This window comes from Dermacentor variabilis, chromosome 5, assembly GCF_050947875.1.
Source record: "Dermacentor variabilis isolate Ectoservices chromosome 5, ASM5094787v1, whole genome shotgun sequence".
NCBI lineage: Eukaryota > Metazoa > Arthropoda > Arachnida > Ixodida > Ixodidae > Dermacentor > Dermacentor variabilis.
The window spans coordinates 112,358,821-112,430,909 of NC_134572.1; the positions used below are offsets into that span (position 1 = coordinate 112,358,821).

Below are 72,089 nucleotides of genomic sequence, written 5' to 3' on the forward strand. Positions count from 1 at the left end.
CAGTGCACGCAAGCACCAGCTCAGCAGGAACGCATCATGCCAGCAGAGGAAGGCACGGCGTCCCCTGGCTCCGCCACCGTGGCGATGTGAGCGTAGCGTTAACGGTATACGACGAAATCGCTATGGGGCTGTTGCTGCAGCAAAACACACTCTGTGCCTCCAGACATCTTCTAGATCTCCGCGCGCGTGCCGCGCATGCGTCGTCAGTAGACAACGCACGACAACGCCGACGCCAACGGCGACGGCGAAAACGCGCCTCGATTTTCCATGTAATTGCTATCCAAACAAAAGCAACTGCCACGCTCGGAGTTCATCAACAACGGGCGCTTTGATGAAGGCAAGACTACAGGCACTCTAAGGTGTGTTCAGATAAGGACGAACTTAAAGGCGTCGCGACTATTTCTTGTTTTCAGCGAAAATTTTACACGAGGTGCGAAAATGTCTCTGCAGAAAGGAATAAACCTTTTTCTCGCGAGACGCAGCGCGCATTTTCTGAAAAGAATATTGTAATTCACTAAACGTGGAGGGGCGCATTCTTGCGACTTACAATTTTGAGCACCTATTACACTAAAAAAATAAAACATTATACACCACCAAACTTATTTCAGTAGTTCTGCACCATTACAGCTATTGGCTCAAGAAAAATAAGACTTCCGTCGCCCACAGCAATCTTTTATTCTAATTGCCAAACTTTGATTTCTTGCCAAGCACCTCTCTCTGACTCGGAAATCAGTGACCTTGTGGAGCCATTTTAGCCATGGCGACGAAGCTAAAATTTTTTCTGACAAGTGTTCAAGGGGTTTCTAGCAAATTAAAAACAAATAATATGCAGCTAGACTGCCGTATTAGATTTGCAATAAAATCCCTGAAACGCCAAAAACAGTAGCGAAAAGTCCAATTTAAGAGCGTTAAAAAATATGGCTGATTTCGTAATACGTTTACAGAATGCCTACTCAGAAATTATGAATCTACTACAGCAAAAACATGTTAGATTATTTTACTTTAAGCGGAAAACTTTACCTACTTTAAGGCTACTATATAGTCATCCCTATATCTGTGTGGTTCTAATAAGAAAATCAAAATTGAACTCATAATTTATTCGTAGCTTGTTGTTCTTACGGTAGCAAAAGAAAAAGAAAAGCGACTCAGATCGAGCTTTTTTTTTTTTTTGCCTCTGCTGACCCACTAAATTAGTTGAGCTTGGGTTTTCGAGGCTCTTGTGTCCTAATTTTTCCTACGGTGCGTTGAGGTAGCAAGCAGGCGAGAGCATGCGCAGCGAGCTGTTCAAGGCTTCTGCGGGGAAACTACTTCTGAACTACTCTCTAATTACACTTGTTACCTGAAATGCTCCACGCGCATACTGTAGGACATTTTTTCCCGATTTTTATATTTTTATTCATTTATTTTTACTTATTTTTTATATTTCTTTTGCCACAGTTTGACGCATGTATGACCAAAGCATCACACTGAAGGGAATGCGCGATGACGTCATTGCAGTGGAGGAGCCAGCTGGTCGGCTGTGTTCAGATAAGAACAGTCGCAAAGGGTGTCCCGAATATTACGCTCGATAATTTTCAGTAATTTCTTTATGTTAAACAGAAAAACCCTTCCACCCAACAGAAACGAGAATAATTTTCGAACACATATGTGCATGTTTCACACTGTAAAACTCTTAACTAAGGCAAGGTGCACCAGTCCTGTTATCGAGTCGCAAAATGTTGCAACCTAAAAAGCGTGTGGTAAACAGAATATTTTTTTTTTACTTTGAACCGTTTACTCTACATCTATACAACCTCTCTCGCGGAATTACAATAAATTGAGTTTAATTAGTCGTCACACACGCACGCACACTTATGCACACACGTACGCAAAGAGAAAGAAACAAGTAGGCGGGACAAGCGCTGGGCAACCAACTGAGTTTATCAACTGAGTTACACCAGTGCTCGCATAGCTTGTTTGTTTCTCCGTATGTGCGTATTAAGTTCGCGTTGCAAACGTGAACGCAATGTCCAGCTCCCACGAGGTGTCAGTTTTTCAATTGCATCGGTTGTTTCCAGTCAACCAACAACCCACCGGATGTCTGTCGTGGTGTTTCAACGTAATGAATTTAGTCATCAAAGAAAAACACGGACAAAACATAAATTTTATTTCAACTTTCCCTTTCCTTCTCCTTTGTCTTCATTTCGCGCTCATAAATGCGTTCCCTCCTGTACAGACCTCGTCAAGACATTGTTCACGAACTTCTCTTTCTGACTTTACCTTAACTGCTGTGACACGTAGAATGTTTTCGACAATAAAGATGAGCCAGCAAGGAGACCTAGAGATTTCGTTTCTGATTGAACGCCATGTATAGAAAGTGGTTTCGTATTAGCGCGCATTATAAATTAAAATGATGGAACACGAACAGAATGAAATGTGTGATGAAAGGTGAAAACACACGCAGCTAAACAAAGGCAGGGAACAAAATAACGTCACTCAATCGGCTATGTGCTAGGAGTATTCATGTTTCATCGATGTCTCCTTTTAATTCAACGCCTTTCTCTCGCATATTATGATTTCTTATTAATTAATATCTGCTGACTCTTCTTTGAAATGTTTTCTGACGATGAAATTGATGCATGAATATATGGTAAGAATTCGACTGAGCACATTGTAGAAAAGTTAACAAGCTTAGGTGGCACTTGTTCCGGCGCATGTCCAACGCCTAGCAAATCTTGGCGAATAGGCTTTGATGCATGCGCTAAGTGACAATACTGTTATACTGCCAGCCAAGATGACGCACTACATGATATTACGCAGATAAAAGAAAATATAGAACGTTAACGACACGAACGGGTGTAACGTGGCGACTAAGTAATATCGTGCAAAGACAACTCATCCTTCCGTGAATCCGGGGACATGACATTTGCACTCTTGCAGTGTTCCGCAGAACCAGATGTTCGATTGGCACGGGACTAGGATGAATACGTAAGGTCGCTACTTTCGATGACAACAAAACAATAATAATAAAAAAAGATTTGCTTCTCAATGTGTGCTAAGGCCTCAAATGTTTTCGCACTTTAACTCTCAAAGAAAGACGAGGAGGGACTGAAGACATGCAAAGAAATTTCGCGCTTTACACTCAGCCGAGCCTATCAGCAGGGACAACCACAAGTCCTACGAAGGAATTATACGAGTGTTGTTTCTAGGAGTACAAGTTATTTAGACCATGTGTGCCTGCCTTAAGTGTAGTGAGCGTTGCGTGAATAAAGTTGTAAAGTTTGTACCTTCCAGTTTGTATACCTCTAAAGCACGTGACCCCAGCGCACTTAAGAGGAAGCGCGACGCGTACTTTAGAGGAACCTCGCGGGCACCAGCGTTTCTGGCTTTGCACACAATGCAGTTGTGTTAAGGACGGTGAAGCCTCGTCCCAGCCCTGTGGCCTGATTGCTGCCTGCCGGAAACGCAGGTGCGCCAAGATCGCGTCGCGTTCTGCTGAGGAACTCGCGTACCGGAGATTTGTGACGAGTGTCTGAGCTAGCGCACACGTTGAGGCGCCCAGAGGGGGGATGCCACTGAGTCGGTCCCAGGAGCGACGAGGCTCTAAAGATTGTTAACGCTGATGATCTGGTTGACCCAGCCGATGAAGGATGACACCTTGACATAGACACCCGGCACGTCGGGCCGGCCACAGCCGAATCCCCAGGACACCAGGCCGGCCAGCTCGTAGAAGCCGTCTACCAGGCACACCATGGGCCCGCCACCGTCGCCCTGCAGCGCATAGGAAACGAGGTTGCTGTGAGCCATTAAGAGGGTAAAATTTTCCACCAACATATTGATTGATTACGAAACTGCGCGTCAGTTTATTGCTCGCTTGATTGGAGTGGACTGTGTGTCCACGGCCTTCAGTTTGAAATCGTAAATTCCAGGAATAGAGGGACGAAGTGGCTTGGCGTAACCAAAAGGCAGAGCCAGCGACAAAACACTGCTTGGGTTCTTTTGTACGCAAAGTCGACAGCGTGCGCGAACGCCGTTCATTTTTCTTTATAAAGCTCCCTCATGATTGACTGATTGATTTATTTGTAATTAATGTGTTGCGTGAGGCCTATGCGACTGCGACCGGAAAGATTTAACATGCACACAGTCTAGCAGCAGTGAAGGCTGTCTGCCCAAGCTGTCAAACGGGCTTCTCGCTTTACATATCTGCACCCTTCAGAGCGAAACTTCTTACGGGTGCGACAGTGCGTAAAACAACCGACTTCCTGCCTCATAAAGCCAGCCTGCATTGAAGGTTATCAAAACAGGCTTAAAGGAGTACTGACGAAAAATTTTGAAGTGGAAATAACGCGTCAGATAGATTTATGTGGGTACACACACATCGTCTGCAAAACAGCGATTGATATAGCTTAGAACGTATAGGGGTTATATAGGAACGTATAGAACGTATGGCTTATAAAATACTCAAAATCAATTTTAAAGTATGTGCACGCAGCCAACCGCAAAACGCAGCACCTTGCGACATCGACATCAAGGAAGGATCGCAAACAACCAAGAAAACGCTACGTCACGAATTTTCGTTGACTGCCATGCTGCGCGCTCTTGTCAGTTGTTGCTCGTAGTGGGACGCTCTCCGTGTCGCTGCAACTCCAGAATTAAGCGGCAGTTTTTGTCGTGCCCGCAAATTTCCCGCACCATCAGCTTGACTGCCATTGAACGTGGCCAGTGCGAGGGTCTTGAGGTTCGTCCTCGCCGTCGCCGGCCGCAATATCCGAGTGGCTGTTTTCTTTAAAACTTCTTTCTGGGCCAGTTGGTGCATACTTGACATAAAAATTGTTACAGCGCGAACACATGCAACCACAAAGTACGAAGGACGGGACACAAGCGCTTGTGTCCCGTCCTTTGTACTTTGTGGTTGGATGTGTTCGCGCTGTAATAATTTTTATGTCAAGGCTCTTTTCTAGTGGGTCGAATCGAAAGTGATTGGTCACGTCTATACGACTGTGACTTCCGCCTGCTGGAAATCGTCGCCGCTGGACGACGAAAACGAGGACGAAGATGGTGGCGAGGACATCGCAAAGCACGTGCAGACGAACTAGCAACATGAAGCTCGCTTGCCAGCATGCGCGTTGGCGTGCGTGTCAGAGCATACGCCAGATGTTTTTGCGATCACGTGCCCAGCTGTGTTTACATTCCTTCTCTGGCCCGTCTCGTTGCTCTCTGAAACCAAAACTTGGGCTGGTCGCTACAAACAAGACTCTAAATAATTGCCTGTCGCGCTCTGAAGTAAACGACGTTTCGTGCCGTGATTACTGAGTAATTAGCTAGTTATTAAAGCAGAAAAAAAACAGATCGAATTTTTTGTGTCAGTAGTTGCCCGTGAATAGAATCTCGAATACTCTTGGATAGCAAAAACTTGGAGCCCCCCGCACCCCCGCACACACCTATGAGTATTTTTAATGCGATTAGCATTCTTTGCCTACTTCAGCTGTTTTGAGCCCGTCCATGCACCCAACCATCGACTTTGTGGCCCAAGTTGCCCGCCAATTTGAAAGTTGAAACACTTAGTATGTACCTGTGGTCACGATGCCGTCGTGATCATTCCATCGTCGTTATTCCAGCTTCTTAATCAGACTCTCGTCATGCCGTCACCGACGCAGTGGCCCAGTGGCCCAAGTTGTCTAATTGCTTGAGCCACTAGGTTTGTTCTCGTGGTCGGGATGCCGTCATGGTCGTTGCCTTGCGTTCATTCCAGCTTTGTCATCCGACTCTCGTCAAACCGTCATCGTGAAGGCATTGCCACACAGTAGTCAGGCATTCGTTGTTATACTTTCGTCGTGGTCGTTTTATTGCTGTTATTACAGCTTCGTCATCCGACTCTCTTGATGTCATCTTCGTCACGCAGTTGTCGTAATATACTCATCACTATGCCGTCGTCGCGGTGCCATCGTGGTCGCTCCATCGTCGTCATTTTGACTTCGTCTTCTCACTTCCGTCATGCCGTCGTCTTCATGTCATCGTCTTCATACAGTCGTCATGCATACGCTTTCCGTCGTCGTCACTTCACATTCGTCATCCGACACTCGTCATAGAGGCTTTGATACAGCTGTCGTCACATAATTATTATCACACACTCGCCGTCACCCCGTTGTCCTCATTATGTTGTGATGCCATTGTCGTTATACCATCGTCGCCATGCATTCTTTGTCACACCGTCATAGCGAGGCCGTCGCGGTCGTTCCATCGTCGTCGTTCTAACTTCTTCGTCAGACTCTCGTCATGCCATCGGAGTCACACAGACGTCGTCACACAGTCGTCGTCATCCCTTTGTCCTCGTGTAGTCGTCGTCGCGCTTTCATCGTTATACCATCATCATCATTTAAGAATCGTCATCTCATTATCGCCATGCTGTCGTCGTCACACCGCCTTTGTCGTTCTGTCGACGTCATTCCTTCTTCATTCTATCGTCGTCACTCCGTCGGCGTCATACGGTCGCTATCACGCCGCCATGCTCATGAGCGACCTTAGCAAACTAACTCCATGGCAAAATGGGAGGATACCGGAGTATGTCGCATATAGCCGAAGCAACGGAAGTCTCAGACTGGCCCCTAAAGATGTCGAATAAATGTGACTTTCGAAGTACGGTGTACTTCGAAAGTACAATGCTAATTTCATTACCATCGACAATCATCGTGATATGACTTCTACCGTACCTTTTTTTTTTGCCGGGACTGTAATTAAGCAGTCGCTCCTGCAATCACAATTCCCATACTGCACGCAATTAGTTTGCAATTAACGGGTTAATTAGCCCATCAGTATCGTATACAACAGCTACACACCATGTGCGCAATGTTCATACTCAGCACGCTCGTGCGTTTCTGTACTATTTATTATTATCGCAGGGGGGATGCAGTAAATGATGACTGTCTGCGCGTTGATAACTTGGTGCTTGGTTTATTGGTGGCGATTTATTTATTATGATTGGTTTGCTGTGTATGAAGTGACTGCTCTAGTTAACTTGATTGTCCACCATCTCAAATTATTAACATACAGAAGGTTCTTGACAGCACAATTCTTGAGGCGACATATTATCTGTGGACCAGACTGATCTTCAGGGACCAAAACTCTTTCTACACAATTTACTCTGTAGTAATTCAAGTGCTTGAAATGTCGCCGCCGACGCTATGCAGTGACATGGTGAGCCCTTCTCGAGCGAACGTCTAAGGGCTTTTCACGCAGTCCTTGTCTCTGATAAGCGGACAAAAGGGCACGCAGATATCGTGAAGCACTAAAGGCAAGCGACACGCGGAAGTGCTCGTATGACCTGTGCAGCTCCTCGTACGAGCGAACCCGCTCATCTGTCAATAAATCTACGAAGTTAACAAGTACAAAAACATCTTCAAATAAACCACCATGGTCAGTCTTTTTCTTTTTTTTTTCACTGAGAAGGTTACCACGGAGCAAGAGCATCGGTGCCTAAGGTTGCTATATTAGCTGATTCCATGATGCGCATTTATTATTGCGCTAGGCTTAACAGGGAACATTTGTAGGCGCGGTTGTAAAAAGTGCGCACTCTCAGCAGAGGTCACAGGATGAACAGATGATTGCTTTATCTTTTCCTCTTTATCTTTTAGAACTAGAGGAAAGTGAAAGTGTCACTTCACATATTTTGCAGTCTTCAAACTTGAATTAAACACGTCGAATACCTTAATATGGATTCCGTGATTTTTGCTTTTGTTTTTATGGCGATTATGCTTTTTTTTTAATTTGCTGACTGGGTCGCAGTCGCTCACTGACAACGATTAGTTCGAATAGCTGAAAGCAGGATAAACGTATTATACTGGCTGGTTCAGGGCTCTTTATATTGTACCAAGCGAGTAAAAACCACGAAATTTTAGATAAGAAAAAAAATTAGGTTTCGTGTAAGAAGAGGTTATTTTAATAGACAATAGCTGAAAATGATCCTCTGACGCCGATAGGCGCCATCGAAAAAAAAAATCGCTTGTTTAATATAAGACAAGGCTGGAAACAGATTCGAGAGGGTCATTTCGGCTAGGTTGTCCAAACGGCGCTCAAAGTGTGAAGAAAACGATAACAAGCGTCTTACTTATTTTCATGCCTTTGCCGGGTTCAATGCGTTTTTCTTCGGTATCTTTGTTTTCTCTCTCTATTTCCCTGTTGCTCTCCACAGCGTGGGGTAGCCAACCGGGTGATACGGGTTTCTGATAAACATTCCCGCTACTCCTTTCTTCTCCTTCCACTCTCTTTCTTTCTTTGATATTAGGCTACTGCACACCGCCAGATATAATTTTAGAGCTGATCCTGCAGATACAGCGCATCAATACATCTGAAAAGAGTTTTTTGAAGGGATTTACAAACCTCAGTCCATTAAAAGAAATAAAAGTGGGCATTGGACGGCGGAGGCACGGTCACGCTTTAATGCTCATCGGGACCGTCTCCCCCTGCCCTCGCTGTGAGGTTGGTTCAGGCGTACCATGACTGGAGGGGGCACGAACTCGTAGCTCTTGACAAGGAAGACGTTAAGCTGTCGCCACACCGCCTGGTTCCCAACGAGACGGATCGGTACCTCGTTGGGGACGTTAAGAGATAACACGGCGGAAACGTTGCGCGGCGACAGCTCGGCACGCACACAAGATACTAAGTGGCCACTGCTCCAAAGGCAGAGGTACCAATCACTTGACTGGAGATGTGCTCATCTCGAACATGCGCACATCGCTCGACTTACGGTGTAAGACATGCATGTCTTACGCCGTAAGACAAGCAATTTTTTTTTTCTGTGGCCATGGCCCCGGAAAAGATTTGGCGGCCGTGTCTACGTGCGGCTTAATCGTCCCCTCGCTGAGGTTTTGGTCATTGTCGGCATGCCCGAAGCAGCTGTTGTTACCGTGGTTCGAGTTAAGAGCTAATATTAGGAGTTAAGCTAAGAGTTAATGTTAACAGTTAATGGTTGGTTTATGTGGTTTAACGTCCGAAACTAACACTGGGGCGATGAGGGGACGCAATAATGGAGGGCACCGGGCTAACTTTTGCCACCTAGGGTTCTTCAACGTGAACTGAGCACAGAAGCGCTTTTTTGTTTGACATCATCTAAATGCGACTTCTGCGGCCAGGTGTCAAACCCGAAACCCCGTGCACAGTAAATGCCATAGCCACGAATCCACCCGGCGGATGAGCCATAAAAGAAGCTTTGAAGTCTACAGAACTTGGGTGTCTTTGTGTACACAAGTGGCAAAATAAAGCTAGAGTTATTGAAAGATAGGAGGAACAACTTCATCGAGAAAGTAGCGCATTTATTCCGTATATTAGCAGGTTAGGATTGAGACAAAGTTATGCGCGCATTAAAGCGCCGTTGCTGAAAATTTTCGTTTGTTCGCCCCGCGACACATCTCAGTGGCTCAAGCTCGACACTGCAAGGCAACTACTTTGCCTTAGCCTTCTCATTTCCGCTAGTGCGGACATGAATTATATATAGACCAATAGATAAGACACTGCACTAAACGATTATTACCAGTGGGCTGGATATACGAATAGGTTTCGGGGCGGAGTCACGTACAAAGTCCCACCTATAAATCGAGCGGTTCTGTGAAAAGGTCCAGTTTGTACGATTCCTCTTTTGTACCCGAAAGACAAAAAAAAGAGAGAAGAGGAGAATGGAAACAAGTCTATTTGCTGTGCTAGTGTCCGAAACCCAAATGCGAATTCACTGTGAGCGTTGATGTGTACGTACTTTGGTATGTGCCTCAGGGGCCACAGCGTTTATGTGTATACACATTGCACTGGGCATGTATGAGCCCATACATGTATACACACGTACATACACACATATATATATATATATATATATATATATATATATACACGGGCAGACAGAGCCATAGGACACATACGTAGCAAAAGGATTAATCGTTCGCTGCTGAACACTTAAATGATTCACAACAGCCCTTCTCTACCAAACCTAGCATGCTTCGCCTTACGTAGATGTCAACTGGAGCTGAATCAGCCTAAATTTTCTCCTCGGAGACTCGAATGAGGGCTGTTATTCCTTTCATTGGAACAATAACAAATATTCGTCAATTACGAATAGTAAATTCTCGAATCAAATACGAATCAAATAGCAAATAATGTTCGATTCGTATAACAAAAAATATATCTAATATTCGCACACCGTTACTGAAAGGTTACCGTCACAGTTGAGTGACGCCGCTTGTACAGTAGATACAGTACAGCAGTCATGCGCATATTTCGGCATCGCAATGCGCTCAGCAAGTTCCGGGAGTGCGGCGTCACGCGTTTTTACGACGGCGAGACTGCGAGGGCGTAGCGCCAAACAAAGCTTTAAACTTCTTATCGCCCCGTTCTATCTGGTCTATCAGTGGACCTTGAGCGGGGGAGGGGGGGGGGGGTGTCTATTCCGCCACCGGAGATAGGCTGGTGCCTTACCCAGGCGTCCAGTGGCAATATATGCCACGCGAGCGCCATCACGGAGCGAGGCACTTTATATTGTGTACAACTCGTTCTGTAGATTGCATCCATGCATGCACGTCCCTTAAGCAGCCTGAATGCTAAAGGAATTTCAACGTAAGCCGTGTATGGACCATTATAGGGACCAGTCAGGCCACGGTGATTCAGGCCCAAATTTACTCGCAAACGCACCCTTGATTTGTTGCATCGCTGGATGCCGCAGTACACGGGTACGTGTGCAGCTCACAAGTCAACCTTCTACGTCATTACAGCCTTCTGGAATGCTCGTTTATGACTGCGCCTACACGTTAGGAGGCAGGAAGACAGTGGTACGGGCTATAGAGCAAGCGGGGGTAGCCTATATTCTAGTTAAGATTTGGAGGAAGAAATGGAATTGCGCAGGTCATGTAACGCGAGAGACCGATAACCGCTGATATATTAGCTACACAGTAAATGACCCCTCCAACACCCTCCCTCCCACCGCCCCCCCCCCCCACACACACACAGACACGACAGAGGTAGCGCACGTACGCGTGTTTTACATGTTTGATTTTTTTTAAAGTAGCAGGTGCCGCAGTTCGACTGCCGACTCTACATAGCCTGCTGCTTCGCTGCTTTCAGTGCATTCGTCAAATGGTTCAGTGTCTGAAGCGCAGTGACCACTGCCCAGTCACCAATTAACTCTTCTCCTTCCTCCCATTTCCTTCTCAAAACCGCTTTCGACGTCCTGTATTTTTGTTGCGAAAAGCAGGCGTCAGGCTCTTATCGCTGGAAGTTATATCCCAGCCTGTTCGTACGCGTTTTTCGATGCTTGCTTTTTTGCATTTCGAGCTGGCATCGTCGTACAAGCGATAAATGCAAAACATTTATCGCTTGTCCGTAGCTCGACCAAGCTGTTTTGTTCACTAATCTTGAAAAACTATGCGCACTTGTCAGCAAAAATTTGTTGCTGCAGTGATCTGAGGCTGCGCACTCTTCATTTTTTTTTTTCTACGACGAAGGACATTTGACTTTCGTCGATAAGCCCATCCCTGACAGTTAGTGTCCGAAGCGTCTGATTGATGGTCTTGCCTCTTACAGAAGACGTACGATAGATCGCGGCAATATTCCTCATATCATGCTGATGGCCGTATAAGCCCTGTGAGACTACACAGCGTCTCATGTTTCAGTGCGTTACCGTACAAAGACCGGATACTCTGTAATCACTGCTCAAGCTTTCTTTTTGCCGAACTTCGTGGGCGTAACTGATCTGATAAGTTCGAGAAAAGAAATAGTTTCTAACTCACTCACCACGCATTTCCGACACTCGTCCGCGAGATATTCAGTTTACCACAAAAGAAGTCACTTCACTCAGTTTAAGCACCTAACATGCTTGCAGTGGACGCCACGGCTCGAGCGTCGCCGGATGGTTTCCATGGTAACGTGGAAGTTCCACATTGGGACAAACATTGCTTTCCCAGCTTTGCACTCTACGCAGTATGCATACGACATCGAATGTCAGACGGCCACTCTTTCAAGGGCGAGAAAAACAACAACAAGAACAAAACAAGGCTCGCAAGCGCTCATTCTCGGCGCATCGCTTGCTTGCATGCATCATGCTCATTCGTTCGTGCTGTTAGTAAGAGCTAGCTTTCTCATATTTTTATTACACCACTGCTCGCAATCAGCAACTCAATTCTGTGGAAATCCGAAAGGTGGAACTCAGTACGTTGTAATGGGATGCGAAGGTGCTTAACCAGCAAGAAACCAGCAGCAAGTCCACCATTTACAATCACGGGGATTCAAAGCTGAAGCGAGCGTTAATTGGCCAAAAGTGGAGATTAGCAAGGGACCATCGGAATAGTGGTGAGAAAGCAAAACCGGGGAAGAAATGGGAGAAGGGTACACACAGCATAAGTAATGGTACAAAGCAGGTAGGTAGAATGCTACGTTACAATAAATACACTAACATATTAGCTCACACAGGCTAGGTGACTACTTGTCGCTAACCCAATTCAAAGGAGATGCCATTATCGACCATAATCATCCGAAAAAAAGTATGTCGTCAACCCCAGAGTATCCATGAAGCTACGAAATAAAACAAACATACTTATCAAGAAAGAAAGCTTTGCAATTGAAGAAAAAATTCATCCACGCCGCTACCGTCTGGCTTGTCTTTTTGGTTAGCTCAGGATGTCGAGTAAGCACTCCTGAAAGGTGCTGGTACCACGTGCAATCTCCGGACCAAGGTAAATTTTTCTTTTTCACACTGCGAAGCTTTCGTTACGAGAATCCCGTACGAGCTTCCTTTGACGCCTCGTGGCTACTTTCGGGTGAATTAAAAATTTACTTTCTCTTTACTACGCCGCTACTCGCAGTCGATCCGCGCTCGAGCCCGTAACCGTAGCTTTCGGGCCCAGTTCTCACACGAGCGCGGATACACGAACCCGGTGCGCGGACACTGCTCACGGCGGTTCACCAGCGCCGTCGCCGCGGCAGTCGAGAGTCAGAGCAGGCCGGCGTGTCAAGATAAGATCGGGGTCGCTCCTCGCCAGATACGGGGGCTCCCCTGCGGCCCTCCGAGGCGTCGACCTCGGACCGGGGGGGGGGGGGGAGGGAGCGCCGCGAGCGACGGGCGCGCGATCGGCCCTGCAGCCATGCCGCCACGACGTCGCCGCGCCTGTCTGCCAGACTTCGCCGGGACGCTTCGCTTGGCGTTACCGCCGAGGGCACAACCCTCGTTCCCGCTAAATACGCGTCGTCTTCTTTCCTCTCGTCATTGCCAGTTGATAAAAGAGACGCAAAAGTTCTTCTGTCGCCCCCGAAACTTTCAAGACAGCGGCGTCTCGTGCCCTCCCAGATCGCGACGAAGAGCCACGCGCCGAGACATCGTGGCGCACAGTTTAGCTCACGGCCTCCCAAAATCACGCGCACGTGGTTAGTTATACACAGGAGTTGACGCGCGAGCCAACAAACCGAACTGCGCAGCGTACTAATCCGTGTTTTCTGCGACGTGTGACAAGGGTATACAGCAGGCGAGCTGGAGTGAGAGACGAAGCACAGGCGCATTCTGAGAACCGTGTTGTGTCTCTAGTGGTTCTCGCGCTCAAGCAACGCGTATATATACATATAGAAAAACGCAGATTAGGTTTGTGCGTAACTATCGTAGCTTTCTTTTTTATGTGCGGGAGTTCGCGATTAGAAAGGCGTTTCACGTACCGCCCCTACGTAAATACGGCTTCTGGGCCGACGTAGAAATGCAAGGTGTCGTGCTTTGCACCAAAGCACTTAGGCTGCTGACTACACAACTCATCACTGAAGTTTCGCTTCACGTGGATTCCAATACGAGCGTTGGATCCGATTATTTTTTCCACATTTGTTTAACCAAGCCTGCTTTCATATGGACACTGTTTCTCTTCAAGTAACGAGAACACATCCAGTTGGAATACGTTAATGATCCGTAAGCGCAGCAACAGACAAAAACGAAGAAGAGGAGACGATCAGAGGCGCTGTGCACTGAAGCTTTAATGCAAACACGTCGTCAATATATATCACGTAGGTTGCAGTAAAGCGGGTAAACTAAAACCTACACCTTGTACAACAGTACTGCGCACATGACGTATGATTAAACCTGATTTTAAAAAGTTAAATTCATCCTGTATTACAGTGATGGAATGCTGACTTATGCAAATGTGCGTACACTTAGGGATGTGAAAAGCCTCAACAGTATCGCACGTTCGCTGCTCTCTGTGCCTCATAACGATAGCGTGCCATCGCAAAGCGGTACGCAATCGCAAAGCCACGTATTTCCATTGAAGCTTCATGATAATGAACTGTGCCTGTGGACACACACAGTGAGTGCAACCCTCAGGTAACATGAAACAACGTACAAGGTGTCCCAACTATAACGCACCAAGATTTTAAAACAAGCAAATGGCACATAGCCAGACAGAACATAAGTAATGTTTGCCGTCGCTTGTAGGTACTCATATTTTTTCATTCTGTCTACTTACGTAATTAGTATTCATTAGTTAATCAACTTCTCAAATATTATAATTAGATTGAAAGTGTCAATGAAAAAATTGTAGAGCAACGTGAAAAACTCCTACTACAGCTTTCTGTTACTCAATACGTGCTACATAAGTGTTTTCCGAGCATGAAAGAAGCCCGCGAAGACACGCAAAGTGCCTCGAGCGGCCAGTCGCGCGGCATTATTGCGCGTTTTCGTGGGCTCCTTTCACGCTCGGAAAACACTTATGTAGCACGTATTGAGCAACAGAAAGCTGTATTAGGAGTTTTTCACGTTGCTCTACAATTTTCTCATTGACACTTTCAATCTAATTATAATATTTGAGAAGTTGATTACCTAATGAATACTAATTACGCAAGCAGACTGAATGAAAAAAATAATCTGAGTATCTCTTAGCGACGGCAAACGACATTACCTTGGTCCTATCCAACTACGTGGGATTTGCATATCGTGGGATTTACATATATATCACGTGTGCATGATAATAGGGATACCCTGCATACACAGCTGTACATCACACATATGATCACATGCTATAACTGGGTATGACGTTTAGGGGACTACGAATTTATATTACCGAGACATTCCATCCCGCTTCAGGTTACACATGAGCGCGACATGTCCATTTAAACTTCTTCAATTACCCATATTTCACTGTCTTCCATTTCCTACAGCCACCCTAACACCGACCGTGTTCGCAAGTTTTAGTGAAGGCGGATAAACTTAGGTAAGCTGAGCCATCTACATGTTTATAACTACACATGTTTTGTGAACTATTTCTTTAGTAAAGTGAAATAGAGGAAAGGAAACAGAGGGACCCAATTTTTATTAGTCACAATTATAAGAAGCCAACAGACAATGACACCAAGGAATGCGCGAGGTAAATTATTTGTAGTATTTTGTTTTTAAATTGAGGCGAAGAAATGTTAACTAAATGGCAATAAAAGTACATATGAAAAAACAGCTGGGGGAGTATTCTGCAAGAGTCCACCTAGTGGACTGTCCATTTCGGCCGCTGCTGATTGGATGCAGCTGTACGAGAGAGGAGGAGACGAGCGGCCCTAGCCAATCAGCAGTGGTCGAAATGGACAGTCCACTAGGTGGACTCTTACAGAATACTCCCCCTGGTCGCAGGTGGCATACGAACCCACGCCTTCGCATTACGCGTGCGATTCTCTTACCACTTGAGCTACCGCGGCGCCATTTTCATGTCCCCTTTCTGGAGGTATTTATGTACATATACCAGAATTAACAATGGGAGTGTTAGCCAGCGCTGCCACTCACAGCCATGGCAGAGCATGTAGAACGTCCTATCTAGCGCAAGCGTCATGCAGCTCACATCTACTGTCCATGTTTTCAAATTCACCGCCGGCAAAACAAGGGAGTCATCAGTGGGCTCCATGATACAGTTGAATCGAGCACATTTGATCGGATTCCTGCGGTATAGCTCTCCCGTGCTTTCTAAAACTCGCAAGTCAGATCTTCGAGCCCTTAAGAGCATGCAAGCACAGGCACTATGCGTTTGCCTCGGTCTACCGCTGAGCGCCTCAACAGTGGGAGCAGTTACAATGGCTCGAGACCATGCGGTCACGAGTTACATTAATACCGACATGCTTAGAGCGCATATTCACCCCATTTCGCGGGTGCAGTCAAGCTGTCTTGCTTGTTCGCCAGAACGACGCCCACGGGAGTCATTCTTCAACGCAGTCAGCACTCATCGTGCCTCTCTACCGTCGGGCTTCGCACCCTGGGCACGTTCACCGTCAGCTTTGTGGCGTTTAGAACAACCTCAAGTGCGCAGTCACTCGCGGATGCGCCGGCGTGTCTTGAAGACCGACCACTCTCGGAGCAGATAGTCCTTGAACACCGACCTACACAGTCGCCACACCACAAGATACTCAAGGCACTCTTGAAATTTTTACGTTCGAGTGGCCTATTGGAGTGACTGTAATTGTCACGGATGTTCACGACCTTCCCTATATATTTTTTTAGTTTATTTGCTTTTTGTCTCCACTATTCTTTCCATATTTCATGTCCCCTTCCCCTTGCCCCAGTGCAGTGTAGCAAACCATAATCTTATCCGGTTAACCTGCCTGCCCTTCCCATCCCATTTATCGCTCTCGTTCTCTCTCTCTCTGTCTCTCAAGTGCGCCTTTCCGTTTCATGAATAAGAAAGAAGACTGACCTGTCTGCCTTGGACTTGAAGCGAGCAAATCTGGATTGCTTGCAAACTTTCTACTTTGACTGTGTCCACACGGATGGCTCTTCCACTTAGACCTGCTCCACTGGCGCTCTGGTTATACCATCATGATCAATAAGCGTCAGATGCAAGATTTCTCACATTACAACATCGACCGGTTCGGAGGTTGTTGCCCTTCGAGGGGCCGTTGATTACATTAACAACCAAGCGACTAATTGGTGGGTAGTAATCTGCAATTCGAAGGCGGCCCTACAAGGTCTTTTGTCCACCCTTCGTCGCGAGTCCTCTGAACAATTCGTGTCGGATGTCAACTGGCAAGTGAGCGATAACATCTTTTTATGGTTGATTGAAAGCGATTGAAACTGGCACTGCGAGCCCCTCTATTCGTGCCATAGAGTCAGGTGACACCTATTTATTTATCTGCAAAATCTTGTTTTCTGTTCAGTTCGATGCCTGTTATTGTTGTGAAAAATACTGGGCGAGATCGCAAATGACGAAGAGCTGTTAAAAAAAAAGTTTGGAAATATTAATTTAATCCCTACTTTGGTTCCCTATTACGCGAAGCCTTCAAATGAAGGAGGTAAATTGGTTAAGATGAGAAGAGTTGCGTTTGTAGAGAATTACAAGCCTAAACTTCCAAACGTGTGCGTGCGTACGCACGCCCGTGCGTCTGCGTGTGTTATCACAACTCATTACGTAGCTTTTACTGCAGTTTATTACACTGGAAAGTTCACACTATGCACATGTTATCACTACAGGATCTACAATATGTAGTTTTAACATTGTAAACATTCTTTTTATACTGCGTAGTTGACAGTGTGCGGGGGTGCGCGCGGGTATGTATTATCGAGCCATCGCAGTTTCAGGGCTGCGAGCCGCGCCTCCTCCTTTCTCGTGTTGTCGTTTCTCGCCATGTGTTTCGTCAGGTCTGGAGTTTGCCTTTGAAGAGGTTAAGATGAGCGGAGATATTTGGCGTCGCGTATCGTCGGTAACTAGAGAGGTCAAAGTTATCTCTTTCACGCTGCTGTCAATCTCAGTCGCGCATTATACTCACACGTGGATACGGCTACGCCAGTGCCAACTCAAGGTTACAGGGCTTCCTTGCCACATCGCACGCCTCGGCTGGCTATCGGCAACCAACAACTGTGGCCATAGCAGTTGGGGCAGAAAAGCTCCGACCACAGGGCTCTCGTTCTCAGTTCGATAAGATAAGAGGGTTGATAATAAATGCAGACGACAACGTGGCAATGTCGAACGCTCTGACGGCTTTCCTTCTTCAAAGTTGTGTACTGAAGAAAACCCGCCCGTAGCTACGACCCCCACCATAGCGACAGCAAATAAATGTTTATAGAGAGAGAGAGAGAGCAAGGAGAGGAAAGGCAGGAGGTCAATCATACGAGCGTTAGGTTTGCTACACTACACTGGTGGTAAGGCAAAGGGGGCAAAAGAAAAAGCAACAGAGGAAGGGTTGAGCCCCGAACAAACGTGGGAGGATGCACATGAACACCATAAGCGGTGTCTCAGGCCGGTGCACCGCAAGTACTACACTAGTGCACGAATCTCTTTGTGTAGGTGACGGATGTGGCCACGGTGCGAGTATCTTTGACTCAGTGACTCAGACACTGGTATCGAGTCCAGTCGGTTTAAGACTGTCCGGAGAGGGAGGTGTTGAATGTGGTAGTGAGGACAGTTACGCAATAAGAGCTCGATGGCTTCCTCGCACCTATGCCGCTTGTCGGGTTATAGGCCATTCCCATATGACAGGATAGAGCTTGTAAATGCCACTCCCATCCACAATTAAGCGGCACGACAATGTTGAATCGCCGCGGACTATTGGCGGCGAGGAGTTACGGAGTGACCATCTGTCGGAAGCACCTCCCTTGCGTACACTGTAAAAACAGTTGCACCCTTTGGGGTGTATATTTGCCATACAACGATAATCATATCTGTCATTTCCACATTTCCTTTCCTTAGTGCGACGAGCCCGGTACTTCCCAGTGACGAACGGCATGCGCGTTATCAGCATGACGTAGCATTCCCGACAGGAAAGTAACGAGCGCAGCGTTTTCAAGAAAGGAAATGCGGCCAAGACAGATGACGATTATCGTTGTGTGGCAAATATACACTCCAAAGGGTGTAAGCTTTTCTTAGAGTGTAGTATGAGGGATCACGCGGCGCGCTCCCCGTAGGTTTCGCTTACGGCGCTCACACAAAACACCACGCGGCAACCCTCCTGGACATTAATGTAGGTACTGTCAAAACGAGGGAAGTTTTTGACTGTCGATATAATACTCTTGGGCAAACTGAAAGCACAGAATCGTTTACAGACGCTGTCTCTTTACCGAATACGAACAGTGAACGCCACTACGCGCGGTCGCCGCGATGGAGTCTCCCAAACCGGCTTCTTGCGTGAAAGGTCGGCAATCGCTGAGCGCAAACTATGTGAAATATGTTCTTATAGTGGGTGGTCTGTATAACCAAATGGCGCATAATAGAACGAAGCCTCAATGCGTGCAGCCATCGCATGGGTTCACGGCGACCGACTGCGCATCGGCATGCATGTCCACGCATTTTCGCACCGTGCCGTGAGCTTTAGGCCGCAGCATATGAGCATTTCCCAGTACACTAGCAATCATTGTTGCGTGGACGCTATCAGAACTGCTGAAAAATAATTTCGTTATAGAGATACGACGCCTACGGCGACTGTGATGTGCCGTCGCGACGATTCAATCTTTTTTTTTTTTTGTCTTCTAAATTCTTGGACATTTCAATATTATTTCTCAAGTTGGGTCGCACCGTATGTTTAGCGGTCTTCTCAGCGTACGATTTTCCTCTGCTTCTTTTTTGTAATCCAGTGCATTAATTCATAACACAAACATGACCATATACCATGCCTTTCTTTAATATGCGTCTTACCACTCCCTTTCCGTTCCAGTGAAATTGTCAGTATCTAGCATCAACAAGTTCATAGACCAAACCGTCCTGACATTATCCGGGCAGTGGGCTCGGGCGAGCGTCTCAGTGCGCGTTTTCTGCTACTCACCGAACATCGTGCAGTCCCGGCGCCGTAGCAGAAATCTTCCTCGCGTGTGTGCTTGCTGCATGCGCGAGCTGTAGCCGATGGCTATCTGCCGGTTCTAAATTTCGCCAGCCAAGCTTCACGCAGCTCCTTGCCCTGCGGCTACGTGTGAATACGGCTGACACCGGGCTCTGTTGCGCACGTCCGACACTGCGGCACCAAGAGTAGCCTACCGTGCTGCACGCCTCCAAATAATAATAATATTTGGGGTTTTACGTGCCAAAACCACTTTCTGATTATGAGGCACGCCGTAGTGGAGGACTCAGGAAATTTTGACCACCTGGGGTTCTTTAACGTGCACCTAAATCTAAGCACACGGGTGTTTTCGCATTTCGCCCCCATCGAAATGCGGCCGCCGTGGCCGGGATTCGATCCCGCGACCTCGTGCTCAGCAGCCCAACACCATAGCCACTGAGCAACCACGGCGGGTACGCCTCCAAAGGCAGCCACTACCTATTATAGTAGTTTCAGATGTTGTCAAGCAGACACCCAAGGCCGCACCACTTAATCAGAACCGCGGCGCAGGTGCGACTTTAAACTTACGTTTTCAGCTTCCGAAGCAGCCGACGCGGCCGCTGTGTCCACGTGATCCCTCATGCCACGTCACGCCGACGGTGGCGCCAGCTTTTCCAGTGGTGGAGCTCGAGGCCAATAGCAGATACCCTGATTTCATCCGGTCTTAAGATTAAGTTTCAGAATTGCAACTAGTAAATATCGTGGTTTCAGCCGGTCTCGTGATTACTTGCGTTATTTAAGTTCTTACGTATATCCTAAATGTTTGCTAGTAGATTATAGCAGTAAAACACATGAATAAATGAATTATGGTGTTGGCCTGGGAATCTTCACCATGTGTTGTATGTCGCGATAGGCCCTTTCGGCCTAGAAGAAAAAAACATGCCTTTAAGCTTTTAAACCGCCAGTCGAAGTCACTCGATTAATGGAAAACAATATTACTGCTGCAATTTTTCTCCCTTTATGTGGTGTAACACACAGGAGCGCAACGACAACATTAATATTTTCATAACGTAGACATAAGCACCCCCAGGTACAAAGATTTCCATAATGTTTCGCTTCAAAGATCGCAGACGACGTTGGTGTTGCTTTAATTAAAGGTGTTACACAAGGTGAGGTTCTCTCTGATTGTGTCATTTTTACACACTTGCCCAATAACGCGACCCATGCTTTCACCGGGAAGTTCTAAGCAATATTATCATTTTCAAAATATTTTAAGTTATATTACTCTATTTTTTCTTTGTAGGAAAGAGAAAGTTTGGAACCTATCAGTCCCTCGAACATAATCTTCTTTCTTTTCCCAGATGTGCCTTATTTCATCAAAACAGGTTTAGCAGTTGTCTCAGACGACAGCGCTCATACGTCGACCCGAACAAGAACGTTCTCATAAGCTTCTAATGCGAAGCATTCTTTGCCTACTTAAGGTGCTTTGGGTATCTGTGGCTTCTCATCTCTAGCCTCTTTGAGCCTCCAGCCTCTTACGCCGATCTAGTGACCAGAGTAGTTTACTAGCTTGGGCCACTAGGTTTGTGCTCGCGCTCGTGATGCCGTCGCTGTGGTTCCTTTATCTGGATATACGGGCTGCCCCACGTAACTTGCGCAAACATTAAAAATGTGCAATCGCCACGTGGTTGGACAGAACCAAGGTAATGTTGTTTGCCATTACTTGGAAATAATCAAGTTAAGTACTTGGAAATACTCAATTAATCAGCTTCTCAGATATTATAATTATATTAAATGTGTCAGTGAGAAAATTGTAGAGCAACATGAAAAACTCCCCATGCAGCTTTCTGTTGCTCGATAGGTGCGACATAAAAGTGTTTTTCCGAGCGTGAAAGAAGGCCGCGAAAAAAAAAATAATTATGGGGTTTTACGTGCCAAAACCACTTTCTGATTATGAGGCACGCCGTAGTGGAGGACTCAGGAAATCTTGACCACCTGGGGTTCTTTAACGTGCACTTAAATCTAAGTACACGGGTGTTTTCGCATTTCGCCCCCACCGAAATGCGGCCGCCGTGGCCGGGATTCGATCCCGCGACCTCGCGCTCAGCAACCCAACACCATAGCCGCGCGCGCGCGCGCGCGCGCACACACACACACACACACACACACACACACACACACACACACACACACACACACACGCATATATATATATATATATATATATATATATATATATATATATATATATATAAATGAGCCAATAAAGGAGGACTGAAATGCATAATACGGTCAAAAATGAAATCAATTTGATTCAATAATGAATTTTTCCAATGCGATGCATACATTCCTGTGTGAGTAACCAAGCACAGACGCTCCGAAAGACAGCGGCAACAGAGTGTTCAATGGCAAGCCGAGCTGTCGCACTGTAATTTCCAGTCTCATTTTTCTCAAGGAGGAGAAACGCTGGCACTCCAGTAATTAGTGTTCAATCGTTTCTAATGAGTTGCAAAAATGGCACAAAGGGGAAATTGCGAGACCAAATGGGTGCATGTATAAATTTAGGTGTGGGGCTCGACAACGCAGCCTCGTTAATGTCACTTCCGTCTGTCTGGTTTTGCAAAATTTCCTCTCCAAGGGTATTGTAAGTGGTGTAGTTCCGAGAATGATGTTAGATTTGATTTTTATTTCAAAGGGATGTATCTTCTAAACCTGACAGATGTGATAAAAGCCGTCGTTGGAAGAAAGGTGAGGACAGGGCCACTGATAGAAGCCTTGGCCAAGCCGTCTGCCGCTTCATTTATAAGTATGCCTTTGTGCCCAGGTACCCATATTAATCGTAAACTCCGGAAATGACTTTGAGCCAGTGAGTACAAAGTTATTAATATATGCGACTCGCCGGAAGCAGTAAGTAACGTGACAGCGATAGAGAGTCTGTGATTATTACCGAGGTTGTCCACGAAGCTTGTAGTTTACGCAAAGCTGGGACAACAGACAATAACACGCTGCCTTCCTTATCTCGGCGCCGAATTTATTCTCAAATAGCACCGGGTCAATGCTTATATGATCAAACTCGTTTTCTTTCGGCACCAGGATCGGCAAACACATTAACTTGCCGTCAATTTAGTTCAGTTAAAGCTTGATGTAATGCAACGATATTTATTTCTATGCCAGCTTTTCCTTCTTTCGTGTTCTCTCTCTCTCTTTTTTCTTTCTTTTTATTCTGTGCTGTGTTGTATATACCGCACAGGTGCCCTTTCAGCGACCGAGTTCGTGGCTCTCAGGCAGCACGTCGCTATAGGGAATCCAAGTACTGGCGACGCTGCTTCTCGCCAGTGTGATTAGTTTTGCACAGTTTGCGAACAGACGAGCTCAAACCTTCAAATTAACCAGCCAGGTACCCTCTAACTGTAGCGATCCTCACGCGTCTTTTCGCATATGTGGCGGTTGCTTCGCTAAACCACATGCGTCGTATTTCTGGCTTGCATTCGACACGGCGTTGTGACGTCCACTCCAAGCAGCACGACAACTACGCTGGTCTTCGGGTTATTGATTTTACCTAGCAAAATAACGGTGGGTCACGTTTTCGCCTGCATTACAGTGCGGCCATGCACAGCGCAGTATTGAACGCGTCACCGCCATGCCAAATATAGGTAAAAAGATACGTTTCTTGTGGCTGCCTTCCTCGACCAGCCGTAAACCTCAGCAGTATTTCTTTTTCTGCACGTGCCAGAACCTCCGCAATTCCTTACGGGGAAGCACAGATTCATCAAGCGATCTCCCTCGCTGCGCAAAACAAGTGAAAGGACGTCACGCGCCAGCGGCATGACAGTCAAGGGTCGAGCCTCCAGGTGAGATCACGCGTCGCGTAATACAGGTCAGCTTTAGCGGAGGGGCCTGGCGAAATGCGCCGCCGGCGTCTCCTTTTCCCCATTATTTCGCAAAACAAACGTCGACAACGACCACAACCACACCACTTCAGATGCAGTTAAGGATGGCGCGCGCTATAATTGTGCCAGCAAACGGAGATAGCTGTTGGGAGCCGTGTATATAATAAGTCATGTGCAAGGGCGAAGAAAAGGCGTCCTCCCGGCACTCCTGTAAGCAAACATACGCGAGCAGCAGGATCAGACGCAAGCAGATTACGCGTCATTAACGGGTGTCCCTCAAAAAAGAAAGCACTTGCCAGGAGGGTACGGGACGTTAGAGCTGAAGCGGGGCGTTGCGGGGAGAGAGAGGAAGAGGGTGTTCGGGGGAGAGGGTGAAATGTTCTTGTCGCCACGTGCGTCGGGACGATGCAACAAAGCAAAGCGTCGTCGTTTCCGATCGGCCGGCGCGGCGTTGCCACGGCAACGGTTGTGACGCGCAAGCTCCGTCGCAGCGTGTCCCGGAGAGAGAAACAGGACAGCCGAACCAGCCGAACTGCGCCCGTCGGTGGCCTTGGAACCCACGCGCGACACGTGCAGTTTACAAGGCCGCCTTCGACGCCACGCGGTATGGATGCGGCGGCAGCGCATGCAGAGATGCTCCGCATCTCCTTCGCCGCTTCGTGTCCTCGCCGACGTCGTTCTCGCCTCGGCTATCTCGGGAACGCGCGCTTCGCGCCGAGGCACCCCAAGGGAGAGCGCGCGTGGCTTCCATAAAGGTGTATTGTCTGTGTGCGCACTGAAAGCGATGACGACTGCAGTGGCGAGAAAGAAGAGGAGCGTAGGCTGGCGGGGCGAGAGTGTTCCCGTCTGCGAGGGTGCAGGGTTGCCCTACGACGCTCTGCGAGTCGGCAGTCGGCTTTGAAGCGGGTCAACACCGGGTTCAATAGTCGCAAATCGAGCTTCGGCAAAGAAAGCAATGAACTTTCCCAACCTGTCATGAAATGATGATGTCTGTCCTGGCATATAGCCAACCAAAAAGAACAAAGTTTGAGTGTGTGTGTGTCTTGGGGGTGGGCGGGGGAAGGAACATTATTTGTTGGCGTGTTTCATTTCTCCCTGCTTTAACACCTGCCGACGTAGGTTCATACACGTGTCCATGAATGCATGCCTGAAATAGTAATAGATAAAGAAAAGGAAAAAAAGGAAATGAGAGGAAGCCAGCCTTAACCGGGAAATAAACAACTATTCCAGAGGAAATTAAAGAAGAAATAAAGTTGGGTCGTACAGGAAGTGTAAGGCTTAAGAAAACGATAACAGGCGTCCGATTAAAGTTTCAGTAAATGACGAATTGCTATCGAGGGACGACAGGCCCATCGGCGGAATCAGATAATTATTTCTTCTGCGAATATAAGGCTATTCGTGGGTGAAGAGCGCACTTGATTGGCTGGTTCGGTTGGTTTGGAGATTATTACAATCTTAGCCCTGCCATATCATCCGTGCTGATAACATGCTAGCCTTTGTCAAAGTACTGACATCAGACAAGAATAGCATTTGTTCTACGGGAAGGAAGGCATTACTTTAGAAGAGTTAACTGCTGGGCTAGCTGGTGATCTTGCATACTAAAAGATTTTGCGCCAAAAACAACACACATAAGAAAGATGACACCACGGGCGCTTACTGTATACATTAAGCATTAAGCATTACTGTATACGGCGGCAAAGTCAATTGGACACTAAAGAACAAGGGTGAGTCAGTTTAGACCGATAAAGTACTCTTTCAAAACCCTATCTTCCTCCATCTGTCGGAGAAATGCTGACCATATTTACTTCTGCAAACGAAGGCGGTACTTCCTCTTTAGTTTACCACCGAAACCTCAATGCCGGTATGCCAGCGTGACGTCACGGATTTCGGAGTATGTTCCTGCGTTTGTGCCGTTTCGGCGCAGGAATGGTTTTCGAAACATTAAACTTCGATTCCTTCACAATGCAATACGTAGCTCTTTATTGATAAACACTACATAAAAAAAAAAACCTTAAACAGCTTCAACGCCGACTGCAATGTAAATTTCGCTTTTGCTAAATTTGTTATATATAAGTAGTATATACCACTGAACAAATCTCGGCAACGCTTCAGGGCTGGAAAATGCATAGTTTTCTTGTTAGCAGCCTTTAAACAGCACCGAAGCAGCCTATCCGTGCATGTATTTGGTGGTGCCGGTTTGACTTACGTCCCAGCACGCCCTGTTCGAGATTTTTCAGCGCGCCGCTAGTGCCTGCAGCGTCCGGGCTGGCTATGCGCGGTCAGCTATAACGTCACCCCCTCAGAGACCAATCGGAACAAGCGGTAATCGGAGCTAACGCCCCATCCACACGCGTGGATGGAGGGGCTTTAGTCCGAGCGTCTTGACGGCTAGCGGGCTAGCTCGTCGCGACACCTAGCGGCGCCTGCGGTATCTACGCTACGCAGAAGACGCAGCTACGCGCAACTGCTGGAGTACGCGCTCGTGCGCTTCAGACAGGCCGTGCTACTTGGTACGTTGTCCTGCACCAGCTTCACCGACGGATAGTAGCCAAAACCAGATGGCGCATTTAGAAGCGCTATCAAACGCAAGCGTATACGTGTGTTCTGGGCTTATCTGGGAGGTCATATCTAGGAGCCGCGCGTTCCAGGTCATGCGCCACTTTGGGCAGACCGTTTTGGCGGCGTTTTTCTTTTTTCAGTTTTAGTATTAGAACGGCAATGTTTTCGAGCTTTTCGTGACGCTACCGCTGGTATTTAAAACGTCACATTTTGCACGGAGGCTCCTCTGCGTGTGCACTATATTAAACTACACTTATTTACGCAGTAAAACAAAATTCGTTGCAGTTGGCCTTTACACACATTGACTCTAAACAGATTAACTTTTACCGCTTGACATGTTACACGCTTGTAGGCGCTAGACTGCATACCGGTAGAAGATCTCAAAATTCCTGACGTCACATGCAGCTGGTGCTGGAACATTTAGGTGGCGTCAAAATCCGTGTTTCATTTTTGCGTCTGTTCTGACTCACCAAGTCTCTTCTCAGAACAAGAGTGCTTGGTTTGCGTTCGAATAAACCTGACTTAGGAAGAGATTTACACACATCCCTCCCTCCCCCACACGTATACGATGACGTCTCTCTAAAATAAAAATAAAATAGAACAATGCCTCCGCCCAATGATTTACGGTGACGCCAGATATTTTGCTTACGACTGGTAGGCACTTTTACGTAATTCATTATGTATAGCAAACTATTACGCTATATTCAAACACAAGCAACGACAATTGACCTAACAATTCCATTGAGAACCTTCCCCCAAAAGCACGAAAAGGCAAGCAGAGTGAAGTGTACGTGCCCTCACATTAACAGTGACACATTTTTGGTCTTACGAAGTTCGGCCTTAATTTTCCGCTCCAATAATTCTGTTTCTCAGAATCAAATAGTCGGAAATAATCCGCTCGGAAGTATTCTCCGCCCGTCCAAACCGATGTAAGTTTGCACTCCGTGTTTGCCATTAGAAGAGCTCTACAAAACCCCCGTACGACGCGGACGCCTCTTTGAATGCGGCTTCGCGCGCCTTTTCGTCCTCGCAAATGGCCTCGCTCAGATCTGCTGCAGCCTGTGTAACGCCCACGACGCTCGGTCAGCCATGCGCAACCCCGCTGGGCGTCTTTTACTGCAGCGATAACCGCTGCAGACAGCTCCCAGTCGCGTTCTCGGTGTCATCGTCAGTCGCAGTATAGCCATAGTGTTTGCTACAAAAAACCTATAGGGATAACTGACGCTGCGATCGTTCGGCTACCGTGGGAATGATGGTTAAGTTAGTTAAGTACATGGATGTGTCTAATCTTAATGTGACGTCAATTATTACGCTTCAACTTGCCGAATTTCCAAGAACTGATAGTTTTCGAAACATCACAAGGCAACTATAGTCTGTGCGCATATGCGTGATAATTGGTCATTGTTGCACTGATAACGCAATAGTGTGATGAAATTTTTTTTGCAAACTCACAAAGCCGCTTGATTCCAGAAAGATGAAGTTCAGGCAAATTCATGTACTGCCCTTAGACCTCACGTGCAATTTTTTTTATTTCTTCTTTATGTACTTTTAGTTTTATTATTTTCGCTGCTACGTTACTGCTTTGTACACCCCCTCTCGTACCAACGCCCGCTTTCTGACCGATTACCCATTGTGGGTGCGTGTCAAAGTCTCGAGGCCAAACAATCCGTCACTTTGCCTATATGTGTCAATTTCTGAGGTCGTCGTCATTAAAGCGTCCGCGCACTTCCGCGGGACGGTTTCCGAGACTGATTTCCTGTCAGCGCAGAGTGCATTAGCACGCAAAGAAACTTGCCAATTGTGTGAAAGATTATGAAAGAATACAAAGGATGGAAACACCGAGGTATGCCGAAACTGGCAGTTGCAGGCAAAGCTTAACGATTTCGAGACGGTTTCGCAACAAAGCCGCGGCTTTTACACACTTCTATGCGGCAGTTCGCAGCGCGTGTTTTCCTCTGGTTAGCGCCCTCGGGCTATCCGTGATGCCATCTCGCCGAGAGATTCTTTTCAAAGCACGACAAGGAATATAGCCGTATCAGTACTACGCATCTACCTTTATGCTAAAACACGCAAATCCCCCAACCCCACACGCCCACTAACTTCACTATCGCGCACGTGCAGAGTGCGCAGTTCAACACCGATAAGAAACTATGCTGTTTTCCTTTTTAGCTGTTGACGCCTTTCTCAATGTTCATGGAGGCTCATGTAAAGGTATTTGCTGCTTCTGTTCCTTTATACATTTTCCTCTCTTTAGAAACACATGCGCACGGTAGATTTGATCAGGGCATTATAGTCATCCTTACACGACGTTCAGATCATGCATAACAGCACGAGGAACCCACCATTAACGTTTTTATCTACGTGATCTGTGTGAAATATTTCCATAAAAATTAAATTCTCGGGTTTTACACGCCGGAACCACGATCTGATTATGAGGCACGCCGTAGTGCGTGACTCCAAAATAATTTTGATCAGCTGCGGTTCTTCAACGTGCCCAGCACACGGACGTGATTTTGTATTTCGCCTCCATCGATAGGCGGCCGCCGCGGCCGTGACACGATCCCGCGACCTTGTGCTTAGCGGCGCAGTGCCATAGCCACTAAGACACCACGGCGGGTCTACCCCTTTAATCGTTGATAGTTTTTACGTGTCGTCGCAGACACAGCTTTCCATCGTGCTAGTACACAAACATGACGGCCACGATGTAGTCAGTTTTCTTTTTAAATTTCTGATGATGCCCGCTCTCGCCCTGATTATCACTGCTATCGAGTTGTCACTCAGCCGAAAACGCACCTTTCGAGCTGTCGCTCTGTTATGTTTCTTCTTTACGCAGCTTCTCGACGTGCTAGAAGCCCAAGATGGATGCGACGATGTTGTCAATGTCAACCATCTTTAATCTGTACATATTACCACACAATTGGCAGTGTGGTCTAGTGTGGTGAAACTGTAGCAGCATCAACAAGGCAACGCACCGAAGGACAGAGCTACCCCCGACGCCGTCTCCGTTTCCCTGCGATTACGCCGAACGCGCGTAGTGTCCGTGACTACAGCCAGCGTCTCTGACGGCAGCGGCTCGGCAAGTTTCGACCTTGAAAGAAGCGCTGCACTCACTCGTCGGGTAGTGTCGGAAGTCGCCGCCTCTTCTCGCCGCGCAACGTTTCTGATACAAGTTCCTGCTGTATATCTGCGTTTATTTGTGTTTCCTTGTGTTTACGCAATTGCATCACGTAAACGCATGCATGTGACATCTACAATGGCATAGCCTCCGAGAAAGGCAGCGCAGAATTACTAGCGTAGTCTACATTATCACTTGGTCAGAGCATATGTCCTGGGAGACTTTGGTTTCCGAGGCTCGGTTCCACGCTTGCTAGGGCGCTCGCACTTTAAGCATCAGTTTTGCAGCTGTAGTTATATAAGCGTATAAAAATGGCAGAAGACACGGCCTCGCGGTGCCTACGTGCAAGTGAGGTGGGAGGCCTTTCCCCGCAACGCTTGCTCAACACTGCATGCCAGCTCTCCCGCCGTTCGAGCATACAGCCACGCTAGTTCCACGGCCAACCACTTGGTGCGCAGTGCACCGAGATGCCCATTTGGAATGTGAAGGCATCTGTCCAGTGGTCGATTTAGGCACCACTGGCCTCCTTGGATCCCTTGGGTTCAGCGCAAGGAGGTTAAAGGAAAACCTTTTTCTTTAACGTCCTTGGTTCAGCGAGAGCAGGGGAAAAGTAAACATGTCCGCAATTGAAATTAGTAAGAGGCGATTGGAATATTGCTGGAACAAAAGTAGGGAAACGACAATAAACGGAGACGTAAAAAAGCAAAGTTCGCAATAGGAAATCAGAAAATTTGGTTGTGGGAGTTCATAGTGCTTTTTTTTTTCTTGCTTAACCTAGTTAAGACTTTAGGCAGTATAATAGAAAGAGCTTGGTGGCGCCACCCACCGCCCCATTCCAAAGGGGACGCTCATAACATCCATCCATCCCGGATCTGCTACAGGCGTAGACAGCGGTACAAGGTAGATAGAGAAGCTTTGAAGAAGATAAAAAGAGATTAAAGAGATGTATACAAAAATGCTAGAATGACTATCACGTATAGCATACCTGAGTAACTCAAGGAGCATAGGTGACTATTTGACAACACCCCGTTTCAAAGGAGAATATATTAATTTATGATGATCATGCCACTCGCAATAATGATTATTATTATCATCGTCATCATCATCTCAGATCTCCACCTATACTAGAAGGAGATGCCATTACCTGCAGCCATCATCATCACATTCATCATGACCTTAGAAATGCTGCCAACCCAACGCGAGGCTTTGGGACTGCGCATCCACGTCAGCGTCGGAACTGATCACGTTCGAGTGGCTGGAGGTGAGACGGCCTAAAGAACTCTGCACCACAACTCGGCGAGGCATGTTCCCAAAGCCGCATGCCATGCTGACAGTCCGTTTTAACGAACCGAAACAGCCGTACACAGATGTTTAGCGTTCCATCGTTGCGCTAGCTCGGTGCAACCGTGCGCAAGAAAAAAAAAATGTTAACGCAACCCCTTTAGCGCTTTCAAAATAACAAATTCAGTCCCTACGCACCACTATGGGCGGCAAAGAGTGGCGCCTTATACACACGCGCCCTCACCTGGCAGGCGTCGTCGCCCTTCTCTCCTCCGGCGCAGTACGAGCTGGCCGGCATCAGGAACTGCTTCTCGGTCACCGCATTGATCTTGGCCGTGCAGTCGCGGTCCTCGACGATGGGCAGCACCGCTTCACGAACCCGCAGCGCGATGGGACCGCCTGCGGCGAGAAGCGGCTAGCATGTGAAAGTGGCCGGCGTCACCTATCGGCGCAATCATGCTCGTCTCAATGCGTGAGAAGTTGTAATTCGCAGAAAAGAAAAGATGCCCCTTCCCCCTCTGCAGAGTAGCCAACCGGACACTTAATCTGGCTAACCTCTCTGGCCTTCACCTTTTGCTTTCCCTCTTCCTCGTCCTTCTCTCATCCGTCGCCTCATCGTGGGTACTTGGGAGCGAGAACGAGTATTTGACGCGTGTCCAGTTCTGCTGCGCAGGTGCGCCAAACCTTCTTACCTTCAATGGCCATCAAAGAATTTGCTAAACGCGCTCACTGCAAGCGCTTGTGTACAGAAATGGAATGTTCAGGCGCGGCCGATTTGGCCTGGAAACTCTTGCGCCGGTTAGTGCATTATCTTCATTTTCTTCGCACTTTCCCTGCCTCCAATACACTCCCGAAAATTCGCGCTCCGTTACGTGGAAAACGCGCGAGTTCACGGACAAGAATAACGTGCAGGCCGGCGCGTGTATACCTTCTCCCAGGTACCCGTATCCGGTGACGGTGCACCGGTCCCCAGCCGTGGGCGCCGCTCCGCGAGCGGGCAGGCAGACGAGGCAGACGCGCGGGTTGAGCTCGACGCCGCCCTGGAGCTTCAGCAGCGCAATGTCGTTGTCCAGCGTCTGGCCGTTGTGGTTGTGGTGGATGTAGGTGGTGGCCACGCGGCGCGTCTGCGCGCCCGGGTGCGCCCGCTCGCTGCCCAGGTCGTGGTCGCCGACGCGCACGAACACCGGTTCGCCGTTGCGCACCAGGCTGCGAGAGCGCGGGGCAGAAATTTTTTGAGACTTAAGCTGTTTCAAATGGGCGGCCAGGAACTGTTGGAACCAAGGACAGCGTTCACCAAACGTTTATGTTTTACTTGTCCTATACTGTTGTGTTTTCTTGGCATCCCAGGTGCGGGTGTAAAGGAAGAAAATTCAAAAGGAATAAATTATGCGCAAGCCATTATTGAAGTAAGGGAATAGCTGTCTGAATTCGCTGAATTATCTGTGCAGTACATCAGACGTACCAGCAAGATTATGAAGATGGAATGCTTAAGACTTTGACGGTGTTGCGGTGATTGAAGTACGATGTGATGGTTTATAATGCTTATGGACGAGTAAGGGAAAATATTTCTAGCGGATAAATCAAATTCCATTATAAAGCGAACATATTTCTTTTCTCCCGTTCTCGTGGTCCGTGATTGGGCTGTCACCGCCGATACAAAGGGGCCGATGCAAAGGGCGTGTGCTGTTGGCGTTCGGCGAGCGTTTGAGACGCCGAAAGCAAACAGTAAATATATCAGATTAAATGTCCTTCGATGCGAGTGTAGTTGTCACAAGCTTATGGGTTCTAGATGTGGCATTTGCAGCATTTAATAAATCTTTCATGACATTTCATTAAACACACAGGCCGCTTGCGGAGGTTGTGAAAATAGGCAACGGGCGATAGTACCGGAAGTACAGCTCGGCCATTATTGTCAACTCTGAGGTTTAAAAACATTTTTGTGGCAATGTCAATAAATTTTCAAGAAGTGTTCGCAGCAGTCTCCTGCGACGGATTAAACACACTGGACCATATTTTGTCATTACAAATTTCGATTCCAACTATGCCACCCTTAGTTACTGGCTAGGACATCGTCGTCATCACTGAAATCAGACACCTGGCGCGATCTTAAATGTTTTCCCTCAGCAAACATAATCTATGGGACACACACCAAATTTATTAACCACGATTTACATTTAGAAACACCACACGTGCAGTAGCAAACTTGGAACTGCAAGGACTTGCAAGAAACACACTGTTCTGAGAACACAGACTTTTCCAGCTATTTTCCTGTTGCCGATTTTGCCAGCTATATATAGGAACTCGCCTCATTCAACTTGCACGAAACAAGTACCATTATGGTACTTTCACCGTGAGACGACTTTCAAGAATGTCGTAAGAGACCAACAAGCGAATTTCTTTTTTTTTCGTAAAACTTGGCGCAACGTTCACAAAATCGCAGAACTAGCACAAAGTTTTAAACTTTATTGCAAATTCGGGAGAGTTGGTAGGTGTGCTACCCGTCTAGCCGGCCATAAACAAACGGAAATTACTAAGCGTCAATCTGTGGGCAGATACTTTGCGCGGTGATTGCAACTCGGGTATGCGGCGGAGCGCCTATTTCAAATACAAATTCAAGTTTATATACCAGACAATATGCTGGAAGGTCCGCTGGGCTAAAAGCAGTAAAAACGGCTTGACGGGGCCCAGGTAACCGTTACATGGCAGCGGCTATACAAGGTGCAGAGGAAAAGGACTGAATTTGTTGAACTGAATTGAAATCTGCTACAACTTCAAACACATAGTATTATACACTGTGAGAGAAATCCATGTATAAGTTACGGCTAACCTTAATTTAGGCACACAACAGCGAGAGAGGCACACAACAAATGGGAACTACCGGGAACGCGCGAATTCGACCCGAATTTCTTAAACAAACAAACAAAAAAACCTTCCCGGCTAACAAAGAAAGTTATTCACTAAAAGAAAAGTCAGAACGCGTCAGTGCTATAGAAACAGCCTCCACAATCTTTGCGAGTCCCGTGGTGTGTTTTAATAATTTGAATAAGAGATTTTTACAACGACAGGCTCCCATCTGAGCGCCGTAGCACAGGGTCTCAAATTCATTTGCAAGTTGGAGCATCTGGAGTGTTTTAAGTTGCACGTAAGTACAAGCAGACTGGCATTTCTGTGTTCTGGCTCCATCGGAATACAGCATATATCAAACAATACATCTAGTAGTGGTGCAAATTGTTCTACTATGCGTTACTAGGACTATGCAAATGACGCTGGCGTGGCGTGCTTTACTCACCTGGTGACGCAGTGCGCTGCAGTGAGAACCCACTGTGTGCCGATGAGTGCGCCTCCGCATAGGTACTGGTTTTGCGAGTTTATCAGGGCCGCCTGCGAACGATGGAAGAAGTGCGAATCACGTACTGTGTTGGCTAGAAGTACAAAACATGGATCCGGGACCTCAAAGAGCTGCGACCTAGTACTAATGAATTTCTGTTGCATTTACCGCTAAATCGTCAATGAATATTTTTTTCCCACCGTAGGGTTTATAGGTAGTATTTACATGAGGTCACGATGTCATTTTATAGTTCTATTGTGTTGGCTGCACAACAATATGGCGATCTCAATGACGTCTGTGAAAATACAAGAAACCTTCGCTGGTGTTCAATGATGCCTATCTGCGAATAACTAGTGCAAAAGAAAAATGCCCTTCGCAGTTCTGTACTGTTCTGACAACTGATACATCAACGACAGCGAAGATGCGTTATCGAGTTCGAACATTTCTTCGGAAGTACTACTAGGGGTCTGCTGTTTGCTGACTCACGCCTCGTTCGAACGCAGCCGCTGCTTTCGAGCGCTGTACTGGCTGGCTGTTCTTAGTGACGGTCCCAATGCAGGGTGCATTGTAGTTATGGTCCCCCCACGGCACCAGTTTTCACCGCCGCAGCAGCAGAAACTCCTAGCTGGCTGCCAACATGCAGCAAAAAGCTAGAAGCAGTAATTACAGATTACTGTCGAGAAAAAAAACCGCATCTAAGTTGTTTTCTATTCGAATGAAATACACGTTTTTACTTTATAATCATTGATCATTTCATTTCATGCAAAATTCGGGTCACAATTCGACGAAGACAAGTCAGTGCTTGTCTTCGTCGCCCTTTTTTGTCCCTCGTCTATGTATGCGCTGTAAGTGGCGATTGATGTCATTTCTCAGAAGTGATGGCACTTCAACAGCAGTGCGAGTAGTTATCACATGTAAACCTGGCAGGTGGCTGAAGTTGTAGGGGGTAAGAATACTAGCATATCGGTGATGTTTCGACGTTTGCGGGATAATGTGTATATGCTCAATAAAGCAGGTATATAAGGACAGTGGCTGTCTTTATGAAAATGGGTGATCAATGCAGCAAACATGTGGCAACTCATGAGATCTCCACTTGATTAATTCGTTTTGCACGCAAATGTGAAAGCCCAAGTAACAGCATATTGAATGCTATGAGGGAATAGCTGAGACCAGGCTTTTTACTGCGATAGTAATTATTTGGACACTCCAGGCGCATTTTTTCCGTCGCCGCACGCCGTATGCTGTATGTGCGAATGAAAGCGGGCGATGTTAACCGACGATCGCGGCTCAATCTGGCGCGCGCGAGGTAGGAAGGCGGCGAGCAAACGCGCCGTCTTCCTTCACACGAAAGGCCGTGGGGGGGGGGGGGGATTGGAGAGGGGTGGGCGGTGCGTTGGGCTCCGGCAGCAACCGCGAATTTTGCGACCGAGCGCGAGGGGAACTGAGGATCGCGGCGCAATCTTGCGCGCGAAACGGAAGAAAGTGGGGAGGCCACGCGGGAGGAAGGTGGGTGAGGGGGAGACTTCTAATGCGTCAGCAATTCGTACTTTACATGGCGGCGCGCCGTATCTTGAAGGCGATCTGCAGATGGCTCACAATTGTGTGTGCTGTTTTCTCGCCGCTGTTTGCGTTGAAGCGATACGCAGCACGAAGGTCGCTTCGCTCGCTGCTGCTGCCGTGCTTGCTCACGCCACAAAACGCTGCCATCGAATGAGATGTGTTCAGGTTTGATGGTGATGATTATGTGTGGTGTTTTATGGCGCAAGGGCCAGGTTTGGCAAAAGAGCGCCATGACAAGTGGTAATGTCAACGATGTATTGTGGATGGCGTGCACAATGAATTCCTCGTGGTAGATGTGACATATGACTGTAGAAGGGCCTAAATCCTGTCGCTGTAGGTGACGTAGAATATATAGGTGCTAAAATAATGACGCTGACTAGGTAGTGATGTGAGCTATGGTAATGGACTTTCGTTAAAAACATGATGCAACAAAACATAACAGTGACACCAGAGTTCCAAGAGAGCCCTTGAATGCAGGGCTGTTAGTCATGCGCTAAAGGTTGCCTGGCCAAATTATTTTCAGGGTGTCGGTTTCGGCTAAGAAATCTGAGAATATTTGCCGATTAAAAAGTGGTTCATCACTAAGAAAAAATGCAGGGTGAGGAGGTATATTTTCGTGATATGCAGAAGGGAAATACTTTTTCCTCTCTGTTTCTATTGCACGGCACTGAATAAGAACATGGAGCACTGTCAGAGTATTGCCGCACTTACTACAAGTTGGAGGATCGCCTACAGTCAAGAGATAAGAGTGAGTACCGTATGTGTGGCCTATCCTTAATCGGCAAAGGAGTACTTCCTTCTACCGTGCTGTTTTCCCACTTATCCAGTTCCTCAGTTTTGGTTTGCCTGTGCGCGCTGACACCGTGCTTTTTAATTCAATTATTAAGCGAACGTTCCGAACTTATACGGCCGATAAAACTACTATCCTTATTTCGTGTAACTGTCTACTAATTTGCTATCGCCATCGATGCATCGCCTTTCGGGCGAAACTGCGACTTTTTTTTTCAGAAATATTTTCGGAAGAATATCCCCCCCCCCCCCCATACGACGCTTGCCTTCAAAAAGTAAGCGTCGGATGAAAAGTAGATATATCCGTGTATGTTGAGGCGCCCTTGCAGTGCTCGCCTTTTGCTCGTCACGTTGGGATGGCTGGCGGTATGCGAAACGAATACGGTTCTGGATGCTGGCGGGCGATGGTGATTCTTAGCGAGGCGCCACGCGCTAGCGAGAGCCTCGATCCGCCCCCGCGTTACCTCGAAATAACTTCGCGAGTCTCCTCCCTGGCGCTTCCCAGGCCTCCCTGCTTCCCTATCAAACTTCGCTAAAAGGGCCACCCTAGGTCCGCGGCAGGGACTGCGTTGCACTAAAGTTCAAGCGCTTTCTCTCCAACATCCTGGGAATGCTGGGACGAGATCGCTTGTTCATTTTATGTGCGCGGCTGTCCTGCTTCTTTCATTCGTGTTTCATTTGTATGTTTGATTACCCTGTTTGCCCTGTCAGTGCCAGGGAGTTATCTATCGCACTGTGAAGTGCACTCTCTGCCATCTCCTTTTTCGCTGAAACAATAAATTTTCTACTATCGCGTCATCTCTAAGACAGAAACGATTTTTGTCGGCCAAATGTCATTGTCGCGAATAGGCGAGACAAAGCAAAAACCTTGTTCGCAATTAAGTCTTGCTTGCGCAATACGCATAGCCTTTAGCGCAAGATGGCAAATTTGTTTCATAAAGAGACACTAGCACCCCCTTTACGAGAAGTGTTGAATCCCGCTTCGTAGGCGACACTTTGCACATATAGTTCTCACGTGACGTCATGGAAACACTTTCTCACCGTGCTAGTACCCAGGCGTGGCTGCCACGATGACGTCAGTGCTACTTATTTTCACGCTTATATTGTTTTATTGTTTTTTTTTTTTACAATGGCCGTTCGTCACCGGATTATAACTGTTATCGATTTGTCGCTAGGCGCAATTAAGACGCGCCTGTCGTGATGTCACGTGTCTCGTTTGCACGGCTTCTCGACTTGATAGTACCTCAAGATGGCGGTCACATTGCATCGATGCGAACTGCCTGTACTCACTTGCCAGCACCACTCTCCCGGAAGCGAGTCCTTTCCTCCCGTAATGCGCGCCGCATGGCGCCGGTCGGGCCCAGAGCCGGATCCAACCCCTTTGACGCCACACGTCGAGGGACGCGGTGGGCGGCGGCCCTTGGCCACAGATGGTGTCCCTGCAATGCGTCAAAGAGCAAGATAAATTTTGCAAAAGGCATCGACGATGACCGTCAATGTGTGCCGCTTCAAGAAAGTTATTCGCTTTATTAAATTAGCGGCAGCTAGAGGGCATGTCTTTGGGGCAGTGTGGATATTTAGGAAGCACTTCTTGTTTAAGTGCGCAATTCTGTAGAGTACATAGCTGTTAACCAGCAAATATCTAGCGTTAGTATAAGTGGACAGAAATATGGTATCGGGCTTATAGAATAAAAGCGTTTCAACAGTTATACTATGGCATTTGGCACTCGGCTGACAAACGCCCTTGTGTCGGCACCATTGCTCCAACCTCCGACCGCCATCCTCCGACTGGCCCCCACTAACCACGAAAACGAACGAAAGAGAAAAAAAAAACTATTCAATTTAAAAAAGAAAGGAATTCTGGTAACTGACCAAGTGAAAAGTTAACTGGGGTTCATCGAAGATGAAAATTTCCCAGGGGTTGTTTACAATGTTCCGTGGGCGGATTGCAGCTACAGCTACATCGGTGAAGTGAGCAAATGCCCTAGATGACAGCAAGAGCACAAGCGTGACGTCGATAGGAACAATAAGCTGCCCGAGGCAATGGCCCAGCAGGCGCACAGGTGCAGCCATATCATCGACTGGGACAACGCATCAGTGATAACCAAACTGAAAAAAAAAGAAAGAAACGAAAAATGTGACGAAGGGGCTATTACTCGAACCTTTACTGATACAGCTGATGCCCGATACCATGAAATGTAAGGACGGCACCTTGTCCCAAGTTTATTTCCGGTCATTACATCACGTGCTGCGTACTTAAACAGACGGCGACCTCATGTCTACAGCATTGCGAACAAGGAGCCCGCATGGGTTAGAACAATACAGGTGAGAAGTGACTATGGACAGGAATGGGCATAAATAGCCTTCAATAGATCAATCAATCTGTTGCTTAGTGCACGAGATGAATGGCTTGCTAACGCACGCGTTTTCATTTCCTTTCCATTCAAATCAAGCCTTGTCATTGATTCCAGACACAGTTGAAGCATTTGTACGTGAACAATACTTCCAAGGCGGCAACAAAAGGACCGGAATCTTTTTGTAGCAAATTGAGTGAGGGGGTGCACCTCAGAAGCGCAGGAGACAAATGTTTCCGACATTTTTCCGGCAATCGTTCTAGCTATGCCAGGATAACTTCTCAAGGGCTGGTTGACCTACGGCGCACAACGATACGTCATATAAAACGGTGCAATACGCTTCAACGGCGAATCAGGCAGGCATATATATAGTAGCGTTTACAGTGCCTCTTAACTGATATGCATCACCAATACGCTGGAAGCTGGCTGTGTCAGTAGGAGCAAAGGCATCACGGAAATAACACACCATGCGATCACTCTAATCGCAAACACCTCACGCCCGCGGTGGTATATGCTTCTTTCGCGTGCATAACTTTTTCTCTTCCAATGTTCTCGAACCGTTAAAGCAAGGTGACTCGGGGCGGCCTGGCACAATTTGAGCGAACCTACATTTCCCTCTTCTTGACCTCACATTCCCGAAGAATTTCAGCTGACGTCGACCACTTCGTCCCTTTGGAGGTGCCTATTTTTCGCCGGCACTTAGAACGCCTCGCCAAAATCATTGTTTTAAGGCAGGGGAATGTCGGAGAAACAGAAAAGGAAAACGATAAAAAACGCAATAGAAAGACAGAGACAAACTCGAAGGCAGGGCGCCCTGTACATCTTCAACATTGTATCTGTCGTCCTTTCGGTTTTCCTCCTCCCCTTCTCTGTTTCGCTGGCATTCTCAAGATCATTACAGGTACCCACTCGCCCAACAAGCTATCTTATGAAATCTTGGTTATTAGAACGCTATTAATATCTTCCTTTATTTTCTTTTTTTAACGTAGGAGCCATGCATCCGCTTATAGTTCCGGATTTGGGAAGTGACTTGGAAAAAAAGAAGAAACACATCCTCCATACCGGAGCCAACCCTCTTACTCCTCTCTCCCTCTAATGCGCGATTCGTAATGGTGCGCGCCCAAAGCGGGTCACTATGTCGAGAGGGAGGCGGGAGAGCGCATTCTTTGTCGAGCGGTGTGTCGCCAGGTTATGCAAAACGCGAGCGCAACTGGGTCCCCTCCTGCCCTTGGAACACGCGCGCTCTCTACGCCCACCCGCGACATGCTGCGCGCTCTGTTAACGAGATGGTGGGGATGGCGGGGTGGGGGGTGGGGGGGGGGGGGTTGCAGGCGCACCTTCCTGCTTCCTCCTCACGCGACGACGATCCCCTCCCTTTCCTCTATATGCGTTCAAGCGCAGTCACGTGGCGTCGCCATCGCCGGAACTGACACGAAAAAAACAAGAAGAAAACTCATGCTCTTTGCAATCAACGTCGGAGGATGTCTGAAAGCACTGTAACTTGAGTTTCCAACTCGTTTGTGGAGAAAGTTGGGATGGCCCGTGTCCTAGTCGAAAAAAAAGTGACGACAACAACGCGCGACGCAGTTTTCCGGCGTTATTTTGAGCGTCGCGTCGCCTCTCGTCGGCGGGTTCTTTTAGAGCTGTGTTATTCGGGTAGGAAATGTGTCCCAGCGCAATACCACTAAAAGCAGACTTCGCTTAATGAGGATTTAAAAAAGAAAGCTTGGTTGCCGCACTATGTCCAAGCGATGATCCTAAGACGGGCGCTAATAGCTTTGGCAGCCAACTTGTTTGGCCGGGTGTAATGGCGTAATAGATACTTTTGTAATTTTGTAGCCATCTTTTGGTATCTGCTGGAGATTGAGCCTTAAATTGCGCCTTTACAAAAAAAAAAAACAAATTCCCTAAGACGGCAGGAATAACAAATGAACTCCTCGTTATCTTCAGTACTTGGCTAACCATTTCGCGCTATAGCCTTACTCAATTTTTATCCCTCCCAATTTATCCCTTCTAATTATAGCCCTGATGCATCGAGAGCGATGACAAAAAAATAACGTGCGCGCAACTTTTTTCTTTTTTATTATTGTTTTTGTGGTTGAGTGCTTACCGCAAATGTCTGATAAATTCGATGACACCTTAAACAAAGTTTAGCTTCGATGCACGTCTGTGGTCAGGCGAATTACATAGCGCACTTTCGAATGCTTTCTGAGTTCAATGAACTGCTGAGGCACAGTGCGTGCGCATCATGTATATGTCACGAATGTATAAGTTCTTTCATAGAAAAAGAAACCTTCAACTTCCAGCATCTGACATGCGTGCTTCCGTAATTAGGCGCGTTGAGAGGAAAGCGTTTTCCATGAAGAACGAACAGGACAACGAACTTACAAGACTGAAAGAAGCCCATACGCCTACGCCATGAGACGTGCTATTTGGGTCCGCTAGTACGGCATATTGAAATCGTACCAGCGATTAGAAGACGCGGTTTCAGGTAGGGTACGCATTGAAGATACAAATCATTAGCCTTGATTGCCACCCCCTTCCCCTCCGAAAAATAGACAACACGGTCTACCAGAGTGCGAAATATTGTATTTGGTTTCCTATGAACACGGTTCGTGTTCGCCTAGTTTGTGATCTCATTCCCAGCATAAGTAAAAAAAAAAAATGTGAGTTGTCTCTGAGTGGTAAGCATTCAAAAGAATGTGAAATAAGTCAAACGCGCTTACGTAGTTAGAGCAGTTGCAATTACCAAGCTATCACATACGCGGATTTCTTTTACTTTTTGCAGAGACGTGCATACTTCTAATATGCAGTTTTCCATATTTACCCACACAGGTCCCAAAAGACTTCTGGTTGAGCCATCTGGAACAACGCCAGTTGCAATAGCCTATAGATATGCAGAGCTCCCCAGCTAGTACTAGTTTTGCTGTAGAGTTGAAATGTTTTACAAATGAATTCCACTGCCAAGTACAATAAAACTACATACGTGAGCTCGACGCATGGGACACGTTTCTGATAACTGAACACATCAAGAACATGCGCATATCTATACTGCATGTATGTAACCATGGAAAAAAATATTTTCTTCTTGGACAACTTTTGGCTGTCATAAATGCAGAACTGAAAGTATTCTAGGGTTATGAACACACTGCTGCCACAGCGTGAATAAAAGGGAATGTGTAACTCACTCGTCGTGCTGGAAGGCAATGCGGTCGCAATCTCGGCGTCTTGGAGCAAGAAATTCGGCTGCTGCAGCATCTTTCTCGGAGGAGAAAGGGGTCCGGGGTTTGGTCGCTGCTGGCGCTCAGGCTGCTGGGCCTCGGGTCGGGGCACCTGCCGCTGCGGCTGTGGCGGGGGCCGAGATCCCGGGTCCGGGTTCAAGGCCGCGCGTGGCGGGGGTTGCGACGGCGGCGGAGGAGGAGGGGGCGTCTCCGGCCTCGGCTCGCCTTCGCCGGGAGCTGGGGTAGCGGCCGCCACCGCCGCAGCGACGGCTTCTTCGGCGATCCTCTGCACTTGGGCCACGTTGGCACAGCACACGAACCCTTCCTGCGGGCACAGAAGCCTCGGATGGATGGCGTTCTCGCCGAAGCAGGCGAACCGCAGGTAACTCGAGATGCAGTTGCCCGGACACGGAGGGGGACCTTGATGATGCTGTTGTTGGGGCGGCTGCGGGGCAGCTGGAAGGGCGTTGGACTCCCCGCCCCCCGGTCTCTCGTCGGAGTTGGGATGCCTCAAGGGCCTGAGCATGTGCTGGTTCGACTCGTCGTTAGCCAAGCCGACCGGACCCTGTTGGTTGCCCCCTTGAAAGTCCATGCTGCCGGGGCTAGGCGGTCGGGGTGCTGCGAGGAAAATTGCGCTGCTTTGTTGCTTCCGCGTGGTATTGGGACGCGTGAGACATAGCAGGACTCAATGCGGTAAGTGCGCCATTTGTGCGACGCCTTCGTTGCGTGTCGAGGCAGCCTGCAGACGCGGGCTACGCTGTGAGCTATCAAGCATCCCTTGCCTATTCTGCTTTTGTTCAGTCTGTACATTTTTGTTCATTAGCATTTATTTCCATTCTGGCTTTACCGGCGTATGCGTTACGCGCTAGCGCATCAACACTCTTGCTCGTACTATATATATACGCGCTCGGACTAGGCACGCTGGGCACTTATCTGGAGAGACGTTTACGTGGCAATCGAAGCATGTAACGACCAAGAGCGTGCATTCGGAACTGGAGACGTGTCTAAGGGAATTTAGATTTTTTTCTACTGCATTCGATGAGCCAAATGAGCACTTTGATGATTTGTCGGGTACAACATTCTTTTTCGTTTCATGTACAAACTTTGTTTGAGACAGCGATGATCGCGTTCGTTTATCGGGCCGGACTTATACGCTATTATATGAGTAGTTATGAGTCTAGATGCATCGAACCAGAAATAGCATATAGGATGCTTGGCGCATGTTACGTTTTCATTAGCGCCTGTGGACGTAAGAATCACGTGGTAGGCTCACTTCGGCTGCCTAATGCAAGCACACTGCTACTTATTAAATACAATTTTCAATGTCGATAGGCTCATTACAGTCGCGCAAATGAAGCCAGTCGGCGCTGAAAGCGTAGGAATTTAGTTATAATCATAATACCATGGGGGAAGGAAAAGTGTTGTTCCGCCATGCATAAGACTCATAACCACAGTGCCCGGCTGTCGGCGCTTGTTGCGCCACCGGTGGATGCTGGGGACATTTAGGTAATGCATTTTGGTTTAAGTTGAAAGCGATCGCTTTTGTGACGCATTGTGGTTGCATTTGGTTCCAGAGCGATCACCCAGCCCACTCTGGTAGCGCAAGAAGCAGCGGCCGCCATGCGGTTAGATTATAGCTTCCGAATAGCTGAGCACGGCACGGAAGCCTTCTGGGTGAAATACTCGTGGAATGCCAATATATATCGCCGTGGATGCATGTATCTCAAAACTTATTTTCGTCTCATTCATTTATATAAATAGACAAGGCCTGACCACTATAGTTGGCCACAAAAATGTAACAGCAAAACGTGCATGAATGCGCTTCATCAAACGAGTAATTAAGGTATTTCAGCTGAATGAAAAAATAAATAAAAGAGTGGGTGTGTATCACTTCGCTTCTTGCGGCTATGGCCGCGAACAATGCGTTGTTGAGAAACCGTTCTTGCATTTGAAAACCTTCTCTGCTGAAGCTTCAAGCACGAACAGTCAAGCTGAAAGTTCACCCAATTCCTTACCGACGTACTTATCCTCCTCATCCTAGCGCCCGCGTTTCGTTCGCCTGTATATCTGTGCCACGAACACTCTTGAAGTGCCAATTAGTGCGACAGTGACACGAAAACTGCGAGTGTAAATTTGTCATGTTATGGCATTTGCTTGGCTTGCTGAATATGTCGAGAAATGCTAGAAATGCAACGAAACGAACACTTTTTTGAACAGACGTTTCATCGTGATACTGATTTTATCGAAGATAACCAATGCAAATTAGTGTTCCCACCTTGTCTTTGGAAAGATTGCGCTGAAGCAACATTCAAGATCGGCTAATATATTTTATAAAATGGTAAGCATATTTGTTAGTCTGTTAAAAAAGATAGCATGATAATCTTCATTAGGCAAGAAGTCAGCCATACAGTAAGAGTTCATTTTTACCGTTAAAAAGGTTAGAAATCTCCTACATCTAGGCAATATCACACTGAAATAGTTGCACTCCTGAAGCGTGCTGAGTCTCCAGGCCTAAAAAAATGATGGAAGGCACGGTGGATCTTGTGAGGAAAAGCACACCTTACGGTGGCGCGGTTCGGGCCTCGATTTTTTTTTTGCGTGACTTTTTGCGTGATATTTCGCATGAAATAATTCATCTGTGGCTTCGAACGTAACCGGCTAGACTGTGCAATACAGTTCAAGACTCATTTTTGAGTGCTTTCCTTGTTGAATTTTGAAAAGCCACCGACAACGAAAAGGTTTTCTCTTTTCACGCAAATGTGCATACAGTATTTAGTACTATTTGGTTCCGGAACAAAAGCTAAATATATGGTCTTGATGGGATGTTTTCATGGTGGGGATAAATACTCAGAAGTTTTAATTACCTTTTTATCGCGGCAGTGTCGTCGCACATTACAGTGATTTCATTCAACGAATGTGACATTACTAAAGCCAGGTGCATCTTAGCACCATGCTCGACGTCACAGAAGAATGATATACTTAAGACTCCGAATTTGTAAGCTCACAGTGCACCATGAATGAAATAAATTCAAGTGAGGCATTCGCCTGAGCTATATTGGACGTGAGGAGATGGCCAAGAAAACTTAAGTCAACAAGCACGAGCAGGAAACCAAAGGAAGACACGCAAGCACGTACAATCGGTCAAATCATGTTTAGCGCCGTATAGAAACAGCCACAGGAGGTGTTTATTTGACGCTTCCAAACTATCTTAAATGTGTGGTAATAATGACGTCCCTTCCGCTACAGTATTTCACCGTGAATTGTTGCGAGAACATCTGCGAAATAAGTACTGTTCTAATTCCTACCTCGTATTTGGACTCATGACCTACAAAAGAACTGTTTTAACTAAGTCATACATTCTAGAGTCGGGCCTTAAATAATTAGCGTGTGAGTTGCCAGGATGGAACAACGCTGAAGTTGCATATCAGATTAAGCACGTGCCTTGAATATTGCTCGCACAGTTCTCTGGAGCGATGTTGTGTCAATTCCTTTAGATCTGCGGCCTAAATCACAAAATTTTTCGTACGCCAGAGCGAATCGTGAGATAACGCATCAGCCACTCGCGATGATGATTCCATCGTCTGCGGAGGTAGCCTGCCAATGACAAATGAGGCAAATGCCTATTATGAATGCAAAGTTTTATGGATTTTGCCACGTATGGTTCCCTACGCCTCTTCACCGAGGCCAAATTCTGTGCACTTCACGTCAGCTATCAGTTACGCTTACCAGGGCGTTGTAAAGAACCAGGAGGGTGGTGTTGTGACGGTCTTAATCGCTTCGGCGGGCCAATTCCCTGTTTGACTGGTCGAACTCCACCTTGTGCTCCCTGCGGGGGCATCTGAGGAGGTTCCCTGTGGGGCAAGTCTGGCCTCCCTTGCTGTGGCGGACCGAAGTGCTCGTGCTGGGGTCGTCGGTGTCCCCCACCACCACTCTCTAAGGCAAGCTGATCCATCATTGCCTGGTCGACGGGTATCACGGCATTCAGCTGGTCATGCGCCTGCGGGTGGTTCTGGTACGGACGTTCCTGCGGTATTATGGCTCCGAAGGGCCTCTGTTGCTGCATCGTTGGTCTCTGTTGACGTATGGGAGCCCCTTGCTGCGGCGCGAAATATCCACCTCCGGGTCTCTGGTCACGTTCTGGCTGGGAGCAGCAGATGGTTCCACTTGGACACGTCGTGGTGCGAAGGACGAGCTGCGCGGGCTTCTGGCAAACACCACTCAAGAAGGGCGGGAGGCAGCGGCCGTCGCAGGCCGGTATGGGAGGCTCCGTGGTCGTGGCCGACGCGCTGACGCAGCAAGAGCCGCCCGTAGGGCACGAGTGAACCGTCGACACGTGGTCGCAAAGAATGCTGAGGAGAGGAGACACGCACGATCCAGGGCACTCCGGGAGCTTCGATTCCTGCCCTGCATCGCGCGACGGAAGGTGCTCAGGCTGTTGCTGAAGCGTGCCATCGTCCGGTTGTTCAGCCTGAGGTGGACCATCCGCGGAAGTGCAGCACACGGCGTCAGGACCGCAGGATGGCGAGTTGAGAATGCGGTGGCAATACTGTGACAGTCCCTTGCCGACGCAGACACCGGGACACACGTCACGCTGCGTCGAAGCCTGTGTGGGCTGCGGTGGAGCTGGCGTCGACGACGGGCGCTGCTGCGGTGGTGCTTCCACTGTTGGAGTCACCGGAGGAAGAGGTGTGGGGACGGTCGCGTTGGTATCTTCGTCAACTGTGGAAGCAGGTGAGGTGGCGGGAACCATTTCGTCTTCGGCTAATGGTGCTGACGTCTCAACCGCCGTGCCGCCCAGGCTAAACTCCTTGGGAACACAGCAGCGTAGGTAGCTGGCGCCGCACTGAATCTCGTCCACCACTTGGTCGCACAATAGGGCGGTGATAGCGTGCACGCATTCCCCTGGACACCCACGGGCTTTGGTCGTGGATGTCAGGGAACCCAGTATTCCTAAAGCAAAAGGATGCGTCAAAGAGCACTCTTAACATCAGAATTACTATGCACGCACTACAAGCCCCACTCGTTCCACAATTGCTATATGACAAATGAGTCTCATATTTGTCAACGACGAATAGTATGGACCATACAAAAGAGCCCACCTCTAGGCTAAGTTATGCATATATAGAATACTATATATAGGAATCGCAGGCAAAGCATATCATTTCAAATGATTAGCACGCAGGCTAGTTGGCTAGTCCTGAACAGCAGTTCATGCGAGAAAGTAAGACATTGTAGCCGCTATGACTGACGGAGAAGCAGCCATTTATCAAACGAGCGAAAGTCAAATCAAGAGCACATTTGATTGCGACAACCAGGACCATGCTCCTCGAATTCTCTTTCACAAAACGCGTCAGCCATGACGTTCACTTTGCGGCTCCATGCGCGCCGTAATAGGCATCGTGGTTAGTGCTTAATTTCATGCTCATGAACACTTTATCGTGTGTTCGAATTTCCAGACCTTAGGGGGTTGAATCTTCTCAACCACCCATTGTAAACTGGCGTCTACAGTCAAAGCCGTCTTCACACAGAACTCAATCAAGCAACATACCAAATACTATTAAAATTAGTCTTACCCGATAGTATGGCGGACGTGTCCTGGGCTCTAACCTCGGTGGTCGTTAGAAGAAACATTGGAAGTAGAAACATCCAAAACGGAAGCCTGACGAGGGACCGATCCATGCTGAGGCGCCTAGGCAGCGTCGTTATGCAGCGACCGCTGCTGCGATTCGTACGCAGCACTGCAGCCGGATGCACTGGCAGCGTCGGGGCAGCAGCTGAGAGCCGTGCTGGTGGCGCGTCGGTGGTTCACGAGCACACAAAAACACTGCGGCCACCAGAGGTAGGGGGAGGGGTTGGGGGAGGGATAGGAACCGCTGCTTCCGGAAACCAGTTCGGGCGAGGTCGTCGCTCCCTGGGTCGGCGGAGCGCCCCGGGGGGAAAGAGGGAGAGGAAGGTGATGAGGAGGAGAGGCATGTGTCTGTCCGTTTCCAGGTCAGCCGGATCATGCACTTTCCAGCAAGAGAAGGTCACGGCCAAGGACGGCAATTGAGCAACAGCTGCGGCCGGCGCTGGACAAGAGTCGGCCAGACGCCCCTAGGGGCTCGCACCGTTACTCGTGAGGAGGTGAAATCGACTCCTCCCCGTCGCCCGTCCGCACACCCGCCCCTCCTCGTTACGTTGCCCGCCTTGCGTGAGCAGGACGACTGCGGGCAATTCGATTTCCCATTTGGGACGTCTCTGCCCCCAGGCTGTGAGCCAGAATGAAACTACACTTTGTGTACTCGCACGATGACTGCGAATTTTTGTCAATGGCATCATTCTGTTGTTTGGGCTTCTGGCCATAAGGCAGTCCATGTCAACTTCTGAGCAGTGTAACGGAACAGTCATGGCTTCTAACAATGCAAAGCCATGACTGTTTCTGAGCAGTGAAACAAGAACGGTGATGGCTTTTAAGGGCACAACGGCTCGTGATCATACGATGAATACAACGAACCATCCGATATTCAAATGCCTATGTGCGTTCTTTCTTCCGCGTGGTTCTGAGAGCCCGCTCCTTCCTTAATGACGTATTCTTTTGTTAGTGCGCGGACCAAGGAAATGGTCGTGAGAAGGACTTCAGGAGAGGCATGACGTCTTTCGCGGTCACGTGTGGTTGCAGTGCTTCCCTACAGCAGCGTCGTCTCAGGAGCGTCAACAGGGACACGATGTTGGCCTGCAAGCGCACAAAAGAAATACAGGAAGTTAGTATCACAACCTCATTTTGGAAAGCCTTTAAAAATGAAGCAGTCCGCATGGACTGAAATACGCAGTGGCCACCGACAGAAACTACAAGCGATTAGTGCGGCTCATCACTTATTGTTTCTGTAATTTTTGACATTTTTTAACAAACTGTCAGCACGACTTCCCTGAATTTCTTTTAAGCGTTATTTTAAGAACAGTGTGATCTGAAAAAAAGACACAGCTCATGTTTTGGATGGACGAAGCCGCGGTGAACGTGAGCTACTGATTATACTTCTGTCATGTTGAAAAGGGTATCGCAAACCGACACCACGCTTCGGCCTCAAATGTTTTCGGCTATCATTCTGATTAGCTGTTAAAAGAATTCCGCCTGCTTTCCCCTATAGGTCAGCTGTCATTCGTCAAAGATTCTACTGTTAGCTGTCATTGTGCTTCGTTTCCGTGACCCTTTCCCTCTTTTTTTCTTTCATCGTGTATTTATCGGAAGGTCGGTGTCGTTGTTGCTCGAACCACGCTTTTATCGTTCATATTGAGATTGCAAGCATATGTCCTTTAATCGCTCCCTGCCGAATGACCCCAACCAAGGCCGCCAGCGACGTTTAAAAGAGGGCATGGCATTCCCCTTCAGCTTTTCAGTATAATTTCATGGTTCCTGATAACGACAGATTTTGGTGGCTGCGAAGCCTTACAAGGGGCACCCAACTTACAAAACTAAATAGTATCTTTTCAGGAAAAGCGATTATGTGTAACGCTCTGTTTTGATCATATTCTTTTTCTCAGACAGCCCTCTACACGGAGCTCTCACGAAGAGCGCACCGACCAACGTCGTGATTATTTCCCCTCTTTTCTGAGTGGTAATCTTGAACCGTGATTAGCAGAAATTTGGAAGTCAGCCGCCCGCAGCTCTCCTCTAAATGGGAGTTCTGGTTCACCGACCAACTTCCTCATTAATCTTTCTTATTTCTTTTTGAGAAGAGAAAGGGACCCGCCGTGGTTGCTTTGTAGCTGTGGTGTTGGGCTGCTAAGCACGAGTTCGCGGGATCGAATATCGGACACGGCGGCCGCATTTCGATGGGTGCGAAAAGCGAAAACACACGTGTACTTAGATTTAGTTGCACGTTAAAGAACCCCAGGTATTCGAAATTTCCGAAGTCCCCCACTACGGCGTGCCTCATAATCAGAAAGTGGTTTTGGCATGTAAAACCCTATAATTTAATTTAGTTTAAAGAGAAAGGGAAAATCCACTTGGCGGTCCACGCTTCCGAATAATTGGAAGCTGTACATGCTCGAAGGTCTACGCTCAGGAGTGGGTAATGTAGTGGGAGAGGGGTGATGAAATGGTCATTTTATGATGAGGGACAGGGATAACCTGGTTTTGAAGAACAGGCGTGGTGCATAAAGGCAACCAATGTTCTGATTAGTGCTAATAAAGCAGCAATGAAATATACGCGAATGCGATATATATAAGCCGCAGCGTTGCGCAGATAAAAAACAACGGCACTGTTCTCTTTTGATAGCCTCCGAAAAATATGTTTACACAAGCCGTTCATCCACAATTGCTTTTTGTGCACAGACAAAGAGCTCTATCTCGTTAGATTGTGTAAGAGCGACTGAACGAGGACGTAGAATGAAACAGATACACAAGGCAGCGCTGTCTCTGTGAATCTGTTTCTTTCTACGTCCTCGTTCAGTCGCGCTTACACACTCTATCATGAATTCAAACCGACTGGACCGCCAAAGTGTTTTAACCAAGTTCCATCTTGTTAGTGTCGCGCATAGATTTTCAATGCTTGAAGCTCAATTCTCCTCTGCAAAGTACGTGCAATGTGAATGTGTGCCTGTGCCGGCGCGCATATGTTGGCATGTGTGGTTATAGCACTTGACTCGCAAACGAAAGGTTATGAATTTGGATCCCTCTCGCAGACGAGGACCTTTTTCTGCTCAACGGCATGTTTCACGACCAACAGACATCCTCAGGAATGACCGATTTTATGATCGTACTAATGATTATCGCCCTTAAGTTATCCGACCGCCAGTGTGCAGGAGCATAACAACGCACAAAGGAAGTCATCAACAACATACAAGACGTCTATGACAATCCTGAAGTCACAACAGCTATTTATAGGAAAATTAAGGTAAAATTCAAGAGGACATGGTTTTTTAAGCAAGAAAACCGGGAAGTGCTAGGTGAGGAACCTTGTTTTGTCTCAACTGAAACAAACAAGCCCAGTCTTTTACTGTGACATCAGTTTAATCATTATTTTCGTATTGAATGAGCTGATTCCCAAGACGAAACCTTTGTCACAATTAGGACATTATTTGATTAATCAAAGAACTGCAGCAGCCGTCACTCAGCAATAGTATGTACACTGGCCGGTATCAAGAAAAAGGAATTCTTAACGTCGTGCGCGTACGGAGTGTCAACGTGCCGAACAACTGTTTCTGTGCAAACTTAGAGCTTCCGTGGGATGGTTGTTGAGTGTTTACTTCCGAAGCGACTAACTAGGCACTGTCTTCAACACCACATTGTTAGGTTTTCAAGCAGAGCAAACTGGCCGCTCTCTGGCTGTACCAGAGCCCCTGATTACTTCGCCATTGAAGCGCCAACACAACGAATGGCCCCAAACACCACGCTCAGCCAAATCGTTCAGTTAAAGGGGGGTGATCATATTTCAAACATGTTAAAACGGATTTAAATGTAACTTACCGATAATGATAAAGCCAACAAAGTCTACTGCACAAGGTGTTACAACATATTTCACAATAAAGGCTACAGCATTTATTCATAAGTGCCTCGACTCGACTCCACCCATTTCATCGAGGGCAGCACTGGTCCTCGGTAAGGTTGTTCACTGCTCTCAAATAATTCTGCTCGACGATTTTAACACTGATGTGTTGCTTGAGATATACTTATTAACTCCATTTCAGTCGGTTAAATAACCCGCCGTGTTTGCTCAGTGGCTATGGTGTTAGGCTGCTGAGAACGAGGTCGCGGGGTCGAATCCCGGCCACGGCGCCCGCATTTCGATGGCGGCGAAATGCGAAAACACCCGTGTACTCAGATTTGGGTGCACGTTAAAGAACCCCAGGTGGTCTAAATTTCTAGAGTCCTCCACTACGGCGTGCCTCATAATCAGAAAGTGGTTTTGGCACGTAAAGCCCCATAATTTAATTTTTTTTTCCGGTCGGTTAAATGAAACTGAATGTTCTACAATTTGTAGCTCGGAAAAATGCATGGCTACCTCGGTCGAGGGACGAAGCAGCCTTCAGGTCGAGTGCAGAGTGCTTTAAACTTTAAAAAGAGTTTTAGTGCACGGGCAAAGTCAGGAATGACTATTTCCCGCATAGTTGTTCAGACATTCTCTCCGCCTGTGCAGAAATAGGGGTGACTCCTATTTCGCTTGCAAATCTAACAGGTGTTGTCCCGTAGGCTCACAGTAAGGCGTTTCTATTCTATTTCAGTGGGCGAGGAATATGCCTTATTCAGACTTCTCTTGCGGCAGTAAACCTCCAAAGCAGATCCAACGCGAATATCACCCAGTGACCTTGATGGCCTCCGGAAGTTCACAGGCCCCATTTTTACCAAAATTATGTCTTATATCGTGAACTCCGGCCTACTTTCCCCTATGCATGGACGGAGACCAATTCAGATCCGGAGACCAATGCTTCAGTATGAATTAAAGTCTTTCGTGTCACCACTACGCTACCACAGCAGAAAACGAGAAACCAGGAAAAAAAAGCACTTAGGACATGATGCAGGCATTCCCACTGCGAAATAAAAACAGACATACTGAAACTATTCACACCATTGGTGTTACTCAGCGCCGTAAGCAGTAAAACGGGGCAGTTGGAGGTGGGCATTCCGCGAGCATGGATCACCGACTCGATCTCCGAGACGAAGACGAAGGAGGATGAGCCACCGCCTGGGGTAAGCCTAAAGCTGCATCTTTTTTTTTCGTTCAGAGCATGACGAATGTTCACATAAAATACTTTATTTGGAGGACACGTCATGCTGGGATATGTACGTCTAAGATTAACGATACGTACACGACACAGTGCATACTTGGCACGGACCAGTCTGGCAGGAAGCGCAGATCCCTGCAGTGTGGTAGAGACCATAATCGGTGTCACGCAACCCGTTTTGTCCCAGCCAAGTCGAACACGTACGTGGGAAACTTTAAAAAGCTGCCTTTCTTTTTTTCTAAAATACAGCATTAATTTCTCGCTGAACTTGATATGAACACCAATCCATCACACGGGCTATCGTCTATAAAGCTGACCCCAAGCGACTAGTAACAATCTCCACTATCAGAGTCGTACTTCGAGCCCCTTATCGGCGCGTCCATTTTGTCATAGTGATTTGAGCGAGGAGCAGTTAAATAATCTTGTGGAGATAAGCGATAGGAAATTTAATCTTGTCATCTTTCGTTATCGCCTTACAAAATGTTCGAACTTGCTCGACAACAGGTCCTGACGATGAAGTGCTAGAAGTGGCGGCAACTTATCGGCAGGGCGGAACATCATCAACTTAATCGTTATAGCGTCGAACAATAAATAAGAAAGGAGATTATGAATAACATTGCTGAACGTCCCGTATAGACACACGCTGTTGCGCTGCTGAGCACGAAGTCACGTGATCGAATCCCGTTTACGGCGGCCACATTTCGACGGGAGCGAAATGCAAAAACACATGTGGTAGTTACATTTAGGTGCACGTTAAAGAACCCCAGGCGGTCTAAATTAATCCGGTGTCCCCCACTACGGCGTGCCTCATAATCATATCGTGGTTTCGGCACGTAAAAGCCTATAATTTCTTTTTTTTTAATTTTAACGCACAGAATATACGTATAGGTTGGGACTCGGAATTGGCTTTAACAACGTGGCGTTCTTCAGCGTACACCCTGTGCACAGTACACCAAGCACATTTGCAGTCTGCTTTCCTCGGAATGTGGTCACTGCGGCCGGGACCATTAAATCTGCGCTCAGAACACTACAGCCGCTAGGGCTGTGGTGTGGCGAACAAATATAAGTTGTCCAGAGGTGGACTTGCCGGCTGGTTGCCCACAGAGACACAAGCTGTCGTCAGTGAGCGTGATCTTGTACACGATCATTGTTAATGATTGCTAAATAGCATACATCACCAGCAACTTTCCTGTCACAGCTTGCTACCTGACACCATGCTGGCCAGATATCAATTTTAGTCATAGTCACACATCGCAAGATCAACTGCAAATCTTTAAGTGATCCACACAGATCCCTTTCGCCATCTCAAGTGATTCCAGGGGCCAGAAGTTGGGAAACACTGATTTAATCTTGCTTTGTTCACGGTGAAGTCATTTGCAGACGTCAAACGGCCTGCTCGTTGCCAGCAGTCGTTGCCAGCTGACAGCTTTACTGGCCGATACCACGGCCACTCAATGCGTGGTCGTGGTATCGCCATGTAGCCCCTGCGGGTCCTTCCCAGGCTTGTAGATTTCTCGGAGCCGACGAGGAGACCGGCAATCTAATCGCGTGAGCTGAACATACGCTTATACCATTGTCGTCACGATTGGCAACAGCTACGACTAACTTCGTCCGCTACAGCGTGCAGGCTGTCGCTTTCTCCTGTCGATAACCTCTCCGAGAGAAACCCGTTTCGGGAAAAAGTCCAACTGGCTGCGCTGCCCGTTTGTTGTCTGTTGATATTTGGATAGCCGTGTTTGTATCCAAGGTTTGTATCGAGTTCAGGGTCAGGTGATATACAATACGAACAGTTATCCCACTACGAAGCAGCTCTTTCACTCGAAAGCAACACAGCTTGCATAACACTTGAGTGGAGCGCCTGATTTTGAGCGAAATGACCAAAAGTGTCATTCCTCGAAACGACAATGATTGCATGAAATATCTCCATTCTGCATTACGTGCGAGTAATTCACAGGCGAACGAGAGACATTTGGTCACAGACAAGTTACAAAGAGGGCTCGATGAACTTGAACTGCACGCCTGCTTCTGTGCCTCTACTGACACAGCAAATGCCAATGACAAACGTATTTGCTGTATTCATTTTCGCACCCTTTTATTCACGATTGTATAACCTAAATGGAAACAAAATAGCCTAAGCGGAAATTGAAGCAAGTTCGAAGTTAGCAGCGAGAAGGTGAGAGAGAGAGAGAGAGAGAGAATGTCCTCCTGAAGGTAGGGTCTTTGTAAAGAGCGTTTTTTGACTCTTTCCAGTGGAGAAACATGGAGACACTGACATTCTAGGAAAACGTACCCCCTCGAGCACTTACGCTGGTATCGGGGACAGCTCGAAGGCAAAGGCTACGGTAAAGTCGGGCATATTTTCAGCGCTAGAAAACGGACACAGGCGTTGCATGTCTGCTTCCTAGCGCTGTAAATATGTCAGACTACTGAAATATATTCGCAGTAGAGCTTTTGCTGCACGAAGTTATGCTTCCTTCATCCACTGGAGAGTTTCATTAGCTATTACCTTTACACTTTGAAGGTGAAGCTAAGACCGAAATCCGATTTCTTTATTCAGATATAGAATTCTTCATGCTAAGGCCTCACATTGAAGCAGCTTCTCTTTCGCAAGCGCTGTCTACGATTCTTCGAGTTCTATTCAAATTTAGCAGCGATATTTTCTTTTTCGTCCGCATTATTCATGAAAACTTTCGGCATGATTGATTGTTCGTCTACTCTTTCGGGGCAGTTAGCTGCCAACATCACTTCGAAACGAGGCCACGTTCTTGTAGTACCCGCGTTCTCGGCTTCTGACCAGCGCACACGACAGTGGTTTCGCAGTGAGGCTGTTAGTGCGACTATACAGAAGCGCTTGAGAACATTGTTTTGCTGGTGCTGGGGAGAAGCAAATGATGTAACATTAGATTTGTGGGAATGATTAAAATGTTAGCGGTGGCGTGTGGGGGCAAAGGCTAAAGTGTACGTTCTTTAGCGGATAATTGAAAATTCCTAGGCACTTTTGCAACCAGTTTAAAGGGGCTATGTGAAACGCGAAGAAAGATATCACTGCATCCTTGAATAACCAGACATGGTAGCTACATTATATTTAGAAATACGGGCGTCATGTTATGAATGATGTCCACCGAACACTTAAATTGTGTAAATTAGTCATGCGTTTTGGGAAATAATGATGAAGTAGAGGCTCTATTCTTTTTTTTTCTTTGGAGGCGCGTACACATAGCACATTCTCGTTATCTTGAATAATCGGAACGTGACACCCAAATTTAACATGGTGAGCGGCAGGATTTCATGGGTAACGTAGCATAAAAAATTAAACTCTCGAGGTTAATTGAAGTCTTTAAAAGATATTACTTGTACGAGCGTTCAAGAGGGTTATGCAGCCGTTATACGTAACTGTCCTAAAATATCTGAATGCGGCACCGGGTTCACATTTGACAAAAATAGATGCTATGCTTAGAGTGGTAAGAGGTGAAAACTGAAATGAGTGGGTTAAGTATGGACTTTCCAGATAATTACTGAATACTCGTTTTCTCCAACATGCAGGTATATGCGAAGAGCGTAAAACGTTTCGCGGCGTCTTCGTTGAACTACATTGCACACCTATAGTTAAAATTCAGTGATTGTAGTGAACATTATGGGTAACGCGTGTGAAAAGATTAAAGTGTGTGGGTTAATCACAGCTTTTGCAGCGAACTACTCTTCACTTAACTCGAAAGCGCTTTTTTGCCGTCATACGCAATGTTTCCCGGCTTCCTTAGTCAACCAAACGAACCACTAGATTTAAGCCTACAGGGAACGGGCTGAAGTTATGGGTCGTGTGCTGGTAATGGCTAAAGTGCGTGGATAATTATGGCCTTCGCAGTAAATTACCTATGCAAGTACACAAAATGCGATATAGAAGCAACGTGCCGCGCAGAATGTTTGCCTCCTGTCGACGAAGAACGGAGTGTGTTGTTTTGCGTTGCTTCTTCTGGACGACCTGGGAATGCAAGACCGCTAAGCTTTCTTTTTATTTAACAATACGAAATTATGATGATTTTGCAAACTTTTAACGACACGATAACAGACGATTAGCGCCTCATCCGTGTTTAAATGTTGTCACGATAAATACCAGACTTCTACACGTTAAAGAAAAAAAAAGTAATAAGTTGCAATTACAATTCAATAATATATATCTTATTAGTGACCAGCTGCTGTTCTACGAAATTAAGCGAGCAATATTTATTATGTAAACGATTACTTTACGTTACTTTCCTCCCAATTATGAGTAATTATTTATTATGTATTAACATTGCACTAATACAGTAAATAGTATGAGCTGGCGTGGCTCTATCAGTGGATCCTCCGCAGCCATTCAAGTGTTCATATCACAGACAATATTGCCTTCCAAATTTTTTGTCGGTCATCTTCTCTGATGACATGCACTTGGTTGTTCAAAAAAGTAACGGAATTACAGTGAGCATTACCGATTAAAGAAAGTAGTCAGTCTATTACAAAGTATGCTAATAACTTGAGTGATTATTGTAGCTGACTACGTGTAATTCGTTAAGTACAAGTCAGATGAAAAGGCACGCCAGGAATGCGGTAAGCATCGATGCACAGTGCAAGTGCACAAAATTTTTTACGCATGTCTTCCCGGTCCGCTTTCATTTCCCTTTAGCTGATTATCATTAGAGATTTGAATTAGACGTAACAATTAATTTCTTTCCTGCTTTCTCTGGCTTCATTGCTTCTTACAGGTATGAATGGGAATAAAACAAAAAATCGAGCCCCTGGATCGTATCACTCTTACTTTGTAAATAAGTTTTGTTATACAGGGTGTACTAGTTATCATTCACTAACTTTAAGATAACATGAAGACATCAATGCGGGTGAAATTAGTTGTATGTAGGTAGCAGAAACCAGCGAAGTGTTTGGTATTTGTTTGTTTTTAATTATTTAGTATGCTATAAATGTTTAATTAACTATTTAATTACACGCACGGCTGATCTGTCAAACCTACATTCTAGAAAATATGCGAAAACACCGCTTTCGATTGTTTTCGGCACCCTGTCCCTCGCGTGACTTTATTTTGCACATTTAAAAGAACGCCCGCGAAATATAAGAAGAAAGCGGTAGATTTCAGCGATACTTCCAGCTTAATACTCGGTTGATGCGACAGCCGAATCCTCCGACAGTGAAGACGGCTGTTTTGTTCTAGCTTGCTTCCTTGTTCATTGAAAAATTGTTCGAGAAGCCATCGAAGATCTCTGTCAAAGTAAGCTTTTAATTTATGCGATTGGATTGGATTGGATTGGAGAAACTTTAATTATGCCTGCAGTTGGGCGCTCGCGCGCCCCGACGAGGGCCTACGTCATCCTCGAAGGTGCCGTTACTCGGCGCGGGTCTCCGCTCGCCGTTGCCGGCTCGCTGGGTCCGTGCCTTTCGAGCGCCTCGAGGACCTGCTGGACGGCCCAGAGCTGATCGTCTCGGTCGTAGCTCTTCGCGGCTGCCTCGAGCCGCGGTGGGAGTGCTCTTGAGTTAGCGTCTTCTGGATATTTAATGCAGTCCCACAAGATTTGCGTGTAGTCTGCGGTCCCCCTCCGGCAGACTCTGCACATATCTGTCGGATATGTCTCGGGGTACATGCGATTTAACAGTTTCGGGCTCGGTAGCGATCCGGTCTGGAGCTGTCTCAGTACTACCGCCTCCGCTCGACTCAGTCTCGGGTGCGGGGGTGGAAGAGTCCTGCGAGCCAAGCGGTAGGCCTTCGTGATTTCATTGTAATCCGTCATGCGGTCCTTGGTTCCGAACCATGTCGGACGGTCTGTCGCCGGGGCGCGGTTGGTTAGCGCTCGCGCCGCGGCGTGTGCCGTCTCGTTATGGTTCTCATTGCGTTCCGACGCGTCGCCCGCGTGCGCCGGGAACCACTTGAGTCGTACTTTTCGTTCGTCTAGTTTTACCGCTCGCAGTACGCGCTCAGCCTCCCTGCAGATTCGCCCTTTGGCGAAGTTTCGCACCGCCTGTCTTGAGTCACTCAGCACCGTGTGGCAGTCTGCGTCGGCGATGGCCAGGGCGATGGCTACCTCCTCCGCTTGCTCCGCTTCGGTGCTCATAAAAAAATTATGAGGTTTTACGTGCCAAAACCACTTTCTGATTATGAGGCACGCCGTAGTGGAGGACTCCGGAAATTTCGACCACCTGGGGTTCTTTAACGTGCACCTGAATCTAAGTACACGGGTGCTTTCGCATTTCGCCATTAATCAAATAGACACACTAACGATACTTTTGAAGTACACTGCTGACGCCCGTGATGGCGTTTCATGCTGGCTGCACAATTTATCGTTGATATGTTTTGGTAGAAGGCATGACATCCTGACAATGATGATGGTGCGAAGACGATGGAATGGCACCGGTATAGATGACAACGGCATGATGACGATAGTTTGACAACGGCTGAACACCTGCGCTTTCTTATCAGCTCGTTTAACTTCGCAGTGCGCGAATACTCCTCCGATTAGCGCCGGCAGAACGAAACGACGCATCTCGACAAAAGAACTCGGTAGAGCCACTTAAGAGGAAGCTTTAGCTAGAGCCCAACTCCGGCGCGACCTATTCAAATACATGTAGAACGCAGAAACGCTTTTCTGAGACCAATTTTTATGAGACCTGGACCAATTTTAATGATATTTGTTGCATTTGAGAGAGAAAGTTAAATTCTAGTGACTGTTGGAAGCCGAATTCCGATTTAAGGCCTGAATTTTGTTTTAAAATTTTTCAAAAATTCAGAAGTTCGAGAAAAAATAGAAGCACGAAGTTTACCAACTAATAGATCTGCATCAATAATAGATATCGCTGTTCTGCAGATGTCATCCATTAGATCGTTCAAAGCGCACAAATTAGATATGTCAATTTACATCTTACGTGAACTTGTTACGTAGTGTACAAAGGTTCTGCAAAAGCTGTATTTTCATATTACAATTTTCTTTCTTCAGATTCATGCGTAACGTATAAATTTTGTCCGCTTTAGATGTACTATTAGATGCAATTCACAGAATTGTGATATACTTTTTTATTGCTGTGTTACAGAGTTGTAAACATGATAGTTTCGTTTCCTGAAAATTTGCATTTTGTGCCAATTTTTAATAAAAGATGGCGACCTACATGAGAAATTTCGAAACCAACAGTCACTCGAATTAAAGTTTTTCTTTTAAATGCAACAAACTTCGTCAAATTTACGGTTGTGCTTGTCGAGAAAAACGAATTCCCATTTTACATGTATTTAGATAGGAGCACCCGAGCTAAAGCTTCCCCTTATGACTGTTTACGTGTGGAAATGTGGAAGCAGGCACGTACCCACTATATCTTTGTTTTTTTCGGGGGGGGGGGGTGTACCTTTACTAGTACAAATGTTAATAACGCCCGCCATTCGTCATAAAGACGCGTAAACCCGAAAAGAGAAATCAAATAAGGTGTATCTCACAGGGACGCCTGTGAGATACACCTCTCCTTTACTAGGCAAGGACGGAACCACATCAAATGGACTCGCGCAGGAAATAAGCGTAGGAAGAACACTGCCAAGAACAATTAAAGAAGTAAAAGTGTAAAATAAAGATTTCTATGGTAGCATACAACTTAAAAAAAGAACAGCAGTTGGCAACCAAAGCACATGGCCTACGCGGGGTTGTGTTACTCCGGCAGTCAATCACAGAAGCAAACAAAATCGTCGTCATGCGGTCTTTTCAAAATGGCGTCGTACATGATACCTCCGGATCGTCTGCTGTTCTTGAAGAGTCTTTTCATCGACGGAAGCAATGAGGTGTGCAACAGACATGGACAAAGTGTATGGAGTCTGAGCATTTCACTCTTCGAAAGTCTACCTGCCATGGTTGCTTAGTGGCTATGATGTTGGGCTGCGAAGCACGAGGTCGCGGGATCGAATCCCGGGCATGGCGGCCGCATTTTCGATTGGGGCGAAATGCGAAAACCCTCGTGTACTTAGATTTAGGCGCACGTTAAAGAACCCCAGGTGGCCCGAATTGCCGGAGTCCCCCACTACGGCATGCCTCATGGTTTAGCCACGTAAAACTCCACAATTGATTAAATCTTCAAAAGTCTGCGGTACAGTTTAATTCACTGCTGAGCCCGTTTTACTCATGAAACTTCACTGCCAACTGAAGTGCAAGTTGACAATACACTGCATAGTTGCAGCGAAGCAAGCACTTTATTTCAGTTCGATAAAGAGCTCGGCATTCGCCATTCCACTATAATAGGCGAGGTAAAGCGTATACATTTACGCGCTAATAATTTTATTTTTGTGGTTACCGCCTGATTTGGGTAACAGGAAAAGTTTGAAGTACGAATTATTTGCAGCCTCGCGGAGGAACAGTGGCTCGCCGTTATGAGGGAATGTGCGGGACTTCACTGTAGACTTGAGTTGTATCCGACTATAGCAGTGTTTTTTGAATTAGCTCTGGAAGAATTACAGAGGAATATACATTTGCGGAACAATCACAGTTATTTTGCATCGCTAGTTTGCTGCTCTACCGATTCGTATTGTTATTTGGGAAGTTGTGTAACGACGCATGGCCGTCAGTACTGTACAGTCGCGTAGAGCGCAAGACGCTGCGGTTCTAGACATGCTGCGCCCACCGCGGAATGTTAGAAAAACACCTATACATAAGCACAGCAGAGAAGTGGCTACGTCAGGCGGCTCGACTGATAACTGTAGAAGCGTTGTTCAAAACACACGGAATCATTATCCACTACCGGTGGTGTTTTCTCTACTTTCTTCTTAAATAAAAATATGTTGATCCATAAAGGTTTTCATAAACAACGGTTAAAGTTGTTAATATTTGCTTTTTCTTCCTGTTTGGCAGTTACCTTGGCTCTCTCCTTTAGTAGGTCGCTTAATTTCTCAACTCCTTGCGACCCTTGTTTCCAGTTGCCAATTTTACACGAAAACTTCTGTACAATTAGGGAAAAACCAGATGAGGTAACGGGTGACAGTCATATTGCTTATGGGTTTAAGAGGAAGCTTTAGCTCGGGTGTTTCTATCTAAACACATGTAAAAGGATAATTCGTTTTTCTCGGCAACCACGGCACCAAATTTGACGAGGTTTGTTGCATTTAAAAGAGAAGCTTAAAATCTAGTGACTGCGTGTTTCTAATTTTTGTTTAGGTTGTAAATTTTTTATTAAGAAATTGGCAAAAATCAACAATTTTCAGAATACGAAACTATCAAGTTTACAACTCTCTAACTCAACAAGGAAAAATACCGCAATTCTATGAATTGCATATGATGTTACATCTAAAGGGGACAACATTTATATGTTACACATGAACCCAAAAAATTCGGTAATATGGAAATACAGCTTTTGCTGAACCCTTGTACACAACGCAACAAATTCACGTAAGATATAAATTGACGTATCGAATTCGTCTGCTTTTAATGATCTAATGGATGTCGTTTACAGAACTGCGGTGTCTGTTTTTCATGCAGAGCTATTGATTTATAAATTTCCTGCGTCTATTTCTTTTCGAACTTTCGTATTTTTGAAAATCTTTTTACAATATTCAGGCGAAAGGTCAAAATTCCGCTCGCAACAGTAACTAGAATTTAACTTTCTCTCTGAAATTCAACAAATTTCGATAAGATAGGTCCAGGGGTTATACCAATAAAGCGTTTTTGTGTTTTACATGTATTTGAACAGGCCGCGATGGCTTTGGGCCCGAGCTAAAGCTTCCTCTTAAGGGTTATTGCAGGGTTTAATGATGGACGCTGTTTCGCATTATTTTATTTTCCACCTTATGGAACTCATACCGCGGGTATATGGCTCCGAGGATCTGCCACCGTTGCGGCGAGCCGTCACTCGAGGAAATAATGAAGCAAGAGGACAAGTTAAACGCAACTGGCGCTTTGTCCGGCCGCAACTCGTTTCTTGTGCATACAGACCAGTTGACTACGAACCGAATCCCTTTCCTGGTCCCTGGATCAGTGTAAACCAAGAAGGTTGAACTAACGAACCAACATCAATGCGCGTTACCGTTGAGTAGGTGGTGACAACTTAACGCATCTCGAGTTAATTGCGCGGGCACCGAATCAATGAAAAAACTGGCCTTCACACCCCAGGAGATGCCGATAACTCCTGCCATCCAAAGCAGTGAAAAAGGCAGCAAAATGTTGACCGCCAAATAGCTGTGAAGTCTCAACATTGATTTGGCGGCGCTTTAGGAATGTGTGAGAGGAGTGGTGGCGGGGGCGGGGAGGGCGGGGGGGGGGGGGAGTTGTGCCGCTTAATTTCGGGGGGGGGGGCGCTCCCCCCCCCCTGCATACGTGCCTGTGTGGAAGCATTATAGGCGCAAGTTGGAATCGGTTGGGACAGTACAGGGGTAATTGGAGATCGGAGGGACAGGCCTTTGTAGTACAATGAACTTAATTATAGGTTCATGATGATGATTATAGTCGCTTCGGTGTAACATTCCCCCCATCGTTCCTTGTCCGCGAAAGTTCTCACCTGCGTTCTAACCGCGTCTCGGCAAGGCCAAATAATCCGCCAAGCGTCTAAACGCGCTCGCTTGCCCACGAGGAGCTCGCAATATGAAGTACCGTTCAGCGGCGTTCAATTGGACGTTCATGCTTTTACGCGCAAGTGTAACTAGTCAGCTCTTGAAATCAGCGGTGTCTGACCAATGACACCCAATGACACCCCGGTGTCTGCGGTGTCTGACCCGCAATGACACCCCCCCCCCCCCCCCCCCCCCACACACACTTTGTTGTTCGTCCGCGCAAGCTCCCGCCAGCATTCTAACTTCACCTCGGTAAGGCAAAGTCAAACCCTGCCAAGCGCGTCAACGAGCTGGCTTTCCCGCGAGGAGTTAAGAATTCGAAGCACCGCTCAGCGGCGTTCAATTGGACATCCATACTTTTTATTTTATACACTCATTTTATAGACTCATGACGTGGCGCCACTTCCTCCCCATTGGTTGCGGCGTCACGTGCCCAATGACGCAAGCACAGGGGCACACCTTAAGTCAGACAGATGGCTGCGACGTGACGTGTGCAATGACGCGCGTACTAGGCACACATTTAGCCAACCAGAACCGTATATAGGGCTGCCGTGGCTCGGCGAAGCGTGCTCGTCTCGCAAACTGGAGGCCCGGGCTCGATTCCTACCCACACCGAAATGTACCAAATTTTCTTTTGAAAGACATTTGTTTACTTTGTTTACAAGAACCTCCCTGAGAAATGTGTCCTCGATCCGAGCATTGCTTGACGCGCATTTACTCTTTGTGCTGCCGGCCATTTTTGGTAGCATCATTCAGTCAGGCCGCCGACTACGATAGATTTTCGCGTAATGGAGCATGCAATGCTTTCGCATTAAAACGCGTGGCGCACGTCCCGCAATTAGGCAGCGCGAGAGCACTGGCCATCCCGCATCGGCGGAGAACCTACGGCCACTGACCACGACGGGCGACGTAGCCAGAGAAAGCTTTAAAGAAAGATTTATTAGGTTGGTTCGGCCACTACGAAGTCTCGGCTAAGAAGCCTGCGTTTACAAAATTACTGTATGTCCATCTTTGATTGCGTCATTGGAGACCCGTTCACTGTTTACAAACATAGGCTCTGGACGACTTCCGGTTTTGCTTACTGACGTAGCCCGCTAAATCTAGCGAGCAGGAAAAGCATTAACAGCGATATCGAGTAGTAGCAGTGCGTTAAAGCAAAGTTAAAGCAAAGGAAAGCAAACAAACAAGGTAATAAACAATAAACTGAGTGAACAACAACCTTTACTCGGTAAGGAATGCTTGCAGCATGGCTTCAGAACCGCAATCGGTAACAGTTTTAGGCTGATTGCACAACATGCAATTTTTTCCTGAGTCACCGTTCGCTCAGAGGGGTCAAGACCAACGTAGCTTTTATTGCTGTAACACTGAGAGGAATAGTAATTTAAAACAAACTTGCCCGCTTTATTACGAACACGTTCAAGCATAGAACGTAAATTTGCAGATTGAGGGCCACGCTAACGTAGTCCAGTATAGGTCTTACGTTAGCAAAGCAAAGCATCCCTTTCACCTTAAGTGGCGTTTTGCGAAAGCTGCGTTCAATGACGTTTGCCTACATCAATCCGCTTGTCCCATGTAAGCACGGAAAAAAAGACAGATATGTTTATAAACTGAAACGTTCGTGACATTATGAAGTTATACCTGGAGAACGCTTACACGTAAATGATATATATTGGCATTTCGAGGCGTTCACACCTTTCACACCACTGATAAGTGCGATTCAAGTAGAGCTACAGAAGTATCGTTTCAGAAATATTGCTTATTCGGCCGTAGATTGCACAATCATCATAATAAAGTCAAATCTTACTAGTTACTTCCTAACCAGGAAAGTCGTTTATGAATACTAAGAAAAGCAGAGGGCCCGAAACAGAGTCTTGGGGAACACCTGATGATGCGACGATGTGCCCTGACTGGCAGCCGTTTATAACCACATTTTGCCTAAGGGCACTAAGATAACCCTTTTTCCAGTCAAGCACCATAGCGGACAGGTAAAGAAAGAATAATTTGAGTGGTAATGGCACATATAGTCTTCTCAAAGGCTTTCTCAAAATTCAAGGGAACACAATCTATTTCTTCGCCATCGTCAAAAGAATTAAAAAGATCGCGGCTGAACTCTATGAGCTGAAAATCTGCTGCGACTGCATGTAGTATTTATTTCTTTCCAAGTGCCTTATTACTGTCCTGTGAACTACATGCCCTAGAGTTTTACAGCATGCGCTTGTAAGCGAAATAGGCTGATAATTCTGCGCGCCATTCTTTGAATGACTTTGGTGTACTGAACCCACATTAGCGCGTTTCCATTCATTTGGTTCGCAATTGGAATCTATTAATTTAGAAAACACAATGCCCAAATAACAATTCACGGTTTTACAGCGCGCCCTCAAAGCTGGACACTGTAGGCCGAGCATTCGTGTTCTAAAGTAGTTTGAAAATGCTGTCAAAACTGATAACGATAGCGCGGCATGACGCCATTACTGACCTCACAAGTGTCAGGTGGGAAATCAACGAAAGTAGAGAGAAAACAGCCTGAATATAGTTGTTCAAACGGCTAGACTCTTGTGGATGAACTGTAATTTTTTCACCATCTACCTCCAAGCAGAACACACTGATTTGTTCTCTGCCAATGGACTTCTAATAGTTCCATATTTATTTAAGATTACATTGTATCTTGGGGTCCAATTAATGTATGTTTCCTTCAGCGACACAACTTTAATTCTGATCATCTTACTAAGAGGGGGGGGGGGGGGGGGAGAGCTCTTTACCACCTAAAGAACAGTGTCGTCATTACGTGTCTTTCAAACATTTAAGGGCGCTGGTTTTTATTGATAACCTAACTTCGTGGGTAATCCTGCGCTCATTGCTTCACGCTTTTCCTGACATGATCTTCCTGGGGACATAGGTATAATTGAAGAAGTTTCTGCTTAAACAGGTTCTAACGAGAGTTGCCGCTTAATGATTCAGCGGATATCAAAACATCAGGGATATAACAGGACAGTCCGTCTGGTATGAATGTGTTGTCATCTTCGTTGCAAAAATGCACCATGCTGGACGGCTATATGACTTCAGGGGTTTCAGCGACGGTATATGCGCGACGACATATTCATGATCGATGACGCCCAGTAAGACAACAGGCTTATGCAAAATGGAAGCCACATTTGAAAAAAAAGTAAGTCTAAAACAAACGAACGATATTTACCTGGTCTTGTGGCTATTTCCAGGGAACTGATTAGGATCACTGACCCAGATGAGTTCATGAGCATATACCTGACAGACCAGAAGAATGAGCGGACACCGGTTTCCTGTCCACCCACTGAATGCTAAGCATGTTGAAATCACGGACAAATATAAGATGATTGCTCAAATTTGGCATAAATTTATGTAAGGAACTGATAACCTCAGGGACTGAACAATTTGTTCCGTGACGAAAGAACCAATTGTCAAGAGCAGACAACATTCTAAATGAATGTTACACTAAACAAACGTGCAGTGTTCTACTGAAACAGGAAGCAGGGAAGAATGCGATGATGAACATACTAGAAGGAAAACACCCTATCATGCATACCTCTGCGAGTGCGATAGGCATTATATCCGGAAAGAAAAACTTCGGCACACAAAACGCCAAAATGAATCCGTGGTTCGGACCCAATAAAAACGTGCGGTTTCACTGAGGGCACAATTTAAGCGAAATCAACTCTCTTATTTCGATACCTCGGTAGTTTACTACTAGAAAAACAATGTTTTCTTCACGGGATGGTCGTAATGTTTTCTTGGTTCGAATGGTGGAAGAAATAATCTTTAATAACTGGCCGCGCCCTACCCTATCGCCGACTACACAACCTTGCCCTGAGATTGATCGTAGGCACAGTATTTCTAGTTAATAAGCAATTTGTCATATTGCAGGCGATAAGCAACGTTTAACGTACACACATGAAGGGGAAGCTGAAAGCTCGCGTGGCGCACGTCAGGAATGTAATCTTATCTGATAGCGAAACACTCTACCGCACGCCAGCAGCCTCTTCTATCTTTGAAGTTGCAAAACTTCACAATTACGGAATGATTGCTCTTTATTCTGCGGGACGGTCTAAGAGATGAGCACGCTCAATGTCTTGAACGGAAACATATGCCTTGAGTTTAGAATGGAAGGAAGAACGTGTCTTTTCCTCTGTCTCATTCTAAGTCTCGTTTGCAGAATACGGTAGAGAAAATAAGAAAATGTCATTTCTTCTTGATGCGTTATTTGTATGTGCGAGCGATAGCGTCAACTCCGCGACCTTCACGGACGTCCTACTGTCTTCTAGGGGACTAACACTGGAGCCGAAACAGGTAGGCACTGCTAACACACTATCTTGAACAGCCTCTGTGCTCGCTCTGGTTAATTTGGAGGCTGCATCTGCGTATCCAATTAGCATTATGGAAAATCGCAACACAATGATTTAACCATAAGATTCTTCTAGCTTCCTTCCTTTAAGCTAACATTTTGTCCTACCACAACGTGGATATATGATGCCTGAAATTGTGCCATTTAAATGTTTGCTGTTAATGGATGCCACAGAACAGTGACAATGTGGAGGACGTTGATGACGTCGTTGACGAATGCGCTCCGCAACTCGGTACCCCGAGAGCATGAGCCATCATGCCTCGGCGGCGAGCGTGTGGCCGCCGACCGCAACGAGCGATATAGCCAAAGAAAGCTAATCGGTTTAATTAGTTGGTTCACCCTCTAGGAAGCAAGGGCCAAGATGCGTACAGTTCGATAGTTAGGACTGCGACCTGCGTCATTGGGGCCGGAATATCTAACCACTGCAAGCACATTCTATCTTGAAAGGCCTCCGTGGTTGCTCTGCTTTGTCTGCAGGTTGAGCGATAGGCAACCCCGGGACGGCAGACGAAGAAAGAAAAAAATAAATACTTGCAGATGCATGCTAATCTGAGCAACTCATACCTAGGAGACCGCGAAGCTATATAAAGCAGTTCTCACACAAACTCACCCAACAATTTATTTTAGTAATATGCATCGTGAATTGGAATCAATTGGGGGAATAGTGTTTCAGGTAACAATGTTATGCTGGGCATATATGCTGAACCGAATGGCTTCTTGCAATAAACTTTTCGGCGTACCTTGTTCAAATCACCCACGGGTGTTCATGCGGCCTCCGTAAACGTCCGACTTTATTTCGCGGCCACTTTGAATGTCTAAGCATGTTGCTTCATTCACTTCGGAACACCTTCTACTGTTCAGGCAGTCAAGCGTTTATAGACACCAATAGAAACAAACAGAACCGGGAAGGCTCGCGCTCCAAGTGCGACCTTCGTGCGCCATATCGTGAATATGTACGGGAAGAGTGAATCTCTCCGGAGGGGCCCAGCCAGAAGCTCCGGTTTCGACACCGAGACGTCCACGGTTTTGGCCGCGGATCGAGGCGGCGCACTGTCGCAGTTGCCCGCAAACGTCGTGCTGCAGCCAAGCATTTTCTCGCTCTCTCTCTCTCTCTGTGCGTCGATTGGGAAGGGTAAAGGGGCAGCCACACGTAACCGAAGAAGGGGTGGCGACAGCAGAACAACAACACGATAGCGCACTATCACACCAACTCTGCCGGCATCGCGGCGAGTCGTGTATACACCACGCTTCGGAAAACCGTTTTTAGAAGCGCGCACGATTTCCACTCGGAAAAAGCCGGCCACAACAACTCCATGCCGCCCGTTCGCGCTCACGCAAACTTGGACCGCGCAACACAGTTTTATCGTGAGCACTGCGTGATTCGATTCGACCGTGGGCGTCCCTCTGTCACATCGGCTCAGACGCTCGTATACATATCCTCACCGGCGCGGAGGCTTCTTTGACGTTGTCACTTTCGTGCGTCATAACTGAGTCACTCGCGAAGTTTTCCGCACTTGTAAGCGGAATGATTCCGGGATAATTACACGGAGGTTGTCGGGTACCCTTTCTAGACATTAATGGAAGATGTAACGGACCAAGAAATGGTATGGTAATGCCTTCGATTCGTGGCTCACGAAACATAACTTGATAAATATAAAGACGCTGTGGAGGACAATTTGGAATTTCCCTCTCTCTAGAGTGAACAGAAACAATGAGGCAAACACCAGAGTTTCTGACACGGTAGCGCCTTGGGAAAGCCTGTTGCAGGGGCCATGGCTTCAGGTGCACTTATTTGTCGTAGATGCGCCAGTGTGCGTTCTTCCTCGCACCGAACACATAAGCTTCAGAACTGAATTCTTTAAAATTGGAAATGGCATACGAAATTTCTCGTTCGTCGATACTTTGAACTGATATGGCGTAATTTTGATAGGGCGTAATCATATTTTTGGGGTAATTAAATAAAAAAACACGCGCAGTCTAGAACGGGGCAGGAATTGAGTTACCACTAACGCGAACCTATTTGCTGCGATACATCGGCCCCACACCCACTGGTAATAGTTGATTGGCGCTGAGCGACGATGTCTGACGTGGCTGTGATCATTGTCAACCTGTGTAGGTTTTTTTGTGCGGTTGCTCGTACATTTCTATACATATTCACGCAAAACATGCCAGAACACCGCCGATGACATTACCTATAGCGCCGCAACTAATAACTCGAAATTTACCAACTGAGTGCGTTATAATTCAGCAGTAGAAGTAGTATGAGGTGCTTATTACGTCAGCACCATCATTGGCGCTGGCCAGCATCATCTCCATCACTTTCTTTTTGTCGTGTAGTTTGTTTTGCGGCACAGATATGTATATTTAAATAAAATCATGAACGCTTTCCTCATGGCATTACTTGCAGTAGTGGCTTACCAAACGTATTATCCATAAGCCAACGTCCATTACTGTCTGATCCATTCGTGGCTTCGCAGCTCTTGTCCTTATTACTGTGGTGTTAGGCTGCTGAGCACGAGGTCGCGGGATCGAATCCCGGCCACGGCGGCCGCATTTCGATGGGGGCGAAATGCGAAAACACCCATGTACTTAGATTTAGGTGCACGTTAAAGAACCCCAGGTGGTCGAAATTTCCGGAGCCCTCCACTACGGCGTGCCTCATAATCAGAGAGTGGTTTTGGCACGTAAAACCCCATAATTTAATTTTCCTTATTACTGAGAAAAAACATAACGGGTGGTGAATATACGCTGTAGAAGCTGGAGGAGCCTACTTCGAACGGCTCAGGAGGTCTTCAAGTGCTAGACCTCAAACCCATTTAAATAAAGGCGTAGGAAGCGCCCAAAACCGTATTCTCCAAAGAGAGATAATTCCTCCTCCCGAGAATTATTACGATAAAGGGAGCAGATCTACATTCCAACGAAATATTTCGCTGCCGTCACGCAGCCTTTGCTTTTTCTTCTATTATGCTCTCCTTTCTTTCATCATCCCGACTACTACCGATTTCTTCTTTATATTCTGTGTTTATGGACAAGCTCTTATAGACGCTCACGCGGTGGACGTTTTGCGAACACTATATAAGCTAGCTTGAACACGCACCGGCGGTGACAACCTCAACCTCAATACTGCATTGCTGGGAAGACGTGTTTTTCTGAGACACCCTACAAAGGACGACTGAACAAACCTCTTCGTGTTAGAGACACGTGACGTTCAGTTTTTACAAATATCAAAGTAGGATTGATATGACGTTTGCATGTTGCGATTATATCTCTGTAGAGCAACTATAACGAAAGCACACGCGCTGGGTAACGCCGAGGTAGTATGTACATGAGATACAGGTCATTGCAACGTCTTTGGAAGTTATTGAACAGAACCCTTCAGTACGAAAGTCGTTCCAAACACCGAAGGCACTTTCGTATTTGTCACAAGTGTCAGGAAACACGCCCGGTCTGACCACGCAAAAAGCCTTGTGGCGGCGCAATACGCTTACCGGTACTGAGCTGACGTAACAGGATAGAGACTGCTATAGTCTTTTACACACCCTATAAAAATGTGTGCGTTAAAATGATGATGCGTTAAAATGATAAGCCAAATAGAGAATCCAGCCAGGAGCGATTTAGTCTGGGTACTTTGTGAACCGATAGCAATTAATTTTAACGCCTTGGCATCAGCCTGTGTAAGGTATTTACTGTTAGCGTGCGTTTGATCAATACTGATGTTATTCGCTGTTATAAACGTTATTGGCGCACGGACAACACAGATAAAGTGCTAGTTCTGGCCGGTATCGAGTGTCTGTTTTTAGATCTACAGAATGGCTCACGTTCTTTTTCTCTGATGCTTATTTTTCTGATGACCAGCGACGAACGGCGCTCGCAGATACCTCGTGGCAGCGCCAAAATTTGCGAGACGCTTTGATACTGGCGAGAATATTTGATGAGTCAACTAAAATATATTTCATACTGCCTTTAATCGCCTCACTCATGAAGGTTCATTAGTTCACGTGTCCTCCATCAGTTGTCGCGCAAGCCACGGGGTACGCCTTCTTCGTTTCTTACATCACCCTAAAATATTTTCTGTCTTCCCTGAGCGAGACAGCCACGGTGCACGCTCATCGGAACAGCTAACCAGAAGGCCGGCTAGCACGTGCCATTATCTGTGACGGTCAAGCGCGAAGGTCAACGGTCTGCACGTTTCGGCGATGACGCTGGTGACAGTATAAGGCGATCGCACTCTTTTGGAAAGCATGCTTTTACAGTTTCCTCTAGTACTTCCGTGTGCGAAGTCACCGTTCAAAGTATGCAGGGCTTCCGGTGGTGTTGGGCGGGATCTCGCTTGTAGCTTTAGAAACAATTATATATCTCCTGACGGTATGACTTATACGTCGCGTAAACACCAATTTTCGAATGCGACGGTAATACTTCCAAAAGTGTCCCCATTGATTTAACCTGATATGGTTGGCTCATCTAATCTTGCATGCAAAGACCTCGGTTCAAGTACAACGAAAACGTGACAGTACACTGTGTTAATCGCAAGCAGCGAAGGCAGCAGATTAACAAGTGCCTAAGTGTTCTCTGTGGGGTGTTTCTTTTTTTTTCTGTGTAAACGCTAATTCGAAACTACACAGATGGAATCAGTCTGGTTGCTTCAAGAGCCTTTTGTTAGGTCATT

At 46.8% G+C, this 72,089-nt stretch overlaps 1 protein-coding gene across 1 annotated transcript; it reads right to left on the minus strand.

Moving 5' to 3' along the window:
• Window positions 1-2,124: 2,124 nt before the first annotated feature.
• Window positions 2,125-46,618, minus strand: mas (trypsin-like serine protease domain-containing protein masquerade). Its single transcript, XM_075693341.1, has 7 exons — window positions 45,525-46,618; window positions 41,766-42,416; window positions 37,514-37,662; window positions 33,836-33,927; window positions 31,475-31,752; window positions 30,791-30,945; window positions 2,125-3,750 (listed from the first exon to the last, which is right to left on the minus strand). Exons 1-7 carry the CDS (start codon window positions 46,546-46,548, stop codon window positions 3,583-3,585), a joined length of 2,517 nt encoding a protein of 838 aa, XP_075549456.1. The 5' UTR covers window positions 46,549-46,618; the 3' UTR covers window positions 2,125-3,582.
• Between the last annotated feature and the right edge of the window lie 25,471 nt (window positions 46,619-72,089).

What these genes read in the sequence shown, in the direction of transcription:
- mas (XM_075693341.1), bottom strand. Translation starts at nt 46,548, where the DNA reads ATGGTTCCCGCCACCTCACCTGCTTCCACAGTTGACGAAGATACCAAC. An exon ending in TGGTTCTTTACAACGCCCTG is followed by an intron (nt 42,417 to 45,524) that starts GTAAGCGTAACT and finishes TTTTCCTCGCAG; the next exon opens with CACCCCGACCGCCTAGCCCC. An exon ending in GCAGCGCACTGCGTCACCAG is followed by an intron (nt 31,753 to 33,835) that starts GTGAGTAAAGCA and finishes GCGCTCTCGCAG; the next exon opens with CCTGGTGCGCAACGGCGAAC.